The sequence below is a fragment of the Cynocephalus volans genome, chromosome 4 (genome assembly GCF_027409185.1).
Source record: "Cynocephalus volans isolate mCynVol1 chromosome 4, mCynVol1.pri, whole genome shotgun sequence".
NCBI classification, from domain to species: domain Eukaryota; kingdom Metazoa; phylum Chordata; class Mammalia; order Dermoptera; family Cynocephalidae; genus Cynocephalus; species Cynocephalus volans.
This window is the reverse complement of record NC_084463.1, coordinates 40,650,756-40,722,844: the sequence shown is the minus strand read 5'-3', so window position 1 is coordinate 40,722,844 and position 72,089 is coordinate 40,650,756. Positions and strand designations below refer to the sequence as shown.

The 72,089-nt window shown below is 40.9% G+C and overlaps 1 protein-coding gene across 1 annotated transcript; it reads right to left on the bottom strand.

Moving 5' to 3' along the window:
- Positions 1-30,655: 30,655 nt before the first annotated feature.
- Positions 30,656-57,821, bottom strand: LOC134375063 (death-inducer obliterator 1-like). The gene is given in 15 exon segments (XM_063093208.1): positions 30,656-30,877; positions 31,772-31,861; positions 32,574-32,727; positions 33,020-33,524; positions 33,765-33,907; positions 34,173-34,219; positions 34,222-34,272; positions 34,416-34,532; positions 35,680-35,839; positions 35,979-36,423; positions 50,267-50,480; positions 53,744-53,956; positions 55,901-56,222; positions 56,984-57,711; positions 57,714-57,821. Coding segments are annotated over 15 exon segments (3,519 nt in total).
- Positions 57,822-72,089: the final 14,268 nt, after the last annotated feature.

The following is a 72,089-nucleotide window of genomic DNA, read 5'->3' as shown; positions in this document are numbered from 1 at the left end:
GTTTCCTCCATCTGCCGGATAAACAGAAAACACTAACGTGCTTAGGTCTCCCGTGAAGAGGACACGGAGCCCACTTTGTCAGTCCTGAATCGTCACCATGACCCTGAGGGACCGTCATTCCTGTGTCCCACTCCCCCAGCCTCAGAGTGCTCTTGCCTCTGGTCACTAGCTGTGCACAGCGCTGGCCTGAGGGGACACCCCCACCCACCACGGGGAGAAAAGCGGACGGAAGGCCTGGGGAGGGCCAGAGTCCTGGGAGGCCTCTTCACCCATGGGCCCCGCGGTGCCTGGAGCCGGAAATGGCACCCCTGCGTCTTCTCAGCCACGGAGCTCAAAAGTCACATTAAAAAAACTGGATTGAGTTGCACTTTTGCCACTTGCAATGAAAAGAGGCCTGGCAATACATTATTAATGGATCAAACATCTGGGTGTCCTGGGGGACGTTAGTGTGAGTGTGGTCTTGTTATTAGGGGAGATGAGATAATGTTTCAAACCAACGGGAAGCCCAGGGAGAATGCCAGGTGCTCTCAGGACCAGGCTAGGGTCCCACATGCACTGTGAGCTTCAAGGACAGTTCACCTCGGGGCAGGAAGGACTCCCCTCCCAGAAGGGGATGACGATGGATGAGGGGGTGATGCATTTGGCAATTAATCTTCTACAGCCTTGTGGCATCTTTTCTACTTCTGTCTTGAGTTGTTATTTTAATCTTGTTGCTAATGAACTTTTTACGTGCTCCCACCTTGTCTTCCTAACTAGATGGCAAGTTTTTGGAGAGTGGGACCCGTCTTGGCTATTTTTAACTGGCAAGCAGAGATCAGATTGCACATCGCATCTAACTGCAGAAGAGACCTGAAGTGTGCGTCTCAGTCTTCCGTTTTTATAGACAAGGAAAGTGACTAAAAGAGGTCACTTGCTTGTCTAAGAGCAACTAGCAAGTGGGAGAACCAGGACATACCTGGGCAGTCTCCAAAGCTGCCTCCCCAGGCCCCTGCACACGGTCATGCACACCACAGGCACCCAGTAAACACCATTTGATTCTCACCATCCTTAACCACCAATGTTTTCAGATGTACAATTAAAATTTGATGGTCAATTTTCAAATTTATGTTTAAGTTTCCCATAAAATGGTCTCAAGCATCAGCTGAGAGATCCAGCTTTGACTTGGAGGCCAATATTGACCCACGCATATCCTGAGGGTGTCTAAGTTTGGATTCTTGATGCACTTTGTCCTTTAAAGTGAAATCGAAGGAGACTAGGCCAGGCTAGGAAGCCTATCTGGGGTGCACAGCACATTGAGGTTTCAGGGAACCCGTCTCCTGTTGCTCTGATGTCACTGACAGAAAGAATATGAAGTTAGGAGCCTAGAAAAAGAATCAACCCTGGAAAGCAGCCTGGGCTCTCGGTGTGGCCAGACAGATCTCAGTCTGGGTCGTCTTTCCTTCTCTGCGGTTCCCCAGCTCACAGCATCTGGGCAAAAAATCACCTGTTGTTAAATTATGATCCCCAACTTCAGATTTTTAAAAACAATTGTGCCTCGTGCTATCATCTGGATTAGGTAATTACAAACTTTTGCCTGAGAATTATATTTGGCTCTCTGCCTATTTTTTTGATCCTGTGTCTTAAGCACATATTTTACACTTTTTAAACAATTGACAACAATCAAAAGAAGATACTCGATGGTGTGAAAATATATGAAATCCACACTGCAGAGTGTGCAAATTCTTTTGGAGCATGGCCACACCCTTCATCTCTGTTATTGTGTTAAAAGGTAAACGCAGACACATTAGAACTTTAAAGACATCGAGCATTTAGTAACTTGTAAACCCACCAGCACTAGACAAGAAAAAACGTAGTGCTCTACTGAGGGGGCAGAGAAAGAAAGCTCTTAGGAGGTATTTGGAGAAGCCAGACAAAGAAAACACTTGATCGGTTGAAGTGGAAAGACTGGTTTGAAGTTAGTTGGCGGTTTCTAACTGGGTAAGCTTAAGTTTCCTTACCCTGTTTACACTGAGTTAGGTCTTGCTTTCTTGAGTAGGAATCTAAGGTGGTGAAGTCATCTCAGCTTAATGTCCTTATAATTAAATGCTTTCACAATTTCTTATTTTTGGTCACCCTCTCATTTAGGACAAAATCTGAGGCATAAATGTCACTCTTTGACTATTATGATTTATTTGCCTTTGTTTCATCATGGAACTCATAAGTCACAATGTCAGGCTTGTGGAAAAATTATTTTCTTTTTTTCTTTTTTTATTCTAAGTACAGTGAGACCTCCCGATATAATTTTGATGGCTGTGAGTATGCATCTATGACTATTGAGAGAACACAGTGCACAGGAAAGAATATGACTAACAGAAAAATAATACCTAGAGATTGAAGTCAGATTTTTAGTCAAGGGTGCTACAAACCAAGCCAAATACAAAACAAGAAAAACAAATTTTAATAGCTGTAGCAAAATATAAATTCATCTCTGAGTCCATAGGGCAGTCACTCAAGATTTCTCGGTTTGAGCTGGAAGGATATTTCCTGGATTGCAGTTTGAATGTCTCTAGTTATGGCGTGGGGCATTTCAGTGCATTCCCTAAGAGGTTCATGAGTCAGCATATAAAAGCTTTTCTTCTGAAGTGCATATAAAATCATCCAGGCCAGCATCTGGGGCTTCAGGAACACACAATAGTTAGAAAATAAAATTACAAGGGCAATAAGGAAGACTAACATATTTTATTTTCTACGCTGTAGTTACCTACTAAAGCATAATTTCTACCTACAATAGTCCCCATTTCCACCAAAGATAATCAGAGTACAACTAATTTGTTTACAAAGTAGGTTCAGTCTCATCAAACTTGCCCTGATTTTTTACATAGTGCAGTAAGAATAGTTGTATAGAGCAAGACCAACTTAGCATAAGTAAGTCCATTTTGCTGTTTACAAGTTTCCCACTTTATTTTCGATGACTTTAAAAGTGTTTACTTGGGGAGTCACTGGACACACTCACTTGCCTGTGCAAATCCATGAAATAAACAACTTCTGGCAAGAAAGATAAGCTACGACCTGCATGTATCAAAAGAAACTGCTTCTGCCTTAGCCCGTGGTCAGTACTTGCTTGGACTCATGGACCGTCACTCTGCTGCACTGATTCACTACATCTACCCTCAAGCAGCCCGAGTCTGTGAACTTAAAAAGGGCTCCTCCTTGAACCCTGCCTTGCAAGATGCAGACTGTGCAGACCCCCAGCCAAGCAGCATGAAAGACTGGAACTGATTCATTAACCCCTACTATTGGCTGCTTCCTCGCCTTGAATGACCGAGTTTCCCCCTTCTTATTTTCTTTCTTCTTTGATTTTCCCTTGTTTGAAGTGGGAATTTGTAGATTCTTCTTTGTTCATCTCTGTGTGCTGTGCCACGTTACTGAGTGACAGGGACAGTACTCAGGAAATAGCTCCTGGTGAACTCCACATAATTTATAGGTGAATTGAGTTTGTCTGATTCAATCAAGCTTGACATTGTGGAAAGACACAATTGTGGTCACATCGAGTTAATCATCACCTCAACTCCATGCCCACAACTGTAGAAATTGATCATATATGCTCTTTTGTAGTCTGCTTTGCTTAAATTTAAGAATTTTAGATTAGACTATAAAAAGCCTCTTCAGGCTAAGACCTCATGCCTAGGACTTGGCATCAAACTTTGCCTACAATACCTACAATTTAGGGTGAATTCCTCTTTTTCTTGATGTCTTAGAATAGTTTTGAAGATTCCTAGGCCTTCCTTCCTCAGTCTATAAAGCTGGAAAACCATTAAAGCCAGGTAACAGAACAAGATTATTCCAACAGGTTTTATTGACTCTATGAAGTTCACCTTAGTTTCTTAAAACCCTCTGGTCATATTTGGTTCAATGCACATTCTCAAATATGGCATTCTAGTCTAAGTCTTGGTAATATAACAAATGTTTCTAATTATGTCCTGTTGTAAAAAGCATAAATTCCTTTTGAATTTTTGCAAATAACTGTACTGCCGTAAGAATGCTCATTAATAGTTTTCAACTTCTAGAATGACCAGGCAAACAGACAAAGTAATTGTTTTTTCTTAGTTCACAAAGATAAACTTTGCAAATTAAAATAAGCTATAGATAGCTTAAGAGGAAAAACAAAGTTGTCTTGAATCTGGAAGACAAAATATTTTTAAAAACCAGCAAGTAAAAAAAATATTATTTTTTAAAAACCCCACAATTATTCATTACCAGTTCATACAACTCTGAGTAACTAATTTTTGTTCTTCGTGGTGTTGGGTTAGCAGCTCCATTACACTTTTGAAAGTTGTTGCCCTGTCCAATGGCAAGATGTTAAAGGTATTTGAAAACCGAACTGCTCATACCCTTCTTCATAAAACTTCTTAAATGCACATCATTTGCAAAAATCATTATACCCGTAATGTACTCAGTCATAATTTTAGTTATATTAGACACATTAGATTTTAAGGAGTTTTATACAATTTATGAACACATATTAATCATATCTACCCTTAAAATATAACTTAAAAGAAGTTCAGCACTTTTAAGATTTGCTTATTATTTGATATTGCTTCCCTGCAATTTAGCATGTAAAATAAACGTAATTAACACAACATCTCTTCTTTTTATAAGCACAGAGAGAAAAAAATCCTTTTAGTTATTCCAGGGACCCTCTCACAACTCCCCAAAGTAGGTCAATCTCAAAAAATTTACTAAATTTAGAATTTTATTTTGTAAATGTGAATAATGTCATAGAGCTTAAAACACTTGATTACAATAGGATCACAGATTGCTGTGAAACAGTGTTTATTCATTTAACCAGGGTAGTAATTAAAAGACTTCAATGGCAAAAATGAATAGTCACATAGTTGTAGCAAAAGTTAGCAATTTAATAGAAAGAACTCAGTGGTAGAGTTTGGATGTGTTGTACCCCCCAAACTCATGAGGAAATCTGATCCCCAGTGTGGCAGTGTCGGGAGCTGAGTCACAGGGTGGATCCCGCATGAATGGGTTGATGCTGTCCCTGGGGGGGAGAGTGAGTAAGTTCTTGCTTTATTAGTTCCCATGAGATCTACTTGTTTAAAAAGCCCCTAGAACTTCCCCTGTTTCTCTCTCTCTCACTCTCTGTCTCACATGTGCACATGCTTCCTCCCAGCATGTGCTGTCAGCTGCCTGCTGCTTTCTGCCATGAGTAGAAGCAGCCTGAGGCCCACACCAGATGCAGCTGTCCCAGAATCATAAGCCAAATAAACTTCTGTTCTTTATTAATTACCCAACCTCAGGTATTCCATTATTGCAGCACAAAAACAGACTAATACACTCAGTTTTCTTAAATAATAGACCTAATAACCACGACATGAAACACAGGAATATAGAACATATCTTCATAAAACAAAGAAACTTTGTTTCCTAGTTCAATTACCAAAAACAAAAACAAACAAAATACAAAACAAAACAAAAAAATCTCTTCCACAATTTCTTAATAAGAACAGACCAGGAGTCCAGGAAATCTTTGTTATTTTAATAGAGAAGACACAATTCTAGTTTTGAATCAGTTGGTTTACGATATTAATGATCAATTTAAAAAAAAACCTTCATAGTAGTTTCCTTCAATTCTTAGCCACTTTGATCACACATAAAATTTCGTTTTCAAAATTTCTCTTCAGCAAACCTTCTAGAAGTTCGTTTTGTTCCATACATTCTCTTTCTTATTATGGAACAACCAAACATTCTACATTAGGACAAAATTACTCTTTATTTAACAAGAACATCCTTTATTCCTCATAGCTTCACTTAAAAATATATCTTACTTTCACTCCTTACAGTGATGTTTCACATAATGCGTATAGTAATTAGAATTAGAAATAGTTATAATTTTTAATTCTTATAAATTCTAATGTATAGTAAGAACTAGAAAATCATTAGTGTGTCACACCAGCATTCTGCAGATAGGAAAAACTATAAATAAAAATTTTATGGCTTTATCTCTCACCTGAAATGCAATTATAGTGAAGTTGTTTGTCACGTGTACTTCTTGAAAATGTGTACTGCTGAGTTCCGTGGAGTTTGTTCAACTTTCTACTTAGTAAATATTTACTGGATTCAAAAATAAAATAGAAGCATGTGTTTTCCCAGCATGCAGTTTCTCAGTGGGGTACAGCACATGTTTGCTAACAGACTCAAATATCCTTAGTTAATGTGTAATAAGAATCCAAAGTAGATAAACATATGTTCAGAAATTAATGTTTCAATATTTTATTTTACTTGAATGTGATCTAGAAACTTGATGAATATCCATCATTTAATTTAACAAAGACAAACTTGAAGGGTGTAAGTTGCTGAGGAGATTTGGAAAACTATTTTTAAACATGTTACAATACCTAACAAGGCTAGCTACCATTGTGTTATTTTTCCTTGCTAACAAATTTGGTAATAGAGATAACTTAATTTTTAAACTTACTACTTGATAAGGCAAAATAGAATAAAAGTTGTGTGTCTGCATTACATTTAATTTTTACCACTCTGAAGACCTACCTTTTTTAATTAAACAAATTTTAACTAGCTATTGCTAACTAAAAATGACCCCATATCATGTGAATTAAAAAGCAAAATTTTTTTCAGTTAGTTTCTAAAAGTTTATATTTCTGGAAGTTTAAAATCAATTATGTTTCTTTACAACAATTAAAGATCTTTTATAAACAAATTTTATTGACACCATCTGGTGGTAAAGAAACAAACCACACATTCATACGTACATGTACATGAACACACACACAGAAACAGATCATATAGATATTTATTTTAAAATTTTAGCCATGTAAAATAGGCACAATAACGCAATACTTTCTAGCATATAAAATGTGGACTCAAATTTGTTTTTATCAGATGAGTATGTTAAGATTACTCACTTTGGTGGCTCATGCTTTTTCCTAGTATTTATAGAAGACAAGATTTCTATGGAGAAGACAAGATTTCTATGGAAAAGACAAGATTTTTATTTGTCCAATTTCTAAATATTTCACTTTTTTCTTGTTTTTCTGATGTCATCTTTCCTACATTTTCATTTTTTTTTTTTTTTTGTCTTTTCCGTGACCGGCACTCAGCCACTGAGTGCACCGGCCATTCCCATATAGGATCCGAACCCGCAGCGGGAGCGTTGCCGCATTCCAGCGCCGCACTCTCACGAGTGCACCACGGGCTCGGCCCTCCTATGTTTTCATTTTAAAAAATAAGCTATCATGTCCTAGAGAAGTCAAGGCAGAAAATTTATTTACCAAAGGCACATAGCATAGTTTTCATCATTAGTCAACACACCCTAAAAAGAGTATAGGGAAATGCTGGTTAAGATAAGATGGCCAGGAGAAGACTCTTAAACAGAGGTAAGTTTTGTGACTTACATTAAAGTCCATGCCTTCTTCCTTTTCAAGTGATTTAGTACTTCCTGTTTTTCTGGTGCAAAGAATAACATCCATTTATAAATGGAGATTCCTTTTGTAGATGTAAATTTATTTTAACAGAAAGAAAATAACCAGCAGAATGTAATCCTAGAGACATATTTGAGGCACATTTAGTTAGATCAATGGTTTTCCAAACCACGTGTTTTCAAACTAGACTACTGCCTTCAGGGTGATGCCCTTGAAGAACAAGACAAGAATTTTCTAGGCCTGAACTCAGCATTTCCATTTTGGATTAGAGTCAGATACCAGTTCATCCTTTTATTTGTTTGTTACTATTTACAAGATTGAATGACATACTAGTCAAGTTTTGGTTTTTTTTAAAATAAAAAGTTGATAGATGTAGCAAAAATTGTGCCAATGAGAAGAGAGAAGACGGATCTGTCAGAGCAAAACATTATCAGGGATTCAAGCAGAGAGGTTTCAGTCGACTGAGAGGTTTTCTCGAGAGAAGCAAAATTGAATAAAGAAACCAGAAATCATTCTTGCAAAAGTTTTCCTAAAAATGTCCCAAGTGATAGTAGGACAGTTTTGGACATGGAAATCTTTTCGATTTGATTTGAGACCCCCACCAGAGAAATATTTATACTCTGAGAGATTGCTTGCTTATTATCTCAGAAAACAAACCTTTCGAGGCTTTCTCCAGTGGAGAAACAGTCTAGGGAAAAGGAATTGGATTCATCATATTGAGGCAGGAAGCTAGATAGAGATAAGAGTGGGAGAAAGAAAAATTTGTTATTTGCAAATGGGACAAATCAGTTTCCTGAGCAAGCCTGCACATGCGCAGAAGTGGAGACAAAGACAATTCCAGACAGGGAGCCCCGCAACCTTGGGCACCATTCAGTCAGACCAATGAGTTCCCACCAGCTAGGGTGCCAATCTCTAACAATATGACAGAGATTACATTCAGGGCTCCACCAATGACCAAATGGCACGAGTCCAGCTCAGAGGACTTAAAAGCCCTGGAATGTCACCATTAGGCCTCTTGAGCACTCCTCTCACTCAAGCCCACTCCATTTTCTCCAGAGTGTACTTGTCCTTTGCTAAATAAAATAGCTTTTTCTTTTTGTTCCTGACATGTCTCATCCAATTCTTTGTTCAAGACACCAAGAACCTGGGTCTAGCCAGCAGGACCTGGCATTTTCCCATAACAATATGCCTGGTGTAAAAAAATTATATATTTTTTCTCAATAGCCTGGTTGTTTACAATAAAGGCCAACATCTCAGGGCACATGGTTCTGGAGGTTGGCACCTTCACTTTTGGTTTTAAACTTACAAGAATATTCTTTTGGTCCCTATAGCTATTGTAGCTGTAAAGACATACGCTTGTTTGCCTTTTGTAAGCAGTCTTTTACAGAGGCAACTTTCAATCCATTTAGTTTTTTAGCATCCTCTCCATGCCAATTAAAAGGCAAGCATCCCATTGTTTACAATGCACCTCATAGTTGAAAATTTTTGTTTGAGTGAAAAACATTCCCATGTGTTTAGTACAAATCATTTTTAGTAAGGTTTACCCATTTCTGCAGGAAATCATAGGTTTTGAGACTCCATGGGATCAGATGAACCAATTGTTCTCTGCCTTCCCAATACCTCACCTAGCTGAGGTTTCCTACTGGGCTGAGTCCAGTTTCTGACAGACACAATTTGAAGGTGAACCCAGCCAGCTGCTGACCTGAAAAGCTAAGTTGGTCAAACTGGCTCATTATCTAAAGTATAACTTCTCCTTAAGCAAAAGTTACATTCTTATGATAAAATCTAAATACAATTCTCTCTAAAGTTTCCCCCAACAGACAGCTTGCCCCTAGCAAACATCTTTTCCACAACTTTCCCTTCAGCAATTCTTAAAATCTCTTAACAGGGTCAGTATGGAAACCACCTGTTATCTCTAAAATCATTAAAGTATACAATCCCATAGCTACACAGTGATTAGAGTTGATCAGATGGGCCTTTGCCAGGCTATCTGTAGGCTGTGGTGCCCTGCCCAAGGGCTTTGCCCTATGCATGCCTTACCTAAAAACCCTCTTCTAAAATCAAATGAGAATCAACATTATTTAATTAGAATTGATAAGATCCACTATCTGTGGACTGTGGCCCCCTATCTGAGGGCTTTTGTCCTGTACATGCATTTACCTAAAAACCCTATTCTGAAATCAAATGAGAATCACGATTCCTAACCCATAAACATTTCATCCTTATTTATTTATTAAAAAATTAGAAGCTGTCAAGGAGTCAGAGTCAATGGACGCAAGGACGTTCTCATGAAGAAAAATCAGCATTACTTCTGCTTGATGAGTCTGTTGGAACATGGAGCATAACAGTTTAGTCACTATAAGAAAACACAAGATACAGAACACACTAATTCCGGCAATAACCCAAATTCTTATGTTTAAACTGGAAAAGCAATGGGTAGGATTAAGCCAATGGGCCAAATCATTTAAATGATTAATAGTAATCTTTTGAGTTTTTTCTTGAAGCAGTGTCATTTGCTATAGAAGTTTAATTATTAAGTTTTGAATATCTCCATGTAAATCAGAATGAAAATTTCCATGTAAAATCTTTGTACATTCTTTCATGTAGTGAAGGAATTAAAGTTTAGATTGAGATAGAAGTTCAGAGGTCAAATTTTGAAAAGAGCCATTCTTTGTGCCATTTGGATAGAATGAGAGCAGTCACTGTTGTAGCAGTTGTGGCTGTAGAGGCCATAAGAATGTTCAAGAATCTCTTAGGGTGCACTCTCTAGAGCAGAGGTGACTTGCTCCAGGGCAGAATTCCCCATCCATTGTCATGTGAGGTTAACGGGTAACCAAGCTTCTGCTCTCTGTTTTAATGTAAACATACAAGAAATATTAAAATTAGAGATAATAAAGTATAGGGAGATGGCAAATATATGGATCAAAACTTAGTCAATGGTATCATTAGCTATCCAACATAATTTATTTTCTGTAGAATTATTTGAACAGCAAGAGACCCGATTAAAGTCCAGACCATGTCCAATAGCAATCCAGGGGTGAGAACCAACAGGAATGTTGGGTTTAGGATGAAATTTTTCCCATTTAGAATTTCCACTGACTCCTGCAGTTTGAATAAATATTTGATGTTTCACAGCTATAATACAATTAAAAGCTGTAAAAATATTATTTATATACCATTGTGGTTGAAAGGGAATGCAAAAGTTGCTAGCAGTGAACTGAGTGCTACAATTGATTCTGCAAACTTGTAATGGAGCCGGAGACCTCCAGTGTCAGCGGTATCATGAGATGAAAGAGGAGGCTCCGAGTCACCCCAAGTAAGTAGCTCAAACATGGGAGGATTCAAAACGTGGGTCCAATAAACATTATTACTTATGGAAGGCTGAATAAAAAGGAAAAGCCCATATGTTATGAACGGGCATGTTACCTCTGGACCTTTGGAATTTATAGTTACGTGATTCTGGAGTTCTGGGATTGGACTTGTTCTCACGTGGTGCCACACGATAGGGGCTAATGGCCTTTGCTGGTATCCAAAGTCGGCCTGTAGGAAAAGAACAAAAGACCCCCTTCCCCATATGAACAGTTTAACAGGTTCCAACTATTGTGGTCCCGTTGGCAGGCGGTGGCATGAAACCAAGGGTTTAGGTCTTTCCTCAGTGGGAATAAAATGTCATTCTATGGCTGTTAAAGTTTGAGAATTGCAGTTGTTGTTATTTTTAATTTAGAGTCAACAAGGCCTTACAGACCTGCTCATGAGGGGCCAAACCTTTCTCCATACGCCCCCTTTTTTGTTTATGTAGTTGAGATTAGAGGAGGCCATTAGCTCTTTTTACAATTGCCCGTCTGGTGGGGTTACATGGGATTCCTGTAACATGTTTAGTATTTTAATTATCATAAAATAATTGAAAGGCCTGAGGAGTATATGTGGGTTCATATTCAATTTTAATTTGAATTGGAAAAAGTACATTAAAGTCTGGATGAGCAATGAGAATGTCATCCATGTAATGATAATCAAGGCACCTGGAAAAGCCATCCAAGCAGGGTGTAAGGCAGGATCTGCAGCGTCTTACTATTGATCATGCCTCGAGGGAGGACTTTCCATTGGTATCTTTGTAAAGGAGCCCTGGCATTAATGCTAGGGAGGGGAGATGCAAGTTTTTCCCTATCATTTTCATGCCAGGGAATGTTAAAAAAACAATCCTTTAAATCTATAATCTGGGCTTGAGCCTGAGGGTCCAGGCTTGAGCCTGAGGGTGAGTGTAAGTTCCCTCTCCAATTAACATATTTGTACCACAGTGGCTGGGACAGGAGGTGGCAGGGCAGTTTGGTCATAACTGAAATTAGAACATTCCAGACAAATCCTTGGTAAAATAACCAGTGTTTCCAATTGTGTCCTGTTACAAGAAGAACAGATTCTTATTGAACTTATGTTAATAACTATATTGCCATAAAATGACAATATTCATGAATAGTTTTAAAATCGTGGAGGCAAGTAGTAATGTTTTAATTGTTAAAAGGAGCCAGCAAATGTTTCAAAATAAAGAAATGGTAAAAACCCACAATTTTTTTTCGTTAATTTAAAAATGTTTTTGTATTAATGGTGAAACCTTGATCTATAGCTTTGGCTTTAAAAATAAAATAAAAATGGGGGATATGTGGAATATACTAACATTAATAAAGCAAATGTATTTCACAGGGCCTAGCTTCCAAGGCCCTGTAGTTTCAGGTATAACCTAAGTTTTTAGAATTACACATAGAAATGTTAAGCTTGTGAAGGACAGAAAACTTTCCCCAGGCTAAAGTCTCTGTTGTAGATAAAGAATTGTAAGACAGCAAAATTGCTGGCTCTAAGAACAGATGTCCTTGGTGCAGCTAAACCTAATGATTGTTGCCATGACAATTATCTTACTGTTCTTTTTATAACCACTTATGTTCCTTTTCTGTAACTTTCTGGACTGGAGAATAAATACTGAGAGAAAACCCAAGTTTGGGCTTATTTTCTGAGGAGGAATGTCTCTCTCTTGAGGGTTCCTGAAAATTAACCCCATAGGGGCCTCTCGCTGCTCAAAAGAAATGGGCTTTGAGTAATCCTTTGCATCTCTGTCACCCTGGGAGAGGTGACATTTTGCAGCTCCTTCCTTCATTTTGTTTCAGTTAGCATGTGTGATATTTTGGTTAGAGGTAGCATGTTTCAGTGAAGAGACAGAGGACCTCTGAGACACAGTGTTAGGTGCACACCTGGGGGCTGTGGGGTGGATGTGTGTGGAGGCAGGACTGGTAGGTGGAGAGGGCAGGAGATTGCAGGGGCCAGTGCCCATGGGTTTTCAGGAGTGCCCATTTCTTGCAGAGAGTCATCTTCTTCTAAAGCTGTCTGTTGTGCCTCCTTCACGGGTCACTGCAGTTCTCTTTAATGGGTCTTATTGGGAGGAAAGGAGAAAGAAACCTAAAAAGAGTGGCTTCTAGATAGAGTGTCTAGAAATGGAATCTGTGTGGAGAGGTTGACGTTCTTCGGGAATCTTAATATTGATAGATGTCCTAAACAGCAATGATTAAAGTATATGCATTCACTGCAACATGCACTGTCTCTACCGATGAGTGGAGGTTTGCAATATGGTAGAATTTGTGTGCACACACACGTACACACACACACTGGCATAAATATCTCAATGGCCTTGTTAATAAATATGAGAAATGGGATGAGCTCAAAAGTTGATTTTTTAAATGCAAATGAGAAAACGTCCCTCTATACCCTTCATTATTCTACTTAGGAAGGATGGGAAATAAAGGCAGTATTAAATCCTCCTCGCACCACTGCAGCTTCTACTACTCTCAGGCAGAAGTCCTCTTGCAAAGCAATGTTCTCCTCACACTGTCTTAGAAAATGGTAGAAAACTTGTGGTAGACTCAATTAAACTAAAAATTCAAACTCTTTTTTTCAGGTCAAACTATACACCCATCTATCCCAGCTTAAATCTCTACTCATGTGAGAAGCAAGTGACAGAAATGGATTGTCACAGGTTATTGACAGAGATTTATAACTGACAATGATTTTTTTAGCCATTTCTTGTGATGATTGTAAAAAATATGTTCTCAGAATTGGGGGGATGGGGTGTTGTGTGTTCAATAAGCTCTTGGAGCTTTTTCTATGTGGATGATGGATATTTTTAAAAAAGCAATAAATAAGAATAAAAATAAAAAACATTGTCTCGTGTTCTTGATAATTTTACAAGAAAAACACATCACTATGGAAGCACAGTGAGGGGACGGGCCCAGGGTAGGAGCTGTCTCAACAATACTGTGCAAAAAAGATGTGCTTCCCGCAGACCTTAAACCTGTGTGTAGATCTTATTTTCTATATTTAGATTCTTGTCCTGACACAGGGTTTTTTAAGGGTAATTGAGAAAAAACCATGTGTCAGGTAGACTTTAGAAGTTACACTTTTTTGGCCTGGCCAATTAGCTTAGTGGTTTTGGGCACAGGGTTATAACCCCAAAGTCAAGTGTTTGGATCCCCACGCCAGCCAGCTGCCCACAAAATCAAAAACAAACTGGTTATGCTTTTTAAATAAAAGTTTGTTGCTTTAACTTCTTTTTTATTTTTCTAATTAGAGTATCTTGTGTGTGTATCTGCTTATCCTGTTGTGTGTTTGTATGTGTGTGTAGTGGCTGGCTCTACTCAAACTGTGTGTGTGTGGTGTGTGCCTGCCTCTGCTCACACTGCCATCATATGTATGTATACGTGTGGTGTGTATATGTATGTTGTGTGTGGTGTGTGGTGTGTGTGTGGTGTGCTTGGTGTGTGTGCATCTGTGTGTGTGGTGAGTGTATGTGTGTGTGCAGTGTGCGTGCAAGTGTGTGGTGCATGTGGTGTGTGTGGTGCATGTGCGTGCATGGCATGTGTATGGTGTGTTAGCATGGTGTGTGTCATGCATGTGTGTGATGTGTGTATATCTGTATGTGTGGTGAGTGCATGTGCATGTGTGGTGAGTGTGTGGTGCATGTGCAGTGTGCTTGTGTGTGTGTTCATGGTGTGTGTGTGGTGTGCATGTGTGGTACATGTATCTGCGTGGTGTGTGTATGGTGTGTGTGGCGTGTGTGTGGTATGTGTGCATGGTGCATGTGTGGTGTTTGTGCATATCTGGTACATGTATGTGTGCATGGTGTGTTGAGTGTGTTGTGTGTGTCTTGTGTGCCCACCTCTGTTTGCACCCTCCTGGCTGGCTCTCCCACTGCATGGTGGTGGCCCCACAGTCATCAAAGATCATCAGTGTTCTGGCTGTGTCCCAGGCTATCTCACCTCCGTCACAGGTGTTGTCCCCTCCTGTTTCTCCATGGCCCTGTCCTGATTGGCTGTATTAGCACAGGCTGCCATTTTAAAGCTTTCATTCTCTTCTCTTGGTGTTTCTCTAAGTATTTTCACAGACCTCCAGACCTTGCTTGGAACACAGGTTTGCAGAGCTGCATGAACTCCTCGCATCTAGCTGAGCCCATACCTATTAGATGGGTGTTCACAGGAGCCGATTGTGGGTTTCTGTAGAGAAGCAAGAACAGAATTTAATTCTTTCCCCCAGAACCACAGGAAGTCACAGGGGGGACCCATCAGCAGAAACCACAAGATCATTAGTGCATGGCAGATGGGTCTTCTGATCCACATCCACAGGAGATCTCTGGCACCCCGAGATTTTTAGAGCATAATGGACAGAACTTCCCATATGTGGGAGACCAGCTGTCATCCGAGGTCTGTGGGGTTTTTTTTTAGCATCAGGTCAGTAAGGGGATCTGGACCACCGACCTTGGTGTTAACAGCACCAGGCTCTAAACAAGTGAGTGAACCAGCCAGCCCACGGGATCTTTAGAGCATGGTGGGGGGATGGAGGGACCCTCCAATCCAGGAGAGACCAGCTGGCATCGCAAGGTCATCACAGTGTGGTGGACACCATGTGATCAGCATGCAGTAGGGACAGCCCCCCAGGTGGGAAGTGGCCCTCAGGAAGGGGGCGTCTCTGTGAGGCCAGCCATGTGTTTCACCCAGGCGTCCTCTGCCGAGACAGGCATTGTGAGCACCAGGACATTCAGACCCGTAGGTCCGAGTCTCAGGGTCTGGTGCGATGCCAGCATCACCTCTGTGCTCGGGCTGCCTTGCCATTCTCCCCGCTTTTTACCCTGAGAAATGCAGGATAGCTCTGTAGGGGGGTCTCACATGTCATACAGTGTCCTTTCTGATCTCATGACAGTTTTTGACTTAAAGTGTGTTTTGCCTGATATAGTTATGGCCACCCCTGCTCTGATTTGGTTCCCATTTCCCGGACTGTCTTTTTTTATCATGTCACTTTTAGCCTATTTCTGTTCTTACATTTAAAGTAAGTCTCTGATAAACATCATTTTATTTCTAATTCTTTTTAGACAGTTTGTGTCTTTTGATATAAGGTTCAATCCATGTATATTTACAGAAATTTCTGAAGTAGGTGGAGTCACTAGTGCCATTTTGTTCAGTGTTTTCTGTTCCCAGCAGCTGTTCTGTTCCTCTTTGTCTCTCACTGTCTTCCTCCTGTGTTGTTCGTTTCTGCAGTGACATGATTTGGTTTATGTTATTTCCTTTTGTGCGTCTCTATATTTATTTTCTTTGTGGTTACCATGGGGATAACATAAAGCACCTAAAGGTAAACAATATATTTTATTAAGCTGGTAACAAGTTCAATTTCATACTATTTTTTTCTTTATACATCTTCTCTCAACTTTCTTAGTATTTCAAATATCATATATGTGTATTCTTTACCTATTAACAGTTTTCTGCTTATTTTATGCTTTTCTCTTTCAATTCTAAAGCACGATTTAAAGTGTTTTATGCACCTTCATTATGATGTTACAGAATTCTATACACGCATATGGATGTACGTTTCCCAGAGAGCTACACATTCTTTGCATTTTTATATGATTTTGTGTTGCTTCTGCCATCATCACCCCAAAGGGGAGGGATGCCCTTTAGCATTTTTTCAGGGCGCATCTAGTTGTGAGAAACTTTTTCAGTCTTTGTTTATCATGAAAAGTATTTATTTTCTCTTCATTAGGAAGCACAGCTTCACTGGATACACTATTCTCGGTTGGAAGATTTTGAAGCACTTTGACCACATCCCTCCACTCCTTTCTGGCTACAAGGTCTCTGCTGAGAAACTCACTGATGTCACATAGAAGCGCCCTCGTAGGTGGCACATCACTTTCCTCTTGCTCCTTTAAAACTCTGTCTGTGACTTTTGAAAATTTAATTTTAATGTCTCTGTGTTGATCCTAATTGGGGTTCATGGAGATATTCAATTTTGATGTCTGTTTTTTTCCTTAAATTTGAGAATTTCTCAGACATCATTTCTTTTTGTGTTCTTCAGCTTCACCATTTTTGTTTTTGTTTTTGTTTTACAACTTGATCTCTTTGCTGATACTTTCTTTTTCTTGATTGTGTTTAGTTGTCTGTATTCCTATTTATAGTTCACTGGGTATCGTTAAGATGGTTATTTGGATTCTTTGTCAGGTAATTAATACATCTCCATTTTTTAGGGATGTGAAGATTTATTTGGGTCTTTTAATGCAGCTATGTTTCCCTGATTTTTTTCTTTTAATATTTCTTGTGATCTTCTAAGATTTAGGCATTCAGAAAGATCCACCTGGCACAACCTGTATGAAGTCGCTTTTTCTAGAAGTCTGACACCAGTCAGCTGGATGAGAGATTCTGGGGACCTATCAAACCTGTTCTCATGATGTGTCTTTTCTGAAATTATGAGTATTTTTTTTTCATCTAAAGAGACTGGCCTATTTTTTTTAATACTGTAATCTTTTGTAACATCTGTTATCTGTGACCATTTATTAAGAGAAATTATCTAATTACATAAATGGATTTGAGAACTTTTACTTTTAGGCATTATTTGTTTCTGTTTCAGATGATTTGGCAAGTTTTGTTAGTTTTGCTTTGTTGGAGTATTTTTTAAAAATAATTATCCCTTATAAAATTAATTATTACTCATTATTTCATTATTTGGTCTGTAATTGATTTAGACTTTGTCTCTATTTAACCTTCCTGAAAGAAAGCAAGACATTTAAATGTATTATTCTTATCCTAAATGACTCTTAGGCTTTATTTTCCACTTACAAAGTTCTTCCCAATTATTTACATACAATTACCATGTTTTATTTCTGTTTTTATAATGTCATTTGTGTTTACATAAACCACTTGTTCATCGGTGATATATTTTTAAGACTGCATTTATAGACTGATTTGATTTATTTAAAATAATGATTTTAATCACTTTCTATTTTTGGAACTGTAATATTTGCCTATTGTATTATCATACCTAGAGGTGACAGCTTCCCTTTCGTATTAGTCCATTTTGGGTTGCTATAACAGAATTACTTGAGACTGGGTAATTTATAAGGAAAAGAGGTGTATTTGGCTTATGATTCTGGGACAGCTGCATCGGGCATGGGCCTCAGGCTGCTTCTACTCATGGTGAAAAGTAGCAGGTGCTGGCGGGTACAAGCAGATCACATGGTGAGAGGAAGCAAGAGAGAGGAAGCAAGAGAGAGAGAGAGAAGGTGCCAGGGTCTTTTTAAACAGTGAGCTCTCCTGGGAACTAATACAGTGACAACTCACTCATTAATCCCCCCTCCCCAGGGATAGCATTAATCCATTCATGAGGGACCTGCCCCCATGACTCAATCAGTTTCCAGCACTGCCACATTGGGGATCAGATTTCCATTGAGTTTGGGTGGGACAACACATCCAAACTCCATCACTTTTTAAAAATTGTGGTAAAATACACATATTATTAAATTTACCATTTTATCACTTTTTAAGTGTATATTTTAGTGGTATTAAGGGCATTTACTTTGTTGTACAATTATCACCATTAATCTTCAGAACATTTTTCATCTTGCAAAAGTGAAACTCTACCTATTTAAAAAATAACTCCCAATGTTTCCTCCTCCTGTCTTTTGCAAACACCATTCTGCTTTCTGTCTCTATGCATTTGACTACTCTAGGTACCTCATACCAGTAGAATTATACAGCATTTGGATTTTTGTAACTTTTTTTACATGACATAATGGGCTTAAGGTTCATGAATGTTGTAAAATATGTCAGAATTTCCTTTCTTTTTAAAAATAAGTTGTATTCCATTGTATGTGTATATCACATTTTGTTTATTCATGTATACATCTGTGGATATTTAAACTGCTTCTACCTTTGACTAATTTGAAAAATGCTATGTCAACATGAATGTGTAAATATCTCTTCTAGTTCACACTTTTATTTACTTGGGCACATATGCAGAAATGGTATTGCTGGATCATAAGAAAAGTCTACTTTTCATTTTTTTGAGAAACCACCATACTGTTTTGTCTCCAGTCTGTACTGTCTTAAAATGATCCCCACAGAGCACAAAGTTTCCAGTCTGCCTATGTCCTCATCAACATACATTTTCTGTCTGGTTTTTAAAATTTTTTCCATTTTTATTAAGGCATAATTGAAAATTTTATAATTTTAAGGTGTATAATATATAAAATTTACTATTTTAACCATTTGAAGTATACAGTTCAGTGGCATTAAGTATATTTACACTGTTCTTCAGCCATTATTTTATTCACACAGAATGTTATGCACCTTAAAATTTTGTGATGTACTTACTGGCTGAACCGTGCACTTAAAAATGTTTAAAATGGGGCCGAGCCCGTGGCACACTCGGGAGAGTGCGGCGCTGGGAGTGCGGCAGCGCTCCCGCCGCGGGTTCGGATCCTATATAGGAATGGCCGGTGCACTCACTGGCTGAGTGCCGGTCACGAAAAAGAAAAAAAAAAAAATTTAAAATGGTAAATTATATTTATCTATCTATACATATATGCACATACAAGTGTACTTCAAAAAGTTCACAGAAAAATAAAATTAAAATATAATACAAATATTTCAATTAATTTTTGATGACCTCATGTATAAAACAAGAATAAAAAATACACATACAAAACTTTTTTTAATGAATGGACTATACCTATATACAGTGACATGGATGACTTTCTCATATATAATATTGCATAAAAGCAACCAGACACAGAAGTATGCACACTACAACTACATAATTCAATTTATATAAAATTTAAACAGCAAACAAGATTGTGGTTCTGAATTCCAGTGATGGTAGTTTGTTGAACTAACACTGTCACAGAAAACAATGATAAAATGTTGATAAAATATTAAATACAATTACCTAAAAGCACACACCTTTATGTAATACATACATAATATGTGAATATCTGTGTGTAAGACTAATGAGAATTCCAAAAAGAGAAGCAGCAAACAGAAGAACCTCACCTTTTGCAGTTTTTGTGGATGACTCTGTGCTGAGGGACTTATTTAATATGCACCCAGGCTGTTCAAGATCTGACAGCCTTCACTTCCTGCTGAACCAAGCCTGGAAATCAGCCAGTGCTAAAAATGAGGGTTTTCTCAGGTCTTTTTTGAAAAGTGTCCCCACATTTCCCAGCACGCACAAAGCTCTCTTAGTTCCCCAGTGTCCTGGGTGCTGTTGAATACCTCATTACTGAAATGAATTTTCACTCCGGCTTTTCCTTTGGGGCTTTAGTTGATCTATTGTATGTGTCAAGCATAATTTATTCTTCTAGGTGGCTCCAGGCTTTTTGTTTGCTTAACATTTTCAAGCAATTTCTATGAATTTTCTGTATTGATTGGCATCTGACTTAGACAAAATGGAAAAGAGAGCCTGTTTCAGACCTTCTGGTAGCCCCCAAAGAGACTGTAACGTGCAAGTGCAACACTTCGCAAGTAAGATGTGCTTTGCTCTCTCTGGAACCAGGGTCAGTCTCCAGCTGTAGGTCGGTTTCCATTTTCAGAGTTTCCATTTCCTCATGACTCGGTGTCAGGACATTGTGTGTTTCTAGACATTAGCTGTGTAAACTGTTGGCATACACTTAGAGACTTCTTAAGTAAAGTCAGAGGCGCACAGTCCTCCCAGCTGCGTTGTGCTGTTATCACACGTGTATTCTGCTTTTGATATAGAGCTGAGCTGTGGGGTGAGGGGAGCATTCCATTGACCTCATTTTAGGAAAACTCTGTTTCTTTGGGTTATGACATTTATAAGTGCTTCTCAGTCCTTATCCCTTTCTTGGGACTGGAAGCTTAGAGAGGGATGGAGTTGGGCATTTCCCCTGCCCCAGGATGTTTGGCCCCAGTAAAATCTCAGTTGGTTATTAGGCTCTTAAGAAATCGGTTTCCTTTGAAGGCAGAACCTGTTAAGGAGGACAGAATTCAATGGGCGTATTTTATTTTATTTTATTTATTTATTTTTTGCCATTTTATTTATTTATTTTTTATTTTTTAAAATCTTTTTTTTTTTTAAATTTTATTTTGTCGATATACATTGTGGCTGATTATTGCTCCCCATCACCAAAACCTCCCTCCCTTCTCCCTCCCCCTTCCCCCCCAAGAATGTCCTTTCTGTTTGCTTGTCGTATCAACTTCAAATAATTGTGGTTGTTATATCTTCTTCCCCCCCCCAGTTTGTGTGTGTGTGTGTGTGTGTGTGTGAATTTATATATTAATTTTTAGCTCCCACCAATAAGTGAGAACATGTGGTATTTCTCTTTCTGTGCCTGACTTGTTTCACTTAATATAATTCTCTCAAGGTCCATCCATGTTGTTGCAAATGGCAGTATTTCATTCGTTTTTATAGCTGAGTAGTATTCCATTGTGTAGATGTACCACATTTTCCGTATCCACTCATCTGATGATGGACATTTGGGCTGGTTCCAACTCTTGGCTATTGTAAAGAGTGCTGCGATAAACATTGGGGAACAGGTATACCTTCGACTTGATGATTTCCATTCCTCTGGGTATATTTCCAACAGTGGGATAGCTGGGTCGTATGGTAGATCTATCTGCAATTGTTTGAGGAACCTCCATACCATTTTCCATAGAGGCTGCACCATTTTGCAGTCCCACCAACAATGTATGAGAGTTCCTTTTTCTCCACAACCTCGCCAGCATTTACCGTTCAGAGTCTTTTGGGTTTTAGCCATCCTAACTGGGGTTAGATGGTATCTCAATGTGGTTTTGATTTGCATTTCCTGGATGCTGAGTGATGTTGAGCATTTTTTCATATGTCTGTTGGCCATTTGGATATCTTCCTTAGAGAAATGCCTACTTAGCTCTTTTGCCCTCAATGGGTGTATTTTAAATGGCTACTTTCTCCCTCCTGCTGGAAGCTGAAAGCCATTATTTTGTGACCTATGTGAGAGCCTGGTAGTGTTTCTGGTGGTAAAACTCCTTAATTTGTGGAAACTTCCAAGACTGGTCACCCCAGAGGTTTTGACTCAAACTTTATGAATTCGCCAATTCCAGTTTCGGATTCTTCCACCTGGAGCGCTTCTCACAGAGGTTTGCTTGTGGTTTTCTGATCAAGTAAGTGATGGTTCTTTGAAAGAGCCTCTTTCTCCTGCTTCTGTCTCTGTCTCTCCCTATTTCTATCTCTCTCTGACTCTGTCTCGCTATCTCTCCTTGTCTCTGTATGTTTCTCCATCTCCCTGTCTCTGTCCACCTGTCTCTCACTGTCTCTCCCTATCTCTCTATCTCCTGCTGTCTATCTTTTGCTGTCTCTGTCTCTCACTATCTTTTGCCATCTCTTTCTCTCCCTGTCTGTCCCTCAGTCTCTCCCTTTCTTCATGTCTATCCATATCCATCCCTCATCTCTCCCTGTCTCAAAATTACTGTCCCTCTTTCTGTCCCACCATGACTGTTCCTGTCTCACCCTGTCTCTGTCCCTCTGTCTCACTGTCTCCCCATCTCTCTGTGTGTGTGTCTTTGTGTCTCCCTATCTCTGCCTTTATCTCTCATGATCTGTTTCTGTTCCTCTGTCTGTCTCAGTCTCTCCCTGTCTCTCCACTTCTGTCTGTCTCTGTCTCCCACTGTCCCCCTCACTGGCTGTCATCCATCTGGTCCTGTCACATTCTCCTCCTTGGCCACAGGCTGACACAAGGAAGAGGAAGAAAGAGAAAGGGAGGGGCGTGTGTCTGTGGCACCAGCAGTGTGGACACCACATGATGCGTGTCTTGTCACCACTGGGATTTGTGTTTCCTTTGCTCTTAAAGGTGTAAGTACCTAAGAGCATCTGATAAACCTTCATTATGTATGTGATTTTAATTAAGTGCTTAAGAGTACTTGATTAAATATGTTCATAACTGATATCTAAATATTTGGAAAAATTAACTGTTAAATATTGAATTTATTGTTTAAATGTTTAATATGCAGTGTTTAAATATTTGAAGAAATTTTATTTAACAGATTTATTGGATGAAGAAATGGGATGTTAATCAAAATATGAGAGAAGGGAAAAGATTATTAAGGAAATATTCCAAAATGTCAACAGCAGGCAGCGCTGGGTATAAAATTATGGGAGACTTTGGTTTTACTTCCTCTCTTTTGCTGAGTGTCCTGCAGGAAGCAGGTGTTGGACCCAGTGGCTACCAGTCGAGTGCCCTGGCCCTGCCCTGCCACTGAGTGCACAAGGTCCTGCCTGTGCTCAAACCCACATGGCTCCTGTCTTTCCTTTCCTTTCCTCCTGGTCAGGCCCCATCCAGGGCACAGCCACAGCTAGGGGCCCCACTACTGCCACCACTGCTGATGCCATGGCGTTCATTGGGGCCAAGGGCCTGGCGTGGCATGGAGGGGCAGGGGTACCCATTCCCTTTGGGTGTTACCCTCCACTGGAGGCCCCAACAACTTCGAGTTTTCTAGAGAGATGGCTCTTTCCACTTTCTCACAGCTGCCTCGGCAGATGTGCCAGGACTAGGAGCCACACCCAAGTGGCCCCTGTGCACTGGCAGCCCGGGATCTCTGTCCCTGGCATTTCTCTGCCCTGTGAGGTGGACATGGCTGTGCCCTTGTGCAGGAACAGGCTGGGGCTGGACTCCTCACCTGTCAGGTTTCTAGAAAGCCATGCATGGCACAGTGCACAAGTGTTGTGGGTGATGTTGGCCAAATGGAACCATGGGCTGGAGCCATTAGATCTGGTCCTAGAGGGGATGTCGGGGTGAACAGGTGCTTGAGCAGTGGAAGGAGCATGGCAGAGCTGCCTGATGCAGCAGGAGGGTTTCAACAGGGCTTTGGGGTGAACGAGAATGAGACCAGACAACATCTGAGGCCTGCAAGGCCTGAGGGCTTTGATGTGGGGGCATATTTTCCAAGGCATCTGGGAGGCCATCCTGATGGCAACCTGCATGCCACAAAGTGTGGAGCCAGGGGCTCTGCCAGGCAGCCCTTAGTGTCTGTGTAGTGGAATTGGAACTTCCGCTCTCTGGCAAAGTGTCACTGTCAGGCTGGATTGCAGACCCCTCTGCCTCGTCCTGTGCAGGTCCTGAGTCAGGTAAGGGAAAGAAAAACCGAGCAGCAGCCAGGAAAGTGGACATGCTTTATTCTTCAGACATGAGCTCCACCGACCAGCAGTTCAGAGCCACTGCCTTCCATACTGAAGTACACAACAGTGGCAATGAGCCAAGGGGTGCCTGGGCACAAGCGCACTCACTCTAATGTCATTTGTTTACAATGGATGTGCTGAGTCAACCCAGCTGGAAATGAGGCAAGGGGACCTGACAAACCAACTCCACTTTCCTCACTGTCAGCTACCAGGAGCTCACTTCAGAGCAGTCTTCCATGAGGGAAACTTGCACATGTGCCACCGCTCAGCTCGCCATGGCCCATGAGGTGATGGGGCCATTGTGGAGACAGTGTCAATAGCTGTGACAGCAGTCTGAAGGGAGTGGGGGCTGTGTGGCTAGCACTGGTGGCCAGAGGGGTCCCCTTATGAAGTCCCCTCCCTTGTTACACTTGCCTCAGGTCTGCTTGGTCTGCATGAGCTTGGCTGGGAAACGAGACAGCAGCCCCACTGAACAATCTGCCACACAAGGCCTGTCCTGCCTGGGCTGGTCAACACTTTGTTCAGGAACATCCCCTCAGTGTCTATGCTCATGGCTGAGTTGTGGACACACACACTTGTTGAAAAGCTAATTGCTGGCTCAAGGGTGACCAGATCAATCTGTCATATGGAAGATGGGCCAGACCCACACCTGCATGCTCCCCCCTGTGGTGGCCATGCTCAGCCATCTCCCTTCCACCTGCAAGTACTGGGTCTGGGTCACCAACTCTGCCCAGTCACTTCCTAAGAAGCCTGAATGGCAGCTGGAGTCTCCTTTGAATCCCAATGGGCTGGGATTTGGGGGCAACCTCCTGCCCAGGAGCCACATACTCTCTGCACCTCCTCACTGTTACACTGTGACCACGTTTCCCCCTTCATCACACTCTGTGGTTCCCTGGGAGGCTCCTTGGTGGCCCCCAGCAGGGCTGTGTGACACCTGCAGAGTGATGAAGAATGTGGGAACCCGGGTGGCCAGTCATGACTAGGATCATCCCCCAAGTTCAAGAAGGGGCCGAGGGCAACAGAAGCTGGGGGTCCAGGTGCCCTTGTCCAACCTCTAACTGCCCAGTGTTAGGACAAAAAGGCTGAGTGAAGACACAGGAGACAAAAACTCTTTGTAGATATTTATTCCACTTCAAATAACAGAACCTGACAGCCCAATATACAGTGATAAAATACTCTGCAATATAAATACAACTTACAGAAATTTCTATCAACAAAACCTAAAGAAACAAACTTCATTTTTACTTTTGTATATTTACATTACAAAAAAAAAAAACCTTCACAACATATTAAATATTGGAAATGACCCCTGCTTTAAGGTAATTTAACATAGCAACACTTGGTTTATAACACAAACACCCCAAATAGACATGTTCTCCATATTTCCTTAAAAATTTATGCTATAAAGTGAAAATCTGTAGTGATGTGTAATGCAATAGACTCCAAAATAACATATGAAATTCTCTAAATTTGCATCTGAAAAAGTTCATGAAAATATAAAAATTATCAACATGTATTTGTACAGTCAAATAAATTAGCCAGGTTTTCTCTTATTTCACACTTCAGAAGGACTTGAAAAATACAACAGGCATATCTTGTACTTCACAGTGAAAAGTTTTCTATTTAATTTGTAGTTTCTTAACTAATAATCACTATTTTCCCTCGCTCGGCGAGCTGTGCATCCAAGGCTCTCTCCAGGTTCTGCTCTTCTTCAGGGCTGTGCGGCTGATCCTCCTCCTCTTCCTCTAGAGCCTGAGCCTTTGAGAACTGACCGAACTGCTGAACAGTCGGATCTGGCCAAGGAGCTGCGGACACCCCGTCGTCTGCCGTGGTGTTGGAGTCCTGGTGGAAGGAAGGAAGAGCTCCGACAGACTCCTTGGCAGGGGGCTCAAATGATTTCTTCTTTCCGAAGAGAACTTGCAAGATGGGTTCCAGTGGTGAAGCTGTTTTCCACATATTTGACACGACACAGGAAGTTGCTGTAGTGACTGCTGCTTGCTTAGATGAGGCTGTGTCAATCCGGGTAGCTTCTGGCTTGATGGATGACTGTATTTTTAACACTGATGTTTCTGGAAGAGAGGGTGGAGGTGGAGGGGACCCTGTGGGTGTGGTGCCGACAGCGGTGCCTGCAGGGTACAGAGGACACTTGGAGGGCTTCTCCTCAGACCGCGGGGCTGCAGTTATCTTGGGGTAGATGGAAACGTCCACTTCTTCCTGTTGAAATCGGGGCCGTTTCTTCTCAATCCTGTCTAACTCTCCAGCACTTGAAGGACGTTTTATTTTATGACAGATTACTAACCCAAGGATTATATTTGGACGTGGTGACTCGAGACCTGAAAACAAAATATTTGTGTGAATTTTAGAATCTAAATCCAGTTTTCATCCTTCAGAGGTAAATTTTATTAAGGGCTTTCACGTGGGAAATCCTGTGGGAAAATAAAGCCAAGTGTTTGAGGAGCTTATTGCAAAAGAACGAATGGTTCCCATCCCACAAAGTCACCACCAGGCCTACCCAGCCCTGATGGTGGCCGCTGAAAGGGAGGGATTAGCCCCCTAGCCACCAACTACAGAACCAAGCGCCCAATTCATGAGTAAACTCACCCCAACTGTCAGAACTTGTTACATGTTTTATAAAAAATTACACACAATGCTAAAGCAATAGCATGGTGGAGGCGGCGGGAAGGGCACTACAGCAATGACTAACATTGTTAACCTCCAGGGATCAAAAGTGCGTGTGGACCAGCATGTCTTTTAAACAAATGGATCTCAGATATGCTCTTATGTGCCTCTTGTGACATATCCAGAAGGTAACAGCCCTTTTTGTCATTCACTTATGAGTTGCAACACATAAGTTAAGCTAAATATACTAGTATTAGGTGTTAATGATTAAGGACCAATTCAACTCATTTTACAATGACCAATAGGATCATAATCAGTAAAGCACAAAAACCATTAGGTAAATTCATTAGTTTCTGGTACCAGAATTACAATGAATGAAACAATAATGGTGACTGAAATAGCTAGAGTAGATGTTTGAGGCTTAGAAAAAAATTCAATGAGCATTAATTTATCAAAAACTTGCTAATGTTTGAGTCTTTGTAAACACAGGACTTGTGCTTAAGTAAAGCGCCGAGGCATTCAGCACACTGGTGGGGAAGGACAGTCACACGGAGACAGACTGGGAGCTTCAGGGCACAGCATCAGTTTACAGAATAGATATTTGTTAAGAAACAGGTACCCCAAAGATCCTAAGTTGTGACAACTTACATCAGGAATGCTAACGTTCCCATAATGATCTCCCACCCCCACACTCACACTCCATCAAGAATTCCCAAAGGGGAACTAACTAAACAGCCAAGTCACAAACAGTAACTTACAGAAAAATGATTCATGAAGGACAGAATATTTGTTTCAATAGCATAAGGATACAATCAGTCAGATTGTATAAATTCAATTTACAGATAACATTACATAATATACAGGAGGTAATCACACTTTTTTCTTACAATTTAAAGCACTGCTAAGATTGTCCTGTTCTTTTTGTGATTTAGAGATGATCACACATCACTTCACATGGTTGTTTTCATAGTTCTAAATATGTTTGCTGTGAGTCTTCCAAAATTCCAGTACGGAACTGATTACTGACAGCTGAGCACATGACGACAGGTGGATGTCCTGCCCGCCACTTAGGAGGAGGACACCAGGTTGAACTCGGGCAACCCGGCCTCCGCAGACTGACGCCGCTCTGCTCCCCTCCCTGCTTAAGGGTGTCCTAAAGGTCTCCTGCTTCACAGGCTGCTGTGTAAGAGATTCGTGTTGAAGGCACCCCTGGGTGAGCCACACTCCTCTTATGAGAACTTTCTGTCAAAACCTCCTCTCCCTGCCCCATCTGGTAACAGCAGTGTGTCAGCAAAAGAAAAGGCAAAGGAGGGGATAGCATCTGGCGTCTGGCCACCACACTGAAGAGCACTTCCAAAATTTCCTAATTAGCATTCATTATGGGCATTTTATCTTCAAATACTGCTTCTTTCACCACAATAGCTATTTACCGAATACTTTATAGCTAATTTAAACACAGTTTTGGGGTTTGGTCAATTGTTGAATCAGCTATCACCGCCTTTGTGGACCAAGTATCTCTGCTGCAGATGGTCCCAGAGCTTCAACACAGGTTTAACTGCTGAGCACATTCGGACCTACTGAGTCACAGCTGAAGTTCTGTCTGTGGGGCAGCTCTGTAAGCCAGGCTCTCTCCCTACAAACTTGGGTCTCAGGAGCAGAAGTAGGAGTGGGCTTGACCAGGGTGGGGCACTGAACGGCAAGGACTGGGGGGGTCTTTGCATGCGGAACTCACCAGGGACTACCTCACTCAGGGAAGGCTCAACTACTAAAGGTCTAACCTCAGGGCTCTTGCACAAATCAAATTTCTTGCATCAATCAACTGCGTGTGCTGGGTTAACCATTGTGTTAAACTCAAGAAGACACAGTCCCCAGGCTCTGTAAGGTGCTTCTCTCCAACTGTCTTTTAATACCCTAATATGCTTATTGATGAAAAGAATTAGTGTATCTCACCCCTGGCAAGCTGGCTTTGACCTTTGTTGTCATATTTATCATAGGTGACGTTACATAATATTTGTGTTGGTCTTGAAAACAGCGAGCTATCTAGAGATTGGCACCTAATAAGCAGCTGGTTTTTTAGATACTTTCAACTCTCGCCCATCTCATCTGCACACACTGGGAGATGATCTAGTGAACCTCCACAGTTTTGAACATCCCCAGCAATCTTCCCAAAGATTTCAAATTTAAATAGGTCTATCCCAAAATGCATACTCCTATCTTGAGATAGTCAAGTCTTATCACCTCACTCACATATTTATGTCATGTTACGGTTCCATGAATATTTGAAATATAACTAGCACTTGGAAATAACTTATATTCCTGGAAGAAACAATAAAACCAAAACTTATATTCATGGAAGAAACAATAAAATTCACTTATCTTGGACCTTAGAAGCAATGTTTACTGAGATGAAGGGACTTGTCTCAAATTTAAAGATACTCTACACTGCTGTAATACAGGTGTCCAGCATGACAATACCAAACAAATGAGGGCAAAGAGCCACATGAGCACCCCCAACTGTGCTCCACATCTAAGGGAGGAGCAAGAGAGGACCAGGTTTCCTGGGGGTAACTCTCTAGGCTCACCCCATTTTCGCAGCTCCTGTGTCATGAGTTTTTACCTGGAGAGTGGTGTGTGTCCCAAGAAAGTGCAGAAGCAAAGGCCACACTGGCTGCAGCAGGGAGGAGGCAGCCCTGTGGGAGGCCGGGCACCAGCTGGGCACAGGATGCTACTTACCCACCTCCCATATGAGGGCTGCTGTGAGGTTTACAATCCATAAAGTGTGTGAAAATAAGCAAGTAGGTAGGTGAGATATTTAAAGACCAGCTGTAGTTAAATGTGCCATCTTCCACTTTCACAGAGGTGACACCCCCACCTGATGCCCTCCAAAACACCAGCGTGTACAGTGTATGTGAAGACTTTTTAGTCCCATGTCTGTGTCCCTTGAGTTCATGGTTGAAGGTCTAGCCTCAGACTCAGTAGTAGAATTAAGCCACATGTATGGGAAAAGAAACCAAGGACAAGAGGTACATACTGCTACCAATCAATACCTCTATGGGCATTTAATTCCAGAAAGTTGGCACAAGCCAAGCCTATGCCAGGTGTTATGAATGGGTTCCAGTCAGTGCCTGGGCCATGCTGGGGGTGATGGATTCCAGCCACTGAACAAGCCCATGAAGTGGAGGGACCCCTACAGGATCCCAGCTGGCTTAGGTGATGTGTGGGTGCAGCTGTTGATGGGGACAAAGGCACAGGGTCTAGGCAGCACCTGTCAGTGCTCAGGGTGTTTAGTTGCCACTACTATGACAAAGCACTTGGAAGAGCACTTGCTGTGTGTCAGAAACATCAGCTTTCAGATAAGAGCAATACTCTGGGGACTTCCTGGCCAAGAACACTCCAATTTAGGTACCTGGTGCCAATTTACTAATTGAAGTCACATCAATTTCCTCTGAGGGGCAAAGAAAACTGGACACTAACAGACCTGCTCCCCTTGGAATCACCCTCAACCCTTGACAAATCTGAAATAGTCTTTTAGGTTAACTTATAAATAACCCTTTCCCACAGTACTTTCTAAGGAGAAGCAAACAAAAGTAATTTGCCAAAGATGAAATAACTTAATAAAATTTGAGCAGTAGACATAAAAGTAACTATTTCCAGAAATATTTTTCTATATATATCACTATTTTTTGTATGTGCTAGAAATTAACCCATGTTACAGAGTGACCTCAGAAGGAAGAAAGTCACTTATTGACATCTGCTTACTCCAGGGCTGAGACTAAAACACGAGTTCCATTTAGAGAGAAGACTATGACAGGAGCAGATACAAAGCACTGCCTTTCCTCTCCACTGACGCTGAGCAATTGATCAACCCACTGATCTGAGGCCATGACAGGCTGATTGTGAGCTGTGGGCCTTTTCCTTCATATACAACTTTTCAGAGATAATTTATGCTACAAACAAGGGGCACTCCTAGTGTCACACTCCTCTACCCTACAGGATGAAGTATTCTGCTAAACATGGCTTCATCTGTATTTCACAATTCTGTTCCCAGAGACTCATGGCTGGATATGACAGATCTACCTTGCGACAACTCAGCAGGACTCCATGTCAGAGGGAGAAAAGGGGTGGGTATCAGATGTTCCTCATCACCACCCAGAAAGTTGGTGCTTACCTGGTCCCTCAAAGGGCAAGAGTGCGGATGGAATAGGGTCCTTAGCACCCAGTGGGATGAGGTAGAGGTTCTTGATGTGCCTGGTCTTATTAGGTACAACACCAAAACGGCCACGACTGCTCAAGTAGGAGTAGAGAGAAACATAGGCAAACTTTTCTTCCTCTGTCAGGGGATGAAAGCGGATCAGACAGAGCTCCTACAATGCAAACAGACCACAGGGGAAAGCCTTCACCTGTGGCCATGCGAGGAAAGCATCTGCTTTAAAATTTGTACCCAAACCTCAAAAGTACAGCCTGAAATGGGAGATTTTAGCAATTCTGATTTTGACTTTCATAGCCTTATTGTCCAACATTTGAAACAATGAGATAATGAAGTAGTAAAAGAAACTCACAATCAAGCATCCGACTTTCCGACTCAAAACTTGGTTTCAGCAGGAGACTCTTTAAAATGACTTCCACTCACAGCCTCGATTTCAGAGAACTGTCCTGTGAGAAACACAGGCCATGTAAGGTGTAGGCTTAGCTGCGTCTGGAGCAAAGTAAGCTTTCCCGCATGCACAGTGACTGTGGGCACGGTGAGCAGCTGCATGATCTGCAGCCATTCCCTGTGTGTCTCCACATGGGAGGGTTAAACTAGGCACAGGGTCTAATCCCTTTTCGGAATCTGATGGAAAACTGTACATACAGACACACGCAGCTGTAGCTAAACCTCAGGGGTTCCCAGAAAACCAAAACCCATTCAAGAGCCCAGGCTCGGTGCCTTTTGCAGATCACCTCCAAATTCCCACTGTACTCCTTCAATCATAAAAAAATAAAAATAAAAATGAGAAAATAAAGTTTTTACATTTTTTTACTAAAATGTAATCATATGATTACAGTAAAGGAAAAAAACCCCTTCTATCACCGTATTTCTCAAACACACCATCACACAGGAATGTAACTATATAAACTTATTTTAACATTCACCTGAAAGTATCTAGTAAGTTGCAGGCTGACATTTCAAGTGTGAACCATCAAAATGAAAGGTTAAAAAAGATGTTTAAATAAGCTCTATGTTCCATTGTTGCAGAGACCATACTATAAGCGGATACCTTAGACACAGAAGACTTGAGTTCACCAACATAATCCCAAACCATCTTCGGTGCGATCCTCCCACCGATGTGAATTGTGTTGGGCAAGTCCTAAATAAAAAGTACTTTGAGTAAATCACCTGTGAAACTCTAGTGTTCAAAAAGAGACTAATGCAGTAACATGAAGGCACCAAACAACCCAAACTTCAAGAAAACAACAATTCCAAGGAAAATGGTGATAACTGTAGTAAATACTGACTGGTGAACTACCATCCAGGATTACAAGCTCCCAAACCCAAAGGTGGTATAATAACCTTCTGACAAACAGGATTGTTTAGAAACTGCTGCCCAACCTTTTTACATTATCTTTTGTGAACACACACACACACACACATACAGTAATGATTCAGTTATTACCAGGATAACTGACTTGCCACTCCTTCCTAAGGTCATAAATTCTAGTGCCATCTTTGTTAACTTTGAAAAATGAAAGACCTGTCAGGGGGTTACACCTGCCACCCACACTATGCAGGTTATAGACGCCTGGCCATGCTGGTGGCTGGGCACACACGTGTGGTAAATGCCCTTGCTAAACAGATCACTGCTAAACAGATCACTGGGCTGCCCAACTGCTCAGCCAAATTTCTGCTCTGTGCAAACTGCATGACCGGCTGACCCACTGTGGCAACCATTATCTTGCCTTTGGAGGTATTTAAGTGCCCAGGCAGCCAGCGTAAGAGTGTCACATGTCTGCCCATAGTAGAGGAACTCCTGTGAAAGACACATACACAAAAGCACACACACATATACTTTTGGTACTAACCTCACTGAGATAATCAGAACACACAGAGACAGGATATGCCTTAGTGACAAATTTTGCTACACTTTTCATGTTAATAAATCCTTTCCAAATGGTGCTGAGTTGAGATAAAAAGCAGGTCATATCTCCTTCTGGAGAGGAACGTGACTCTGAGACACTGTAAAACAAAACCAGGAAAAATAAGGAAATCTCTCTTGTACAATGAGAATTTCAAAACAATGAAGACTGTGTGTTTAAAACTAAAAGTGAATTCCTACAAGTTTTGGTAGCTTACTTTTGCCAATAAATGCTTTAATCATAATGATATAAATAGACATTTTGGTAAGAGAAAAACAAACTGAATTGTATTTCTGAGTAAAACTCAGAGTTGAAATCACCAATTGCCTTTCTGTTCATTAGTTCAAAAGAAAACTTCATTGGCTCTTTCAGACTATATCTGAAATACACACCTGATATTCTGTGATGGAACTGACAAGTGTCCTGGGTCAGGGGATGAGGACGGCTTAGCCAGTATGAACCTGGGCACCGTCACAGAAGTCAAAGCAGGCATCAGTGTGCCTTGTTTGGTTTCTACCACATGGGCACTGTCTGGCTGGGCTGGTATGGAGGCTGTCACTGTGCACGATCCACTTGGAGCAGTCCTGGAGTCCCAGCTGGACATAGTGACAGTGGTGACCACTGCATCCCCACGGCCTTCCACTGGGGAGAGCTCAAGAATGACATCTCCTGGGGGCCCAGGGAAATACTTTCTCTCCAGGTTTGGATGAGAAGCACTTTCCAGGTCTAGTTCAGAAGCATTTCTGGGCAGAGTTCCTGGTATTCCTTCATCAGCTGAGTTAGGAACTGGATCCGATGGAGAGCTGACACACTTGGATTTTAAGTCTTCTTTCTTAGCAGAAGCCAACAATTTCTGTTTTTTCAGAGGTGGCTCATCTTCTGATGAGGAAATCTGACCTGAGGTAGATGAGGAAAGACATGGTGACAAATCTGACACATCCAAGACCACAGCGTGCTCATGAGCAGGTAATTACTTACAAGAACCCAAAAGCAACAATGCAAAGAGAGGAGCTAACTTCATAAACTCCAGAAATCCATTCACCCCCCCTCCCTTTTTTTTTGGTTTAACATCGCATTTGGAAGGATTAGTGATTTTAAGCAAAATCCAGTTTAATGGGATCCCAAAATTATGCTCACCTGTACAGATTTTACAATTTAGATTAAAAAGATGCGCCTCATGCTGGCTTGTTGTGTTTTTCAACAAATTGCTACGGACGTCTAGAAGGGGCTGGGGGCTTTTCTCAGGGACAGCTTGTACTGATTCTTGCTGTTCCTCAAAGAAAAAAAAATGACTAGGTAATTTATTTTCCAATGCCACTTCCAAATTAACAGCACACATGAAAAAAGTCTGATGTGATTAAGAACCACTGGATGAAAAAAAAAGAGATCACTGGATACAAGTACTTGACAATTAATAAAATTATATATATCTGTTATAAGCTCAGTGTCCTGCCCAATAACTAAAGACACCTAAAAACATTTCAAATGGATAAATTTTACTCTATCTTTTGTGAAACCTGAAAATACCAAATGCTCATATCTAAGTCTGACAGGAGTGTAGAATCTTTTATATTGGGAATGGTTTCCTGTTTTTAATGTCAGTCTTTTTGTTTTCGTTACACAATTTAATTCTGGACTCTATCGCCTAAAATAAAAAAGACAACAATCAAGCCCTACACCTTGTTTTCCAGGAGGAAAGCATATCACTCCTGCAAATGGTCTATTAATTTACTTCTGGTAAAGTTAAGTCTCTGGTATCTGAAGCAGCCATCATAAGTCAGTACTCACAGATTTCATCAGTTTCTCTGGCCACAGGGAAATTTCCTTAGATCCAAGTTCTTCTGGCTTCATTCTCACAAGTTTTGCCAAAGAGATTTCTCCACGCAAAACATGACGGAAGAGTCCCTATAAAGAAACATCTTTCATTCATTCATTCAAACAATATCTGTGTGTGTTAATGTGGAGGTTATGGAAAACAACAAAGCAGCACAAGAAGCTCTGCCTGGAGGTTCAAGGACCACAGGACAAAGACAGAAGCTTTCAATGGAGGGCTGCGCTGCACAGAGCCCTGCAGAGGCACGACCTCACCTGCCTCCCCAAACAGTCCCTTGAGAGCAGGCACCAGGCCACCCAGCTGAAAACAAATGGAGGCCCAGAAAACATGGGTGTCAAAGTCAAGCAAGGCCCACACTGTACTGACTCTTCTTTAAAAAATAAAACTCACCTCCTCAGGAAAAACAAAACCACGTACATAATTTGGAATACAGGTCAGAAAGATACAATGTTAGGAATATAGACAGGAAGAAATGACTTGTGCTGGGGGGCTGTTAACCATGATGAGATGCAGAGTATCTGACCCTGGTTCTACTGCACAGCTAAGAGCTCAGAGAGTGACACACAGGACCAGAAGACTGTGAGCCCTGGAGGCAGGAGGTAAGGGGCTGTAGCACGTGTGCAGCTCAGCCTTTTCAGACGTCATTTCCATTTTGATCAATCACAGGAGAACAACCCCCACTCCACAGCTGCTATGAGGACTGAGCTGACCTGCAGCACCCGTCGAAATGGTGAGAACTGGAGGGGCTGCTCCTTACTATTACTGGGAAGTAGCCCAAATTGTCGGGCTCACTCAAGTGCTGAGAGAGAAAAAAATAAGGCAGAAAAGGCTGTCTGAAGCCAGAATATGGACACAGCCATATTCTAGATTAAAGAATCTGTACTTTACTTTAGAGCAAATGAAGGGATGGACATGTGATTTGGCACTGTAATGTTTAGAAGAGGATAATCTGGTGAAATAAAAGATGAACTTCAGCCACTGAGATCACTGACAAGAGTCCACTTAAGGTAGGGAACAGAAAGATCCTCAAATAACACCAAGTACATGGGGGCATACAGAAGTGTCACAGAGGATAAAAATACTTTCTAACTTTCATGGAAAGAATATAAATGTTGCAAATGCTGTTTGATGTATTACTGTGAAACTCAGCTAATAGAAAACACACACCAAGTTTCCTTCTGCGTCAGGAATATTGCAGTACATAGAGATCACACACACCTGATTTTTAGGATCCTTGAGGTTGAACAGGAGGCTGCGGTATTTCCTCATGTAGCGAATATCTGTAACTTGAAACAAGTTAAACATTTCCTTCTCCAGATGAAGGGTGATGTTTCCTACTTCTTTCTCTGTCATGATTAAGTCATCACTGTCACTGACTCTGAATGGAATGAAAAAGAAACTACATAAACACTTTGTATTTAGATATAATACATTTTTGAAACAGTGGGGCAATCTCAATGTGATCACCCTATACATGGAAGAGCTGACACAGATAAAAACCAAGGACAACAGCCCACCTTTTCCACAAAATCTCTTTCAAGGAGCGTCTTATATTCTGCCGAATTTGTGAACTGGGCTGTGACTGGGCAGGGCTCCAGGTCCTGAGGTGTTCTGGGACTGGAGAGGCCACAGGAAGAGAAGTTGCTACCGGCTTCCCGATGGTTCCAACCAAAGCAGCAGATCCAGGGAACTGTCTGGAAGCCGCCGTCTGCCTGACAGCAGAAGTGCCACCTGATGGGGTGGCCGAGAGCCACGGCTTCTTGAGGATGGTGCCCTTGAAGCCAGAGGGTGCCTTTTAAATGGCCGGTTTGGCTGCTGCCACATTAGCAAATGGAGGAGACATCTTTGGAGCGAGATGTCTTGGCGATGGTCGTTTGCCCACCAAGCAGCCCGGGGAGGCTTTTCTCTTTGAGGCCGAGGCCACCGCTGCCTTCTCCTCTGCTCTTCCGTCTGCCTTCCTGGCTGTGAGAGAGAGCACAGGTGTGCAGGTGACACAGGAGAACAGGCTTCAAACACGCCCACCCTTAACTAGCAGGAGCTTACTAGGCATTACTGAATAGGATACATTTAGAAAAAAGAATTTTTAAAATCTTAAAATTCAAAAAAGAAGCTTAATTAAGGGCTACTAACAGTATTTATGATAGTGACTATGGCTTACTTCAGAAAGAAAAATGCTTTATTATATTATTATATTAAAGCTCTTACTTCACCCAATAAACTACACAGTCAAAGTCTCAATTTACTCCTCAGCTGAGCTTTAAAACTGAAGGACACACTTCATTTTACCTAAAACAAACAAAAAAACCCTACGTGGATTTAGGGTAGCACTTAAGAATTCAAGTGCAATTTTTTTGTAAACTTGAATTTCATAAGTTTTCTCAGGAAGGGTAAACAGACGAGTGCTCCTTACATGCACATTCAACCCCGAGTGGACATCTGAGCATGGGGGCAGGGAGGTCTCACATGCCACATTGTCCTATTGGACAAGTCACTTGGAGGTAATGCCATTAATGACATATGGAAAGGTGACAGGAATTTGCAACATAGGAAAAGTCAGTCATTTTCCCATACTAAGAGTTGGCAACCAACAATACACTAATGCTGCTGTATAAATGTCCCCATTTACAGCCCTCTAGACATAACTGAATTAATGTGGTAGATAGTAAATTAGTGCTTTTAAATCAAACAAAGATTGTAGTCAAAAGCTCAAAAAAAAAAAAAAAAAAAAAAAAAAAAAAAAAACCCTCAAAAGCCCTGAACCTTTACATGCCAGGAAAGAACCCATTGCATAGTCCACCAGAACTCAAAGATCAGCACAGCAACCCCTCAGGGAGGCAGGGGCTCCAGTGCAGATAGCGTGTCGATGGATGCTGTTTGTTCGGGCAGCCGTGTCACTTGTCAGAAATCCAGGTAGTGGGACAAGGCGTGAAATGCCAACAGGTACAGGGCTGCAGGTGGTCTTGGGCCTTGTGGGATGAGGGTTTCCCAGGGTGAGTGGTTGAGGTACAGGCTCTTCTCAAAGTATCTGCTCAGCAGCAAGCCTCTAAACTCCCAAATATCTAAGTGAGAGGATTCAACATATGTTCGAGCGATCCCTTCAGTTTTCAGTCAATTCACTAAAAACCTGGGAGCTGCAGTTTTCCCAATTTACAGGACAAATAAAATTCCTTTGTTTTACAAATTTGCAACAGTACTACATGGATCCAAAGCGTAGGACAATTAGACAGTGTTAACAGGCATTAAAGTTAACTTTAATCCCAACTTCTTTCATACTTTTTGTCCTAACCCTCCTTTTAATGGTAATTCACACAAATGGCAAATCCCATATTTTCCTCTCCTAGAGCCTTTCCAACCTCACACACCCTGCCTGCCTCTTGCCACAGGTGGCTGCCCACAGAACCCCATACTTGGCAGCATTTCTAAGCCTCAGTGGTCGAGGCTCTCCACAGACCACTGTGTCCCCTGGGGACTGTGGCTCACATGCTACAACAGCCACACCTCTCTAAATGTTTCATGCCTCTGGGAGTTGAGTTTTCAACTGAAGTGCACTATACAGCAATGACAGTGTCTGACAAAATAGAAAACAGAGACACACTAGGAAAAACAACAAAGACTACCTTTTACTGTCTAGACACCTTGTTTTAACATTTTTACGTGTATTATTTTATCAGATCAAATTTGTATACCAAAGGGATCACAGTATGTTAGTATTTGGAAATTTATTTTTTAACAACTCAGATTTAGCTAGCGAGGTTCGCTGCATCAAACTTGAATGGCTCCCAGAGTTTAGATTAGATGAAATCAGCACAGTCCCCTTTCCACGGGAGAAGATGTGCAGGGGACAGGGAAGGGCTGAACATGTAAAGCACAGCAAGGAAGTAGTGCTAGATTCACAATGTCAAAGGACTCTGACATTGAGCAAGGGCACCATGAAGCAACTATTGGCCTAGACAGTTGTATGAAACCACCCACCAGCCAGGAAGCCGACCAGCCAGCAGTCATGAAAAGAATGAACCTATCATGATAGAAATCGAGACCTAAAACCAGTTCAGTCACTGCCTTTATAAACAGAAATTTTTCTGAGAATATTTTAACATTATACTTCTAGATAACTCTAAAAAACCGGTCTAAGGCATTTCCAGAAACCTCAACAAAGCACCTTGAATACAGCACATTGGAAACCTGTGTGATATGACCTGAAACCAAACCTTAGTGACATTTAACGTTCACATTGTTTCGGGTTACAAATACACGTTCACTTCAGAAACATTACCTACATTTCTCCAGACCATAAGCTTTAAAATGAGATGTCCATGAAAGATTAAAACTTCCACAACTACTCTAGTTGATGTATTTTCTCCCTCATTCAAGGAAAAACCAAGAGGTTATTTCTGGGACATTTCCAAGACATGTGACTAAAGTCACTGATTACCGAAGAGCAGTAATAGTAAATTAATGTAATACATTAAAAAAGGTAATTGCCTTCCTTAACTACGAAGATGATATTTTATAAAATTAGCTGCTTCTCTTAAAAACCAACCATCATTATCCTTTACCTACTCTTTAAAGAGTACATAAATAGGAATAAGTAAATTATTGATAAAATGTTCTGTAACTGGGAGACATCAGTGGCCAGTTGCCCACAGTTTACCGGCTGGTTTCCTGTGACACATATTAAGCCTCTGTTCTACTTTGAGGGAAAATGTTCAAAACATGCCAAAAGATCTACCCAGCATCCGCCCCAGGGACCTGCACGCACTTCTGTCCCACTGTGAGTGGCAACCGCATCGGTGGTGCTGGACTTGGGTCAGCTCTGCTGGAATGGCAGCGAAAGAGAAACTCATTTTTGAGCACAGCTAAAATGTAACTTACAAGTTCACTTTTTAGTGAATTATGTTGTGTATAAATTTACAGGAGAATAAGGAATAACTCTTTAACCAACCAGAAAAAAACCTATTCTAGAGAAACAGCAGCACCGCCTTTCAGGGATGAGACACCCCTGCCAGCTGCCGAGCTCTCTGCTGGTCAGCAGTGATGTCATCCCGGCAGCACTGACTGTGTCATGGTCATAGGTGTGCCACCCAGTCCCCTCACATCTGTCCACTGGACAGGAGGGCAGCCATTCTGTCCACACAGCCTCCTTCAGCACCCATGGGGCCTGCTTGTAGGGAGGAAAGGTGTCACCTTAGGGAGCTGGCTTAAACCTTAGCAGCAGGAGGAACAGCTCCCATGGCCAGGCCACGGCCCCGGATGAAACTGCTGCTGCCGGGCCTGGCCATTTGTTTACAATGGAAATAAGTTGTTTGGGGTCCAGCCGACTACAGAATGAAGCAGGACCTTGGCACAGGGAGCAGCAGCACACCCTAGTGGGCTAATTCCCCCAAAGCATGAAACTAGGTGTCTTGTCTCACTACAAGGATGGCTGTGGCAATACAGCATCACAGGACACTGGGTGGCACTAGAAGGACTCACAGAAACCAGGAGGACATAATCTGGCCTCCAGCAAGGGAATTATGCTAATGTGCTCGCTCCTCTGGGTAGAATCTGCCCAATAAACCACATGGAAGTTGCAGCAGGACAGGGATGAAAAATAAGGGGAAGAGATCAAGTCAGCACAGTCCCAACCAACCCCACAGACACTCATGTCCAGTGACTGCACACACTGGATGGCTCCGCACAGGCAAAGGAACAGGTGAGACGCACCCCTTTCTCAGTGCTGGTGACTGATTCAGGGAAGTCGGGCTCCAAACCCTCTCTCACGCCCACTGTGTCCCGAATCCTCACCATCAGCTACAGCTGTAAGGACTGTTTCTCTTCTATGAACCTGCAAGCGTAGGCTCTGAAGAGACACAGTGGATAAAGCATGTGAGTAAATTCTGCTCTATTTTTAGATCTCAGTAAGGCACATGCACAATGTCATTTCCCATCTCAACTGTTTCTTCAACATCAAGATTTTTCCTGGTGTGAAAAATCAAGGTGCCAGTAGCAAAAGAAAATGTTTTGCTTTTGCTTCCCTCAATATGCTTGAACGTTTTCAAGTGAATTTCATATCATGAGGGGATTTTGCTCTCAATTGCAGTGCGGGTCACCTCCCAGCTGTGCAGCTATGTGCCTGGCTGTCAAAGCCATGGCTCATTTGGGAGCAGAGGTGCTGTTTGTCCAGATTTTCCGAGCCAGAAACAAACACTGTTCACTTTAATAAGGTTAAATTTTAACAAACATCTATCTTTTTTTTGTGCCTAAATTGTTTACTACTTAAACTGGCAAGGCAGAAGCATGTTAAAATAGTCCATTTACACTCCCCCTGTCCCAGAGGGCCATATGCACAGAACCCCAGAGCTGAAGGCACTGTGCAAATCACAGTGCAGGATGTGCGGCCAGTTACCATGTGTTCTTCTCACTGAACACTTCCAGGTTTGCATCGAGTAAAAGTTGCCTCAACTTTCATTTAAGTAGATAAAAGTAGCAAAATTTCCTAAATTTACTTCTCTAATTCCCCAAAGCTAAGACTATAACTATGTTAGTGTTGATGTATAACAAACAAATATTAAATAGTTTACAACTTTATACAAATGTATCTGGAGCTTGTGCACTATACCAGAGGAACTGTAGCAGGTTTCTTCAGAGGAGACCTTTGCAATCTCTGACACTGATAATGCCATCGAAGGGACTTTCCTAGAGTACTAACCTTTAGGGTGTATTAGAGTAGATCCGTAGCTCTAAAAGGCTCTATGAAGGTTACTGAAGAGCAGGCGAATTTACTGACTGGTCTGGCTGGAAATTCTTTTTTTTTTTTTTTTTGGTAATAATTATTTTATTTTATTTTATTTTATTTATTTATTTTTTTAAATTTTATTTTGTCGATATACATTGTGGCTGATTATTGCTCCCCATCACCAAAACCTCCCTCCCTTCTCCCTCCCCCCCTCCCCCCAACAATGTCCTTTCTGTTTGCTTGTTGTATCAACTTCAAATAATTGTGGTTGTTATATCTTCCCCCCCCCCCCGGTTTTTGTGTGTGTGTGTGTGTGAATTTATATATTAATTTTTAGCTCCCACCAATAAGTGAGAACATGTGGTATTTCTCTTTCTGTGCCTGACTTGTTTCATATAATTCTCTCAAGGTCCATCCATGTTGTTGCAAATGGCAGTATTTCATTCGTTTTTATAGCTGAGTAGTACTCCATTGTGTAGATGTACCACATTTTCCGTATCCACTCATCTGATGATGGGCATTTGGGCTGGTTCCAACTCTTGGCTATTGTAAAGAGTGCTGCGATGAACATTGGGGAACAGGTATACCTTCGACTTGATGATTTCCATTCCTCTGGGTATATTCCCAACAGTGGGATAGCTGGGTCGTATGGTAGATCTATCTGCAATTGTTTGAGGAACCTCCATACCATTTTCCATAGAGGCTGCACCATTTTGCAGTCCCACCAACAATGTATGAGAGTTCCTTTTTCTCCGCAGCCTCGCCAGCATTTATCGTTCACAGTCTTTTGGATTTTAGCCATCCTAACTGGAGTTAGATGGTATCTCAACGTGGTTTTGATTTGCATTTCCCGGATGCAGAGTGATGTTGAGCATTTTTTCATATGTCTGTTACTGGCTGGAAATTCTACCCCTCACCCAACTTCCCCAAGTGGCTGATGAACAAGAACAAAGGGAACAAGTAAGGGACAGACTTAAGGATGCCACAGGATAGTGCTGACGGGATCGCACCCAGCAGGTTCAAGTTTACAGAGATGTGAAACCTTTCCCTGATCTAATTTTCTCAACAGTAGGCTACTTCTTTAATTTATAAAAAGTAAAACACTTCCTTAATGAAGCTGTAGGTCCACGCACACATCCAAGAGCCCTGGAGGGGCCTCCACATACCAACTGAGCCATCACCCAGGTGAGTGCAGGATCCTGCAAGCCAAACTCCTCTGCAGCTGCAGGCCCACTAGAACCCCAGAGGGGCCATGCACATTGACCCAAAAGGAGCCAAGGCAGCCAAACATGCACCCAACTGCACTGATACAAGAGTCACCACCACAGCCTACAAACAGAGGACAAAGTCTCTTCCCTCATAGCCCCCTCCAGAGTAATAGAAGAAACAAGTGTCCTATCAGATGACCAAACACCAATGAAAATAACAGAAATACAAATAAATAAGAAGATATGACACCACCAAAGGGATATGGTAATTCTCAAGTTCCAGCCTCCATCAAGCAGGAAAACCTTGAGATGTCTGGAAAGGAATTCCAAGCACTGATCAACAAAACTCAGAGAAATAAGAGAAGAATCAATTAGAGAACACAATGAAACAAGGAAAAATATCCAGGTTATGAAGGAGGAAATTTACAAAGAGATTAATACTTTTGAAAAGAACGTAACAAAACTAGAAAGGAAGGATTCATTCAGTGAAATAAAAAACAGAACAGGAAGCTTGAGCAGCAGGTGAGAGCAAGCAGAAGAAACAATTTCAGACCCAGAAGACGGTCTTTTTTAAATAACCCAGGCAGACAAAAAAAAGAGGGGCGGGGTATTTAAAATGAAAATTTAAGAGAGCTAATAGAAAACTTCAAGTGCACAAACATCCAAACCATGGGTATTCCAGAAGGGGAAGAGAAAGGAAAAGTCATTATAAACCTAACCAAGAAAGTAATGACAGAAAGCTTCCCAGGCACAGAGAGAGATGCCGACCATCAGATCCAGGAAGCCCGAAGATCCCCAGACAGATGCAATCCAAAAAGATCCTCTCTAAGCCACGTTACAGTCAAACTGGCAAAATTTAAAGACAGAGAGAATTCTAGAAGCAGCAAGAGAAAAGTGTCAAGTCACTTATAAAGGAGTTCCCATCAGACTAACAGCAGACTTCTCAACTGAAACCTTAAAGGCCAGAAGAAAGTAAGATGATATATTCAAAATACTAAAAGGAAAAAACTGCCAGTCAGGAATTCTTCATCCAACAAGGTTTTCCTTCAGAAATGAGGGAGAAATAGTGTATTTCCAAGACAAACAAAAATTATGGGAGTTCACTACCACATGACAGGCCCTGCAAGAAATTCTCGAAGGAGTCCTGCATCCAGAAACTCAAAAATGATAATCACTCTCATGGATTTACAAGAAAGACCAAAACCCACCATTAAAACCAAAATGCTAACAAGAAAGAGAAAGAAGTTAAATCGTGTTACCTGAAAAGTCTAACGAACATTGAGGGTGAAAAATAAAAGAGGAAGAAAGGAAAAAATAATATTGAAAACATCTAAACGAAAAGCAATATAATGGCAGGCAATAAAGCAATAGTTACCAATAACAACCATAAATGCAAATGGGCCAAACTCCCCATTAAGAAGACACAGATTGACTGATTGTCTAAGGAAGCTACACCCAACCATATGCTGTTTTCAAGAGACCCACCTCACCTATAAAGAAACACAGACTAAAAGTGATGGGGTGGAAAAAGATAAACCACGCAAATGGAAACAAAAACTGAGCAGGAGTGGCTGTTCTATCTGATAAAAAAGACTTCAAACCAAAATCCATAAAAAGAGACAAAGAAGGTAACTATATAATGATAAAGAGATCTTTCCAGTTAGAAGATATTAACAATCATAAGTATATATGCAACCAACACTGGAGCACCGAGATGTAAAGCAAACACTCATAGACCTAAAAAAAGAGATAGACCCTAACACAATAATATGAGGTGACCTGAATACCCCTCTCTCAGCATTGGACAGACCTTCCAGGCCACCAACCAACGAAGAAACACAGGGCTGAAACTGAGCCTTAGACCAATTGGACCTGGCAGACATCTACAGAACATTTCATCCAACAACTAGAGAATACACATTTTTCTCATCAGTACATGGAACATTCTCCAGGACAGACCACATGTTAGGTCACAAAACAGGTTTCAGCAAACTTTAAAAAACTGACATCATTCCTAGTATCTTTTCTGACCACAATTGACTAAGACTGGAAATCAATAACAAGCAAATTTCTGGAAACTATTCAAGTGCATGAAAACTAAACAACAGACTCCTGAATGACCTATGGGTCCAAGAAAAAATTTTTTAAAAAAATCAAAAAATTGCTTGAAACTAATGAAAACAATGCATCCTACCACAACCTGTGGGATACTGCAAAAGCACTAGTAAGAAGGCAGTATATTGCAATAAGTGCTTACATCAAAAAGAATGGAAACACTTCACAAAAATGACCTAACACTACACCTCAAAGAACCAGAAAAATAACAACAATCCAATCATAAAAGTACAAGAGAGAAAGAAATAATTAGCAGGACAGAATTAAATGAAATGGAGACCCCAAAAATGATACAAATAATCAATGAATCATAAAGTTGTTTTTTGAGAAGATAAATAAAATAGACAAACCATAGGTTTGCCCACTCCACCATACCTCTTTAACATAGTATTGAAAGTAGTAACCAGAACAATCAAGCAAGAGAAAGAAATAAAGAGCATCCACATTGGAAAGGATGAAGTCAAAGTGTCCCTGTGTGCAGATGACGTGACCTCACACATAGGAAACTTACACACTACCAAAAACTCTTACAGTTGACTAACAATTTTGATAATGTTGCAGGGTACAAAATCAACACCCACAAATCAGTAGCATTTTTATCCTCCAATAATGAACTAGCAGAAAAAGAAATCAAGAAAGCAAGCCCATTTACAATAGTCACCAAAAAAATAAAATACCTAGGAATCAATTTAACCAAGGAGGTGAAAGATCTCTACAATGAGAACTACAAAATACACCTAGAAGAAACTAAAGAGGACACATAAAAAGTGGAACGACACTCCAGGCTCTTGGATGGGAAGAATTAACATTGTGAAACTGTCCATTCTACCCAAAGCAATCTACAGATTCAATGCAATCTCCATCAAAATATCAACAACTTTCTTCACAGAAATAGAAAAGGCAATGCTAACATTCATACGGAATAAAAAAAGACCCTGAATAGCCAAAGCAATTTTGAGGTTAAAAAGAAAAAAAAAAAAAAAAAAAAAAGCTGGAGGCATAACACTATCCAGTTTCAAATTATATTACAAAGCTCAAACAGCATGGTAATGTCACAGAAACAGACACTCAGATCTATGTGACAGGAGAGAAAACCCAGGGGATCAACTTTACATACTTGCAGCCAACTGTCTTTGACAGAGTCAACAAGAAAAGACACTGTGGAAAAGACAGCCTCTTCAGTAAATAAATCGTGCTGGGAAAATAGGACATCCATATGAAGAAGGATGAAACTGGACCAGTATCTCACCATATGCCAAAATCAACTCAAAATGGATTAAAGACCTGAATAAAAGACCCCAAACCTTTAAATTTAAAGGAAACATAGGGAAACACTCCAGGAAGTAGGAAGGGGCAAAGGCTTTATGAATAAGACCCCCAAAGCCACAAGCAACAATATAAACAATAAACAAGTGAGCTAATATCAAACCAAGAAGCTTCTGCACAGCAAAGGAAACAATCAACAGAGCAGAAAGGCAACCTAAAAAAATGGGAGAAAATATCTGCAAACTCTACATCTGCCAAGGGCTTAATATCCTGAATATACACAGAATTCAAACAGCTATACAGTAAGAAATCAAGTAATCCAATTAAAAACTGGGCAAATGAGATGAATAGACATTTTTCAAAGACACACAAATAGCCAACAGTACATGAAAAAATGTTCAGCATCACTAGTCATCAGAGAAATGCAAATCAAAACCACACTGAGATATCATCTCACCCCAGTTAGACTGGCCATTATTAAAAAGACCATTAGTAACAAATGCTACTGAGAATACAGGAAAAGGAGAACTCTTCTACAATGTTGGTGGGACTGTAAATTAGCACAGCCACTATGGAAAACAGCAAAGAAGTTTCCTCAAATACAGACAGCACTACCATATGATCCAGCAATCCCACTACTGGGTATATATCCAAGGAAATGGAAATCATCATATCGAAGGGACACCTGCACTCCCAGGTTCATTGCAGCTCTATTTACAATAGCCAAAATATAGAACCAACCTCTGTGCCCATCGACAGATGACTGGATAAGGAAAATGTGATATATGTACACAATGGAATACTACTCAGCTATAAAAAAGAATGAAATTCTGCCATTTGCAACAACCTGGATGAGTCTGGAGAAAATTATGATGTGTGAAATAAGCCAGATAAGGAAAGATAAATACCACATGCTCTCACTTATAACTAGGTACTAAGAAATAAAGTAACAAAGAAACAGAACAGACTACAACAATTCCTTGAACTTTCAGAAGGACAGAAGAAACCAATGGTTACTAGAGATGGGGGGATGGACGGAGGGAGGGAGTTGGGGGCGTGATGGGTCAGGTAAAGGGCATAAAGAAAAATCATGATTTGTAATAATGAATATGCTAATAACAATATTTTTAAAAGTAAGACACTTTAAATACAAAAAGAATGTCATTATTGGCTTTCAAGAAAATTCCAGCTATGTGGATAACATTAAAAACCAGCTGTCAAGGTAAATCCTTTATCAGTACAAATTTTGGTATTTCTTCAAATTGGGAGGGGAATATTGGTTTAAATGTACAATGTCTGGTTACTCCCAGCCTCATTTATTTGTCACTGACGACCCTGGGACAGACGAAAAAAAAAAAGAAAAAAAAAAAACGGCTTATGCAACTTTTAAAATACAGACACGCCCTCCACCACCAGCTTTAAATTTCTACAAAACATCCTTGGGTTCTAGTATTCTTCCATATATTTGTTCTATTACAGGAAATTTGCTCCTTATGATTTCATTGCAACATGCTTCTGGAGCCCATGCCACAATTTATCCTTGAGGACACCTGTTCTACTGGATCCATTTCACCCTGTGTCTGGCCACCTGTGTGGCACACACACATGAGCAGGAGGACAAGGCTTTGAGATGGGGAATATGCACAAGCAATTATCTGGGTTTAGGTCTGCAGGTTATTCAAGTTTTCCATTTCAACTCCCACAGCTAGAATTAAACTGTGGAAATCTGTTTTCTAGTTAAAATCTGTTCATATCCCAAGTGTTTTAAATTACTTAACAAGCCTTTAGGAGTACAAAATACTGGGAATTGTGCCTGTAAATATAAATACCAGACACTTCCATTTCAAAATTGCAATGAACGAGGAATACTTTAGAAAAAAAATTTCAGCCCATTTCATGCCTTGACTAATGGGGGGTAAACAGTGGAAACAAAGAGAAGCAATATGGAAGCAAACAGATATAAAAACACAAGGGAAACATCATGCTCTTGGGGAGCACTAAAATAAAAATTGTGCCTGTAAACTAAAGAAATTATATAGAAATCCCCCAAAATCAATTTACTAAAAATCAGAGGAACATTTGCATGTTAATCCCATCACCTTGAGAACGTGAAGGATACTTTAACGGGCAGCACACCTCCTTAAAGCAGCAGCAGAGAGCTTCCTGCACAGCAAGGCCCAGATCACTGAGAAGCTGTACCTGTGCCCACACCCTGAGGGCAGCACCAGCCACATGGAAGCACACTGGATGTTGTCACAGTCACCTCCACAAGCAGCAACGATGCTCAGCTCTATGCCACAGGACTTCTCACAATGTACACAGTCACACAGACTGGAATTGGACCCGGTATCAGCCTCAAGACCTCCACCACCTGAAGACATCTCCACAGCCAGCCAGGGAGGCAAAGGAAGGGTCTTCATGGGGTGCAGAGTTACGATGGTCTGTGTTCATGCTGCCCCCTCCCGCTGTACCTGTCAGGACTCAGAGGATGTGCCCTGCTACCACAAAGTCCAAGAGATGTTTGGTGGGAGAGAGAGGTAGAGGCACATTGAATTTAGATTATTTTACCCATGACCCTACTCTACTCCCAACCATCTTTTGGAAAGATGAAATTTCTGGGGAAACAGAAAATGATCAGAAGCAAGTAGCTCAAATGTCCCTTATAAATTTTGGATATCCATCCATTTCAATTTTGAGATGTAGAGATGTGCTGGGAAGGTTAATCAGCCGTATCAGCATCAGTGAAAAGCTGATGGAAGAAGTGGGAAAGGCCAAAGGAGAAAACCTATGAGTACAGAAATTAGCCTCACTGATCTGGGCTTCCATCCATCCCTGTCCCCCATCAAAAGTTGAGTGAGGTAGGAGATAAGATTGAGATTAGGGCAAATTATTTCTTCATCTTTTCCTTTCTCCAATGCACACTCTCCTCAACCCCCGCACTTGGAGTCTCAGGGTCAGCTCTCCAATTCTGGTCGACACAGAGGAAAACTAACTGAACTAAAATGAATCACCCAAATTATCTCTCCCGTAGTTATTTATACCCCCCGGGTTTTCTTTCCTTTACTGTTAAGTGGCTATAATCAACTCAGTTAAAGCACTTTACCAGAGTATTAAAAGGTGACTGCTCCCAACCCATTCACAGAAAGGTGATGCTTATTTTTACATCTGCTCATCAGCTGTGTAAACGTGCTGTAACTTAATGAACATATTAGATGTGCTATTTGCTAGCATGAAATTCTCAGCTCAAACAAGCTAAGGTGTATGGAGATTCGTTATAATACAGTAATTGGTTAAGTCAATTTACTTGGGACTCCATTTCTTAGGTCTTGTGCTGTTTACATAACCAAAACGGGTGTGTGTGTGTGTGTGTGTGTGTGTGTGTGTGTGTGTGTGTGTGTGTGTGTGTGTGTGTGTGTGTGTGTGTGTGTGTGTGTGTGTGTGTGTGTGTGTGTGTGTGTGTGCAAGTGATGTATTAAAAGGAAAACACAGAACACATTTATAATCCTGAAATCTAGGGCTATTTAACCTTTTTGGTGTTTTAAAAGGCAAAAAATGCACCATGAATGGCATAAATAACTGATTTGAGCATAGTTTTATAATAGAATAAAATGTATCTGATAAGTCTAATTTAAATTTTTATAATTTAACTGTGCAGCATTAGTCTGAGAAACAAGATCTAAAGCTGCATGATCTAATGTGGAGTTTCATGGATTTATCTGAAATAACTTCATTTCATTAATTTGAAATGTGTGCCAGGATATGACCTTTAATACTAGGGAGCCACTCATGCTTAGAATTCTCAGCACTTTCCCTTCAGTGAGGACACCCTGCAGCTCCACGTGTGTGAGCACAACACTATGAGATCTACAGAGCAGCAGTAAATGCTCTTCCAAATTCAAATGCACGTTATGTGGGCGTGCGGTATATGAGTAGGACATGAAAAAACTCCCACCTGTCCAGTCAGAAATAAACTTAACTCCTGAAAAGCATACCTAAGTTGAACATCAGATGCAACACTAATTTGCAGAGGTTCCCACAGCAGATAAAAAAAAGGGGCTGATTTTATGTGCTGAGAGCAGATCATGTGTGAAAACTAAAGTTTTATATGGGTTGTAAGAAGATTAACTAATGTCTGGACAATGAGGAATTTTAAACGCTGGGCAGTCTATTCAGATTTTGCTGAAGACAATACAAATACTTATCAGAGCCTAATAATAAAAACAGGTTAAAAAACTTAATCATCAAGATGAAACATTTAGTAATGAGGTTTGTACAGCTTTTTGGAAAACACTGACTGGAAGTCCTAACAGACTAGAGATAGATTTTCAGTGTCAGGTGGTAACTTGGACATGGACATTAGTTTCCAGCCTTGATGGTGTAGCCACTGTTTATGATCAGCATTAAAACACAACTGCAACCCCCAGTCCTGGACAGGCTCAGGAGGCGGCTATCTGGAAAGAGAGGGAGGGGTTCAGGAGGCCAGCCCCCAGGTGATACATACGTTTGCACAACAGTGATGATGAGACAGTGGAAGTCTTTTCCAGCTTTACTGCACTGTAATTCTGGTTGCTTGGCCAGGACGGCATGCTGCTTTCACAAGTTGTCTCCTTCCTGAGGGATTTGATCTTAGAAAAAGCCACTACCGCCTTCTTCACTGTGCCTTCACTTTTTTCTGGAGCCGGTCTCTTGTGCAGAGAAGAGCTTTTAATGCCTCCCTGGATAATCAGTAAATCCCCAATCATTAAGAAGGCCAGAAAGTACACCTCCACTTCATTTCACTGAGAAAGAAAGGTCATAATCCTATTTCTTCTTTGGGTCATCTACCCTGAGTCTGCACACCACATTTGCTCAGCAGCAGTCTGACTACCCTTGCACATCCAGCCAACCCTTACCACTCGCACCTCTTATTCAGGATTCCAACTTTTTGAGCGACAAGAAGATCCCTGACACAGAGGGATCCTTGCTGAGGTATGAGAGCAGTGACACAGGATGCAAGAAGAGCACAATGATGTTTCTTTATCCTCTGCCACGCCCAGGGCATGCTTGGTGCTGCCATTCTCCTCCTGGGTGCAGCAGCAGCCACTTCTTTGTCAGTTCTATGATTCAAAACTACCAACTTTAAAAATTAAGTCACCTAAAAGATACATATGCATTTGAAAATCATCAAGAAGACTCTCCAAACAGTGCTAGTTAATGCTTTGCTTGTCATAAATGTAATGTCAACCTGAGCCCCAGGACAGGCCTGGACAAGAACCTGTGATTTCCAGCCATCCCTGAATTCTCCCCAAATTCCACAGAGTACCAAAACAGGACAATCTTGGCACGAGCCAAGGGCAGTCTCCTCTAGCCGGAAGCAGGCCATGCCCAGAGTCCTTGGCATGAACAGAGGGCAGCATCTCCTGCCTGGAAGCAGGCATGAAGCACACCAAAACACCACTTCCAAGTGGGTGGGCCACCACAGCCACCACCACAGCCATGGCTGCTGCAAAAGCAGCTCAAGACCACCACAGTAGCAAAGCTGTCATGCAGGCAGCCCACCAGACCCTCGACTGCATTGACACAAGGAAAGCCACCAGTGGATTCTGGAAAAAGAAGAGTACATCCCTCTCTTTAAAGCCCACTCCAGAGTAACAGAAGAAGCAACTATTCTCTACCAGATGACCAGACATCAACATAGAGATACTAGAAATAAGAAAGTCCAAGAAAATGACACCACCAAAAGAATACAGTAATTCTGATATACCAGACCCTATATAGCAATAAGTCCTTTCAAGGACTGAAAGGGAATTCCAAGCAACAATCTTAAAGGAACTCACTGAGATAAGAGAAGACTCAGACAGCAAAATGAAATGAGAAAAAAATCTAGGATATAAGGAAAGAAGTTTACAAAGAGATTAATACCTTATAAAAGAATGAAGATAACTCATGGAACTAAAAGATTCACTCAACAAAATAATACAACCAATAGCCTTAAGCAGCAGGACAGAACAAGCAGAAGAAATAATTTTCCATCTTGAAGACATACTTTTTAAAATTACCCAGGCAGGAAAAAAAAAAAAAAAAAAAAAAAAAGAAAGAAAGAAAGAAAAAGAAAGAAAGGAAAAAAAGAAAATAAAAAAAAATGTTCTTAAAAAGGAAAGCTAGCAGGCAACCTTAAACACACAAAAATTCAAATCAAGGGTGTTCAAGAAGAGGAGAAATGAAAAGGCATGGAAAACCTATCCAGTAAAATAATAATGGAAAACTTCCCAGGAACAGGAAGAGACATGGACCTTCAGACCCAGGAAGCTCAAAGATCCCCACACAGATTCACCCCAATAATCCTCTCCAAGACACACAACAGTCAAACTGGCAAAGCTCAAAGATAAAGAGAATATTTTAAAAGAAGCAGAAGAAAAGCATCAAGTCACCTTATAGGGAGCCCTTATCAGACTAACAGCAGACTTTTCAACAGTAACTCTGCAGGACAGAAGGAAGTGGGATGACATATTGAAAATAATGAAAGAAATAAACTGCCAGCCAAGCATACCATATGCAGCAAGGCTATCCCTCAGAAATGAGAGAGAAATAGTGTATTTTCCAGACAAAAACTGGGGGAGTTTACCACCACATCACCAGCCCTGTAAGAAATCCTCAAGGGAGTCCTACAGCAGCAATCCAAAAAATGTAATCACTCATCTTACTAGTTATAGTTCCGTTCAAACTGTTTCTTTCAAAATTCACTTTTAGTAGGTGCTGTGTTTCTAGGGATTCATTCATTTCATCTAATGATCTAATTTGTTGACCAACCATTATTCATAGTATACTCTTATAACCCTCTTGATTTCTGTAAATTTGATTTTAACAACACCTTTTGGTTTTGATTTTAGTTATTTGAGTCTTTCTTAGTCCATCTAGATAACGGTTGCCAGTTTTGTGGATTTCATCAAAGTACCAACATTTACTTTCATTGATTTTTCCCATTTTTTCTATTTTCTGTTTCATTTTCTAAGCTCTAATTTTTATTATTTACATTCTTTGCTAGGTCTGGGCTTAGTTTGTTCATTTTCTCGTTTCCCAAGGTGCAAAGATAATTGTTGATTTGAGATCTTTCTTTTTCACTAATATTCACATTTGTATTAAATAAATTTCTAGTTTAGCAAAAAAACTGAAATAAAAAACAAGTAAATAAAAACAGGTAAGCTATGGAGACAGTAAAAAGATCAGAGGTTATGGAGGAGGAATGGATGAATAGGCAGAGCAGAGAGGATTTTAGGGTAATGAAAGTCTGCAACAGTACCATGGTAGATACATATCATTAAACATCTGTCCACACCCACAGAATACGCAAAAAAGTGTGAACTCTAATGTAAACTATGGTCTTTGGATGATAATGATGTGAAAATCCGTTTCATTAACTGTAACAAATGTACCACTTTGTTGGGCAATGTTGATAATGGGACAGGCTACACATGTGTGGGTCAGGGGTATACATGGGAAATCTCTGTACTTCCTGCTCAATATTGCTGTGAACCTAAAACTGCTCAAAAAGTAAAGTCTATTAAAAAATAAATGAAAATAATAAACAAACAGTCTTGTGAGTGAGGTCTCAAATGAAGAACGTAGCCTTGTCCAGAGCTCACCTCCCTCCCAACTGCCCTGTGTGTCTACTCTCTATACAAACTCCATCGGGTGACTGCCAACTCTTTTTTCAAGACTGCTGCCAGTGTCCTGAAGTCTTATGTTCTCCAGGCAGCAGTGAGTTGTCTGCTTTTGCTTTACTGCATTTACATGACTGAATTTCAGCTAGCGGGTAATAAAAAAACAAATACATGGAAAAGGTGGAAGACAAAAGTAAAGGTGCTACTATCTGCAGTACATCTGTACCTGCTGTCCCCTACATTCTACAGATAAATTAAAAAAAACAAGTCTCGGGGAGAAAACACTGTTACACAAATTTTGCTCCAATTGTTCAAGTGGCTGGTCTTAGCCAGCTTACCCGAACACCATACTGTGGAAGTTGGAGCTTTTCTGGCTTCATCTTGATCTTCTCCTTAGATTTTGGCTTCTGTTCTTTGCCTGAACTTAGGCATTTCATAGTAACTTCAGCATGTGTAAGAATACTGTCCTTGCTGCAGTAGGCCAGGTTGGGCTGCACCACACTGGAGCGCCCAGGGTGGGTACACCTGGAGGTGCCCGGAGCCTCTACCACCTGCAGAGCAAAACAGGGAGCTTCAGACAGTGCGCTGGCCAATTTCAGCATTAAAGTGCTGTGTAAAATCACGATGTAGAGTACCAAGCTCACGGTTTTTAATGAAGAGATACCAACAGTATTTTTAATATGAATAAAACCTTATTTTATGTATTCAAACTATATGAATGTATTTCACTGAGGCAAGGCATTCACATTTTAACTGTCCTTCACACCATCTGTGGTGGGCAGAACTCTGAGGTGACCCTCAGGACTCCGGCCCCTGGTACATGTCCTCTATATAATTCCCTCCCCCTTGAGTGTGAGCAAGGTCCGTGGACATGATGAGATTTCATATCCACAAGCAGCTTCTGCTATAGGGCAAATGTGCAGAGATGTAATCAAGGCCCCAAATGAGGTGACCAGAAAGGGCCTGACTTCATCAGGCAAAATCCCTTAAGAAAAACTGGCCTTTTCTTAAGAGAGGAGACTCCATATTACTGATTGTGAAATAAGCTGCCCCATATTGAGAGGGACAACCAAGGTTAGGATCTGAGTAAGGCTGCCAGATAATATACAGGACACACAACTAAATCTGAACTTCACATAAACAAAAAACATTTCATAAGTATGCCACAAAAATTGCATAATTGCATGGGACATACTTATATACTGAACAACATGAGCGCTTCTGCGCTTCTGGAAGGGGATCTTTCCCCTGCTGAGCCTCTGATGAGTGACTGCAGTCCTGTTAAGACTCTGAGCAGAGGGTCCAGCTAATCCATGCTCAGGCTTGAGAGGTACCGAAACTGAGACCATAAATATGTGTTGTTCTAAGCTAAGTTTGTGGTAGTGTGTTATACAGTAACAGAAACCTAACACAGCACAAGAAGTACACTTGGTTGCTTCTGTTTTGATGGTCAAGACTAAATACACATGAATGCGTCCCTCAAGTGTACTTAAGTGAAAACTTATTTCTCAAATTAAATTATTAACATAGTTATTTTTCCTCCATAGAATCTATTTTACTGAGAATAAAATTTTATATAGGCTTAAGTCAAAGACATTGACAATAAAGACATGAAATAGATAATTTTCCTATTAATTTTTCTTAATGATTGTGACAGTAATGTCATATTTCCATTTAGTCCCTCTTAATACTTTCATGGTTCAGTCCTTATTCAAATGGCTCAGTCCCTCCACTTCCACCTTCCAGCTAACACAGTGCAAGAGTGTTCATAAGGCAGAGACACAGCAACCTCAAAGCTTCCTGCTCAGTTGGCCTCTGTTAGAAGACAAGCTGCCAGGGTAGGGGTGGGCCAGGGACTCAGTAAGGCCCAAAGGAAACATGCTCTGAGTCACACCCCCTCGTTGGCACTGGAATGGAGATTATGACAGCATGTGACAGCTCTCAACAGCAGAAGCTGACATATGTAGGAAAAATGATAAACAATCACAGCCCCAGAGGGGCATAAAAACCAGGTGGGAAGGAAAGTCAAGGAAAGAGCCGCAAGACAGAGAAGTGATACACTGAGGACAAGAAGTAGTGAGGGTCGGACTGATGCAGGCCCCACCACCACTCAGGGTTTCCCACACTGAGTTGGCACAAGAACCAATAGGCAGCTCGAGAAGGTGTGTGTGGGCACATAGGGGGGCACATGCACTTAAGCAATTGACAAAGAATGCTGCTGATACACATAAAATACGTAAGTAACATCAAGAACATTGAAATAAAAGTGATTGTTAAGAATTAAGTGCACAACAGCAGACGAGGTAGGTACAGATGGTGTGGGCAGGAGACGGGGGCAGAGCTCCTGAGACCCCGCTCCACATGCACCAGCTGTCCTGGTAAAAATTAGCTTATTCCAAAACAAATTTTTCTAGCCTTGATATTTCTACCAATAGCAAGTCTGGAATCCATAAGGTCAACCCCTTAATATTTACCTCGGTAGGCAAAATACACACAGGCTGGCAAAGCTTGAGTTTTTTCTTTCTGCTTGGATTTGCAGCTTTCTCAACTCTCCTCTTTATCTTTTGGTCTTCACTAGATTTTTGCTCCATTGTTCCTGTACTTGTAAAATCTCTGTCATCAGCATCTCCAGGTCTAAATTTAGTTTCCCGATGATTTGTGGTTTCTACATTAGTCTCATCCTGCACTTGCAGAACGGTGCAGTTTGGGCAGATATAATCTTCCCTGTTCCTTTCCAAAAGCCTTCCTCGAGCCTGAGAAGCGCTCCCACAATCTCCATGAAACCGTTCTTCACATCGGTCACAGCAACTCATAAACCTGAAATCACAAAACAGTGATATTAGGAATGGGATGTGAGGGACAAACACTCACTTTTTGACAAATTAAGAAGTCCAATTAGTTTTAACATTTTATTGCTTAGAAAATACCAATATAGAGAAATGTACAGAGAACAGAATGAAGAAGATGCATATGTCCCTCTCTTGATTTTATTAACATGCAAGTAAGTCATTTTTATCCTTTTTTGGCTGGAGTGAGCTATAGGGTTTCAAGGCATTGTACCCAAACTACTTCAGTGTACACTTCCTCAAAACAGCAGTGATGCCTTTGTCCCACCAAAAAGCCAACAGAGATTCCTTAACACCAAAGTCTAGCGAAGACTCTGAGCTGCCCCCAGGTCCACACTGGGGTTCAACCAGTCTGCACCTGGCCCTCTGCTGTCTCCCAAGGAACAGTCTAGGGGAGCACTCTCTGACAGATTACTGAGACCACGTGTGGTCTACTCGGCAGCCACTGGCTGCACATGGCTGGGTGGGGGCAGGGGATTCTCAACTCCTCCCATGCTCATCACTTTGACTGTAAACAGCCACATGTCCGGTGGCTACACAGGGGAGGGGTGGCTCTAGGCAGGCCTTTCGTTCCTTTTTTGATAATGATGTATTCGTCTTTTTTGAATGAACAAATTATTCATCCAGCCTAGCTTTGTAACATTTAAAATCAAAACAAATATAAACACTATTTTCACCACACAGATTTCTTTTAAAGCTGGGGCAGCCCATCCCTGTCCTCCCATGACCCACCTGTTGTTACGAGGCTGGAGACACATGCGGTCCAGGGTGTTGGGGTCGTGCAGCTCACATTCAGGTTTAGGCTTGCCCGAGTCCCTGCTCTCTTCACCTTTAACTTGCTGAGCTGCTGCCCTCTCCCGCTGACTCTCTTGGTCATCGGTCACTGCCTGGGACACAACCCTCTGGACATTCTCTGGCTCTAGCTTGCTGGGCAGAGCATTCTCGACAGTAGTGCCTGCCTTGACATGCACAGTTTCCGTGGGATTCTCCTCCCGACGCTTCTTTCTCAGGTGATTCTGGATGCCTTTCAGGGGCCTGTCAGGTGGCTCTCGCTCTCGCTTTCTCCAAAGGCGATTCTGAAGCTCCTTCAAAGTCAGGCCATCACTGTCATTGTCAGAGGTGTCCTCCTTGTCCTCTCCTTCTGTGGCCTTTCCAGAAGAGGCAGGTCACTCCTGTACACTCAAGGAACCAGAGTGGGGACCACTTTTCATCTCAGAGGTACTTCCTACGCTCCCTTCCAAGGCAGTTTCAACATCTGGGACTGGACAAGATGTTGGCTCACTGGAATCCGCAAGGGAGACAGGAACATTCTGTCTTCCTTGGTGCTGAGCTGCTGTAAGGAATTCCTCCACCCGCTCGGTGTGCTGTGGCTGCCTCCCAGTGCGTCGCAGGGCCAGGCTGTGCTGCTGCAGGGGCTGCTGCCCCAGCGAGCCTGCCTCCATGTCTCCCACACCCTCTCTAGCTTAGCAACAGTGGTTCTTCCAAATCCCCGGGTTTGGCTGAAGCCTTTCCTTGTAGGTTTGACAGTCTCAGGTGCCTCCGCACGGCTTGGGTCACCTTTATCTTCCATACCTAATGAGAAAATGTCATCACATCATTAGCAGCAAGCCACTGAGTGAAAAGATCACACAAACTCAACCACACACAGGAGGGAGCATAACCTGCCTACATGTAAATAAGAGGAAATGGAACCATCCACCTTCTATCTACAAGACATGGAGCAGTGCAGCAGTCAGTCCTGTTAATCAGTGTTTCATGAAGTGTGGCGTGTGAGATGATTTCAAGAGACTCATTAAGGAAACTTCAATTAGTTACATATCTAATGTTTAGTAGGAAAAGACGGTCAGCAAGTCAAATGTGTCCTGCTGCCATTTACCTGCTTAGGACAAGGCTTTACAGAACATGGAGCAGGCAACATAGGAAGTAAGCACCAGCGTGAGTGGGGTAAGGACACGATCACAAGAGCGAGTTTGACAACCCACAAGGGGACTGGCCATGTCCACTCTGGGCTCTGGAGCCCTAGGCTGCTGACCACCCCCTGCTGGAGACCTCATGGAGGGGAGGAGCTCAGCTGAGCCCAGCTTTCAGCCACCCCCACCCAGGCCCAGGAGGGACACTGCTGTGGACCCTCCACAGCAGCCCTGACTCTAGCTAGTTCTCAATGAACCTCCTGGATGCCAAGTGGGAGGAGGACCACCCTGATTCCACATGGTTCAGAGATATGAAACGGGCCTTGTTTTAGTCCACTGAGTTTTAGGGATATTGTCCCCAGCGACAGATAACTTTAGACACTTAGAAAACACTGACCTAGGCAATAGCTTTAAGGTATACCATTCTTCTCTGTTTTTTTTCTTTCACTTTCTAATATATTCTTCTAAAGGGTCATGTTTGTGAAACTTTTACTCTTGTTTAAACCAACAAAACCTGAACAAGACGGTACAATGAGAATTATTTTCTAAGCTGTCCAGTCTTTAATCACATTTAAATATTAATTATGACTCTGGTTTATGCCATATTCCATCCGATGGGAAGGACAGGTATAAAATGAAAACCTTAAAACATATAAAATACACAAACTTTAAAATCACTTGCAACCTTTTTTTTCCTTCTTCTGTCTAAATGCTGTCATTTCCCAGTTTTCTGTCTAGCTATAGGTGCTGCCTGACTGCAAACCTGACCCACACACTCCTTGGTGACTCAGAAGCTGCTGAGGGGAGAATCAAACCCCTTCCTTACTCCCCCAACACAGCTGAACTAAACCAGCTGCCAAAGTGACCCAGCATCAGTGTGGAAATCCCAGACCCCTCCAGAGAATGCAGAGGAACCTCCATGATGGTGCCAAACACAAAGGGGGGCTTTCCCATGCCAGCTGGGGATCCAAAGCAAGTCACAATCCAGGAGGCAACGCTGACCTCAAAAGTTGTGGGTTTTAAATGTGAGAAATAACATGAAATGCAGAGACCTGCTCCTTATAAATATATACAGCAGAGCAGTTATTATATTACAGTATTAGCTTATAATTACAATATAATCATATGTTAAATCACAATTGCTTACTCATTCTCTCTATAAATTTTACTTTTTGGAAAAAAAATTTTCTGCTTCCATAAATCATCAAATTTGCAGCAAATTTGATAGACATCTTGAAAGTGGATCAAGTTTCAATTCGCATACAACACACTTTGAATTTCTACTAAACACAGCCTGAGGAGCCTTCACCAACAAGGCATATGGATGCAGTCCACCCACCGCTGCAACCTGCCTCCATGGGGATGGCTTCCTGCAGGAAGAATGAAGGAACATTGTGAATCAAATATTTGTTTTTGTTTTTTGGGTGGCTGGCTGGTAAGGATATCCAAACCCTTGACTTTGGTATTAGCACCTGAATCTAATTCTCACAAATAATTAAACACAACTAAAAACTTTAGGCTAAAGTTTAGAATATTTCAAATAAACATGAATGGTACATTAAATCAGTTTCTTTACACGTATTGCCACTTTAGAAATGCTAAATACAGACTTAAGTTAAAATTTAATTGCTACTGTTTAACACAATTGATACTTTACCTGCCAAACACTGAAAACTTGGACAATTTTTCTCCTGGAATCAGAAATACAACAAAAAACCTGGCCGATGAAATCTTTTGGTCCAAATAGACAACCAGGCCTCACATCACTGTTGTCAGTCACTGTTCACAAGTAACAGGATTCATGTTTTCAACAACTCAAATATCTAGAGACTACTTCCATGGAGTAAGTTCCTAAAAGAAAACATAAAAACAAAAAATTACGGCTCTTAAATACCTGTAACTAAAACCACATATCAGTAGTTTTAAAATAAAAAGGCACCAAAATTTGAGTGATCTTATATTTGAGTGTACATTATGTCAACCACAAGACACCCAGGGAGTTAGGAAAAAAAAAAAATACAACACCCTCTCCTTTAAGGACTTTTACATAGAAAAGCATACATTATCACTACACTCTGAGAGAAGGTTCTAGGACAGCCCAGAAGGAGAGGCCAGTCTCGGACTTGCTCAGGGGAGGCTGGCAGAGGTGCAGGAGATGAGGGCTCAGAGATCAGCCATCCAGCATCAGCTTTTTTCCCGGTATGAGCCTGGTCTTGGGATGAACCCAGCTCAATAAAACCCAATGCAGAGCAGAGAAACGTGAACAAAATGTGAAAAGGGTGAACAAAATTATATATAAATTTAATTATTCAAAAATTCTCAATATTGTCACTATGTCATCATTTTAATTAAAAACCTAAGAAAATTTTTAGAAGACTAGTGTTTATGATTACTGAACACCAACATTCCACAGTTCACCTACATGTACTTAAAAAACATTTCTCCTTGTAGAGTCTCTCAATAGCCACATCCTAAACATTCACTCAACAGGCCTTTATTTCCAGCTAGGACCAGAATTTCTACTTTTTCTAGCACATCTGCCCGAGAGCCCACCCTCCTGAGCAGTGCTTACCACCTCCTAACTTCTCACCTGCTCCAGCTGCCTCCTCTAACTGTGGTCTCCCTGGTGACCTCGGAACAGAGAGGCAAACATTCCGCCTCATCCTTTTAAAGAGACGGTGACCATTAAGACTTCAGAGTTCACCAACTAGCCCAATAACAACACCATAGTCATATAATCTCTTCAATGAAGTAAACCTACCCTTAAAATGATTGTTTTAAGAATTCAGAAACTATTTGGTAATACACTTTTATATTTCACAATACTGAACATTTATAAAAGCAAAGAAATCGATATGTTCTCAGGAATGAAAAAACATTTTAAAAAATTCAATTTATTTGTTAATCTGAAAAATAAACATGTTTCTGGATTTGATTTGAGTTCTGAATTATAAATCAGAAAAAAATATAGTTATTTTAGTTAAGTACAATGAGATAAAGGACATACTTAGAATAGCATAGACCATTTTAAACATGCAAAATTGATTTTTCATAATTTCTTCAACACAAAAAATCTAATATGAAATTTCACTTAGCTTGAGAAATAAAAACATGAATATCAAGTCAAAATTTTTTTTAAAAAATGTTAAATATCCAACACAACTCAGAATTACTACATTACTCTGCCCACTACCCAGCACATTACAGGTGGAATGTGGTCAAACACATCATATTAACAAAAAAATTTTTTTTCCAGAAAGGAAGAGAAAAGTGGGCATCTCTGAAACTGGGAAAGTAAACTGTAGGGTAACACTGAATGTACTGAACTTAAAGTTATTTTTCTAAGCACACATTTTTTCTCAGCTGAAAACTCCATCTCCTACTAACTCAAGAAGTCAGGATAACGCTACAAAATCTTGGGTTAAAAAATAAATATATATTTGTGCACGTGTATATATGTATGTGTGATAGTAGTCTAGACTTAATAGGTCTAGACTATTCTTAATAGGTCTGTTAACAACAAAGCCTGCAACAAAAAGGCTGGAAAGTGACAATTCAAGCAAGGACATGTGGCTGATCTTCACACTTCAGCTCTCAAACTTTTTCTCAGGGCTCCTTTATACTCTTAAAAGTTGAGGACCACAAAGAGCTTTGTTTAAGGGGTCTTCAAAAAGCTGACGGAAAGATTACCATTATCTTTTAATTCTGTTTTTCCATGAACTGTTTAAAACACTCTCATATATTCATTGATATTTCCTAAATTTTAAATATTAAAAAATAAACCCATTATACATGCACACTTTTTAAATAAAAAAGTAACATTATCTCTAAAATAATTACAGCCAGAGTGGCATTGTTTTATATTTTTGCAAATCTCTGTCTTAATAGAGGACATTGGGACTTCAAGTCTCCTTCTGCAGTCAGTCCACATATTCTGTGGGTGAAAAAATGAGAGAAAATCCTGCCTCATACAGATGTCATTAAGAATGGAGGAGCATTTTACAATATTTTCACATAATTATGGATGTTCTTTGATGCTATATGAAATCTTAACAAGTAGTAGTTTCATAAAAGTTTGCTGCAACATGTAATCTGAAACCATATGAATGAACTTTTCACACTTTTCTAAACTAAAACCCACTGTTTTGCACTTTAAACATATCTTTTACTCATGTGTGTTGGTCATCTGGAAACACTGGTTCATCAAGTTTTGGGCAGAGATGCCAAATGTCAACACATTTCATTAGATGATGTATTAGTCCGTTTTGTGTTGCTATAACAGAATTACCTGAGATTGGGTAATTTATAAAGGAAAGAGGTTTATAAGGCTTACGATTCTGGGACAACTGTGTTTCGCATGGGCCTTCAGGCTGCTTCTACTCATGGCAGAAAAGTGGCAGGCAGCTGGCGGGTACAAGCAGATCACATGGTGAGAGAAGAAGCAAGAGAGAGAGAAGTGAGAGAGAGAGGAGATGCCAGGGTCTTTTAAACAATGAGCTCTCGTGGCAACTAACAGAGAGAGAACTCACTCATTTATCCCCCCTCCCCCAGGGAGAACATGAATCCATTCATGAGGGATCGCCCCCATGACTCAATCAGTTTCCAACCCTGCCACACTGGGGATCAAAATTGCACATGAGTTTTGGAGGGAACAACACATCCAAACTCCATCAGAGGGTATTAAAAAAATACATTTGTTAATGTCACTTCCAACCTCCTCAGAAGTCTTTAATTACTGGGAAGACATCATCAAAGTCATGATGGCAGATACAAATTTCCCAGAATTCTAATTTTTGCATGAAAGCTTGAACTGTATCATTAGTAGCAAATACTGTCCATTGCTTTCCTTGAGACTCACATCATTCATTTTGGGGAAAAGATTTACCAAATAGAGTTGCAAAAGTGCCGTCTGTCTGCTGTCATGCCCAGGAGGGCTGGCTTCCCTGAGATGTAGCTGAACAGCTCAGGACTCAGCCAGTCCCACCAGAGCCTTCCTGGAAATGCCACCCCCGGATACAGCAGATGTCCTGTATACTTGTCCCTTCATCACAGGGACAGGTGAAAAGATGTCTGAGGGTTGAGACTTACTAAAATTAATATTTACTGCTTCATCAAGGACGCCCAGAAGGGAAACTGGCATATTTTAACCACCCAGTGCATGGCGGGGAAGAGCACAAAGCACCTGCGCTCTGATCCGCCTCTGCACCACAGTGCACATGTCAGCTCACAGTGCCCGGCTGCTGCTGCACAGCTAGTTTTGACCTCTCAGGCCCAGAAAGGGTTTGGGGGACTCCCAGGGGTCCGTGGAACACACCTGGAGAGCCTTTGTAATCTGCAATTTCTACTAGTTTGAAAATACCCTTGATATGTGCAAAGCAGCGGTACATATCCACACTTCAGGTATCAGAAGAAACTTTAAACACTTTTTTCCACAAGAGTGTTCTACAACAACCTCTAGGATTTTCCCTTCAGATCCCCCAACTCATCAAAATGTTAAGCTGCCAGAAGTGAATTTCTTAAAAACTAAAGAAAAAAAATAGCCTCCCAAAATGTTGTTACTTAAAAACAACTATAAGTATTAGGATACATAACTTTATAACCATTATAAATGTTAATGCTCAACTTGTAATACTCAAAAATCTGCTTGAAGTAAATAACTGAAGCATACTTATTTAAAGATGTGCAGTTCCACAAACTCTCCTTTAACAACAATAGAACGTGTGTAATCATCACGGAGAGCAAAGGTTCTCAAACGGTGGTCAAGGGTGGTCCAGTGGGGCTGCCTTTTCAGGAGGTCCCCAGGACCAAAGCTATTTTCAGAACACTAGAATTTTCTGTGCCTCTGTCACCCTCTCAGGAGTATATAACAGAGTTTTCCAGAAGCTAAATGATGGTGATATTAGCTTGAATGTAGCAGCAGATCTGAGAATCCAGCTGCTGTCAGTTAAGACAAAGAGATCTGTAAAAACTTTTAAAACAATGCCACCTCTCTCATTGAATTGTTAGGTTATCATGTAAACGATTATTATTTTAAATAAAGGTATTTAAAAATGAATAAATAAAAACTTTGTCTCATTTTTAATTTTAAATGGGGTGAATATCAACAAATATAACCCAAATAAATAAAAAGCTCTGAAGTTCTCAGAAGTTTTTAGGAGTAAATTTAGGAGTTTTTAAGACTAATTTTTAAACTTAAAGAGAAACATTAAAATGAAATCCCTCCACTCACTGCCATGAGGAGAGTTTGACAACACGTGAGTGAAAAGAGCAAATCAGCCCTGATGGTGGCCACTTTTCTACACACCCTGCCACGTGCACACATCCGTGCTCACCAGCACGTGGTAATGTGGGATGTGCGGACAGTGCCCCTTCTGGTGTTTTTGCTTTGTTTTTACATATAGCTTAAATTTTTATCTTGACAACATAAACACACTAAAGCTACCTTCATGTTGGAAAAAAATTGTTTTATTAATAAATGTATACTAAATACCACTTAAATATCTCCATTAGCAAATGGAAAACAAAACCACAGCACTAAGTTTGATACTGAGAGAAATATCTACTTTACAAATTGCACACACAATAATCACCTACTCATTATGTTTCATAGTCAAGGCTATGGAATTCTTATTAAAATATGTACAATTACCTATTCAATTTCATATAACAACTTACCCTCTAAATTACTAACAAAAATAAAATGAGGCCAAGGCAATGAAGACTGTCTCACAGGCAAGTGTGTGCACCGAGAAGAGGTGAGCTCAATTCAGACCGTGCTCTTTGACCTCCTCTTTCCTGATTATTACGTTTCCACTGATTATCACATAACCTTTGTAATGGAATCAATATACATCATCTGATACTAACCACACAGAGGCCAATGTTAGATTTCCATTTGAAGGGACCCACCATTTAAGAAAGAAATGAAAAAGGGAGACCCCATTTAAGGAAAACTCTCCTAATGGACTTCTGAGTCCATCAGACATAAGAGACTCTCAGACATGTGCCACGCTGCAGGGACTCAAGGATAACAGGAAGCCAGCCTGTAAAAAACACATTCAGTCTTTGCTCTTCAACAGTCAATCGTAAGTCACGTCGTATCACAGAATAGGTGTATAAAAAAGGTAAGAAGTGTCCTGTTAACAGAAGTATAAATCAATCAGGTACAGTTCACAAGTAAATACTAAAGAGAACCACTGCCTTGAGCTGCACAGAACTGACCCCAAGGGAATTAGAACCCCATGGCCTTAGAAAAACTTACAGTATCAACAGCAACACCTGAAAACTTCACTACCAAAGAAACTGGGAGACAAAGTCCCCACTCTAATCCCTCCCCTCCCCACATGAAGACAACCCATTCACCCCTTAAGGTAGAGGCTGGAAGAATTTAGAGAAGCAGGCTGGGAAAAGCTTAAATTGCCATAAACAAAGAATTAAGGGAAATTATGGTGAGGGCTCAGAAAAAGAAACGTAGGGAAAGTCTGCAACTTCTTAGAGATTACTTAAGTGGTTGTGATCAGAATGTTGGCAGAAATGTAGACAGTACGGGCCATTCTGATGAGGTCTTAGAACTGGGGAACGAGGTATTATTGGAAACTGGAAAAAAGACCATCATTGTTATATAGTTGTAAGGATGTGGCAGGATCGTGTCCATGTCCTAGAACTTGTGGAGGGCACAATTTATTTATTTATTTTAATTAATTAATTTTTTTAACAAGTTTACCAGTTTTATATTATCAATACTTAGTAAATGTCAAGTCCAAAATTTCAATATTCAGAAGTATGAGGTTTGAACTTTTTAGAATGCAGTGACATTTCCAAAATAAGATTAATTTCTCCAATCTGAAAGATGAATACCTTCACTAAGACTGCAAAGTATTTTTTATTTTTCCATGACTACAAAGAATATAATGCTGTATCTATAGAAAACATTATTAATTCATAAGTATCCCTAAGCTACTACTTTGCCTATACAAAGATTTGAAAACAGCCAAAAAACATTTTTTATTGAGGTTTAATCAAAAAATCATATCTCAAGACTGCAATATTGACCTGACATCCATGGCTTAAAGATATACAAGTTGTACTAAGTTCTTAATTAATTCTTATTAAGTTTTATTAAAGGTAACAGCATCAGTTCACCATTTCATGGAGCAGTACATTGCCATGTTTGGTGAGTTTGATGTCACCTGCACCAGAAACAAGACTGTTCAGAGAACAGTGATATTATTAACCTCACATGGCAAGAGCCAAGCAAGACACTCCCAATGCTTGCCACCCCGCTATCCTTCATACAGGGAACTGAGCTTGGAAAACTTCCATTGTGCCACTCAGAAATACCACAGGGAAGGCACAATTTAAGAGCAAGGAATTAGAATATCTGATGGAATAAATTTATGAGCAAAATACTGAAAAAGCTGTGTGCTCCTTTTAATTGCACACAGTAAGATGAAAAAGGAGAAAAATTATCTAAAGACAAAATTTATAATTAAAAAGTAAGCAGAGTAGAAAAATTTTGAAAATTTGCAGCCTGACCAAGTAAAGAGTATAAAGGCATCTTCAGGAGAACAAACCAACTGTGTGGCCAAGAGAAGCTTTGCTAAACAAAGTACCATGAACAGAAGGAAGCCAGGTGCTATGCATCAGGACAATGGAATGAAGACCCTGAAGGCATTTCAGAGATATTTGAGGCTGCCTCTCCCATCACAGGCTCAGAAAGATAGGGCCTTAAGGACAGAAAAGGCTCATGGCTCAGGGCTGCCTCAGGTCTCTGCCCCATGAATCTTGCGAGTGTTTTGTAGTCACCTTATCCATGGCTCAATTGGCCCTGGATTTTAGGTGTGACTCAGGCCACCAATCTAGAAGGTACAAGCATAAGCCTTGGTGGTGTTCCAATGGTGTTCATTCTGCAGGTGCACAGAATGCATCAATGTGCCCAGAAAGCAAAACATGGAGTCAAGGAAGATTATTCCGGAGGATTAAGATTTAATATTTCCCTGTTGGATGTAAAACTTATATGGAGCCCATTACTCCTTTATTCTTGTCTATTTCTTTCTTTAAAACTTCATAAAATTTCCAATGTCTGGATCACCATTGTATTTTGGAAATACACAACTTGTTTTGATTTCCCAGGCCTACAATTCAAGAAAATTTGCCTCAGGATGAATCAAGCTTAAAGTGTCACATGTGTCTGATTTAGATGGGACTCAGGCCTTTAAACTTTTTAACTGATGCTAAAAAGCAAGCTAAGACTTTGGGGTTACTGAGACAGAATAAATACATTTTGTATGTGAGAACACAAGTTTTGTAGAGCAAGGGAAAGGAAGCTATGGTTTGAATGTCCCTTGAAAACTCAGGTTGATGGTAGGGGCCAACGGCTTCAGCCAAACCCCCTTGACATCTGCATCCAGCCCAGCAATGACCAAGCCACCACGGGAAGTGCCTGGTATCCCCTGCTGGAATGAGGGGGGTACCACAGGCCTCAACCATGTACACTCTCCTGTCTCCTCCTCCCACTCTATTTCCCTCTCTTTTCCTCTCTCCTCCTCTCCCCCAACTGCTCCACAACCTCTTATAATTTAAAAAAAAAACTCATGTTGAAATTTAATTGCCATTGTGATGCATTAAGAGATGGGTCATTAAAGAGGTGACTAGATCATAAATGTTTTGTCTTCATCAATGGATTAATGTCATTATTACAGATGTGGGTTAGTTACTGAGAGAATGCACCTGTAATAAGAGTGAGCTCTCTCTTTCTCGTGCCCCCTGTCACCCTCATGCCTTCTGTGATGTTATGATGTAGCAAGAAGGCCCTATCAGCATGTCAGCACTGTGCACTTGACCTTTCCAGCCTCTTGAATCATGAATCAGAAAAAACTTCTACTCTTTATAAGTTCCCCAGTCTGTGGTACTGTTAAAGCAGCAGAAAATGACAGAGTGGCTTAATTGATTAATAAACATGAAATCCAACAGTACAGAGCTTACAAGAGACTCATTTTAGATATAAGAACACACAGACACTAAAAGAGATAAAAAAAATTCATAAAAATCATATCCAAAGGAGTACCAGAGTAGTTATACTTAGACAAAATAGCCTTCCAGGAAAAATTCGTCACAAGAGTCAAGATCACTACGTGATAAGGTGGTAAATTTGTCAAGAGAATGTAGCAATAAATATATATATATATATACACACACACTCACACAGCCTAAATATATAAAGAAAATATTTATAGAATTGTAAAAAAAGACAGAAATATAGTAATAATAGAGAACTTCAAAACCTGAATTAAAACAATAGATCATTCAGACAGAAAACCAAGGAATCAGTGCACTTCTATAACACTATAGACCAAAAGAGCATAAAAGACAGATACAGAACATTTTGTCCAAAGGTATCAGAATACATGTTTCTTAAGCATACATGAAACATTCTTTAGACATTCTACAGGACATATATGTTAGGCAAAAACAAACAAAAAACAAAAAACAAATCTTAACAAATTTAAAAAGGATTCATTTATATCAAGGTTTTTTAAATACCACAATGGCATAAAACTGGAAATCAAATCTACTTCAGATGTGCTTCTGAAAAGCCAATTGATTAAAGAAATTTTAAAAGGTATCTTCAGATGAACAAAAATAAAAACAAACTAAACTTATGAGATGAAGCAAAAGCACTTTAGGATAAAAGTTTCTAGTGAATAATTTCTACGTTAATAAAAAAAGGATCTGAAAAAAAAAATCTAAGTTTAACCCCCAAGGAAATTTGCTGTGGATTCAATGTCCCAACCCAAACTCACTGAAGCTTAAAGTGTGTCCCCCAAAGTTCCAGGTGTTGAAAACTTGGCCCCCTCTGTAACTGCTGAAGGTAGAAAATCCTATTACAGTAATTCAAAGATGGGGCCTTAAAGTGGTGATTAGAGTGTAGAACCATGTCACAGTGAATGGATTAATAATGGTAGTCAGGGCTGCGGCTCTGAGAGCTTTAAAAGGAAAGCACAGGAGAGTCTCTCTCTCTGCTCTGCCACTTTCTGCCCTGTGCGACCCCTACACTGCTATGAAGCCACCACCAAAGAATACCTTCACTAGAGGTGGCCCATGGACTTTGGACTTCCCTGCCTCCAAAACTATGAACAATAAATTTTATTTTCTTACAAATTACCTAGTTCCATGTATTTTGTCATAAGTAACAAAAGAGCATTGGTACCAAGAGTGGGGTGTTGCTTATAACACATACTCAAAAATGTGGAAGCAGCAGCTTTGGAAATGGGTAATGAGCAGAAGGCTGGAAGAATCTGAAGGAGCAGGCTAGAAAAAGTGTAGACACTGGTGTGAGTTTAAAAGACAAGAAAACCAGGGAAAGTCTGGAATATTTTAGAGACTGGTTAAATGATGCTTACAGAAATATGTCCTGTAAAGACCATTCTAAGGAGGTTTCAATCAAACTAGGTAGTTTATTGGAAACTCGGGCAAAGATCACCCTTGTTATGAACTTGCAAGAAACATGGCTGCATTCTGTCCATGCCCACAAGTTTTATGGAATGTGGAACTTAAAGTTGCTAACCCTGGGTTCTTGATGAAAGAAATTTCCAAGGAAGCTACGTGGCTACTTGTAACCATCTATAGTGAGTTATAGCAGTAAAGGCATGAGGAAAAGCCAGAATTTACAATTCAAAAGAAAGCATATCTCAAATAATTTGAATACTTCCAGCCCAGCCACAAAAGCAAGAGTGTAGACCAGGGGCCTTTTGCTAAGGAGAGGAATACAGAAAAGTATTAGCAAGAGAAGGGAAAAAAGATCCTGAAGGGATTTCAGGGTTTATCTTTTCCATTACAGGCCCAGAGGCCTAAGGAGACAGAATGGTCTTGGGGAACAGGCCTGCGGTGCCCACGGCAGGCTCACTGGCCAGGGCCACCTCAGGATGCTGCTCTCCACAGCAGCACCTCAGCTGCATTGGCTACTTCAGCTGTGGCTAAACTGGTCCCAGGTGTGGGTGGACCCACAGCTTTGGAAAATATAAGCTGGAAGCCTTGAAGGCATCCGTGCACTGTTAATTCTGCAGGCTGGCAGAATGCCAGAGCAGTGGAGGCTCCCAAGGTGGAGGCACCCTGATTTCAAAGGACACAGAGAAGGCTGGTGACCCAAGAAGAGATCTGTCACAGGGCAAATTCACCACAGTCAGCCTTCACCAGAGCAATGCTGAGTGGAAATGTGAGGTTAGAGTGGCAGAAGTGAAATCCCATCAGCTCCATGCCTACTGGAGAGGTAGAAGCAGGACCACAATGGAGACCCCAGAACTGTGAAGCTACCAGCAAGCAAAGCCAGCCTGAGAGAGCTGAAACATGGCCTTTAGACCAGGAAAACCATACGAGTGGAGGTGCCTGAGGACCTGGAGACCCAACCCCTGCACAGCATGCAGAAGACGTCAAACATGCAGTCAAGGTAGAGGATTCACCAGCTTGAGACTTAGTGCCTGCCCTTCTGGGATTCTGACTTGTTTGGGACCTGTATCAGTACATTTTGTGTTGCTATAACAGAATACCTAAGACTGAGTAATCCATAAGGAAAAGAGGTTTATTTATTTGGCTTATGATTCTGGGATAGCATCTGGCATGGGCCTCAGGCTCCTTCTACTTGTGGTGGAAAGTGGCAGGCAGCTGGCAGGTACAAGCAGATCACATGGTGAGAGGAAGCAAGAAACAGGAAGGAGGTGCCAGAGTCCTATGAACAACCAGCTATAGCAGACCTAATAGGGCAAGAACTCACTCATTACTCCCCCCACCTAAGAGAGCACTAATCCATTCATGAGGAATCTGCCCCCATGACTCAATCACTTTCCAACAGTGCCACATTTGGGATCAAATTGCCACGAGTGTTGGAGGGGACAACACATCCAAACTCCATCGAGACCCGCTATACCTTTTTCTTTTGGCCTATTTCTCTTTTTTTGAACAGGTATATGTACCCTGTGCTTGTCCCACAACTGAATCTTGGAAGGAGATAACTTATTCTGATTTTGCAGATGGGACTTTGAACTTGGGTCTTTTGAGCTGAAACAAGTGAAGACTTTGGGGATGAAATAAATATATTTGTATGGGTAAAGAACATGAGTTTTGGGGGGCAAGGAGTAGAATACTGTGGATTGAATGTCCAACCCCAAACTCACTGAAGCTTAAACTGCATCCCCAAAAGTTCCAAATGTTGAAAACTTGGTCCCCATTGTAACTGTGGAGGGTGGGAGATCCTAGTGTGGTAACTGAAAGGTGGGGCCTTGAAGAGATGATTAGACTGTAGGACCATGTGGAAGTGAATGGATTAATAATGGTCAGGAGTATGGTCCTGAGGGCTTGAAAAGGAGAGCACATGAGAGTCTCTCTCTGCTCCACCATTTTCTTCCATGTTGAGACTCCTGCATGGCTGTAAAGCCATCACCAAAGAAGAACCTCACTAGATGTGTTCCATGGACTTTGGACTTCCCAGCCTCCATAAACTGTAAGCAATAAATTTTGTTTTCTTACAAATTACCCAGTTTTATGTATTTTCTTTTAAGCAAAAGGAATGGACTACTACAAACTTGAAAATAAACTATTAAATAATGCCACTGTTAGTATGGTGAATGAAAGAACATTAGAGTGTAAAGGGATAAAATAGAAACTCAAAAGAGAACAGAAAACATCAAACTAAGAATTGAGTTGTTTTTTTTTTTAAAGGGAACAAAATTGGCAAGATTTGGCTAGGTTAACCAAGGTTAAGAAAAGAGAGAGAGCTCAAAACATTACAAATTAAAGAGGAGACATTACAAGTGATACCACAGAAATACAAAGGATTATAAAGGACCACTATGAACAAGTGTATGACAAATATAAGATAACTGAGAAAAAACAGATAAACTTTGAAAAATGGAAAACCTACGAAGATTAAATCA